This window comes from Hippocampus guttulatus, chromosome 3, assembly GCF_054856545.1.
Source record: "Hippocampus guttulatus isolate MCC_2025c chromosome 3, RoL_Hgut_1.0, whole genome shotgun sequence".
In the NCBI taxonomy this organism is placed as follows: domain Eukaryota; kingdom Metazoa; phylum Chordata; class Actinopteri; order Syngnathiformes; family Syngnathidae; genus Hippocampus; species Hippocampus guttulatus.
The window spans coordinates 22,579,017-22,651,105 of record NC_141263.1 but is presented as its reverse complement, the minus strand read 5'-3'; the positions used below and the strand labels follow the sequence as shown (position 1 = coordinate 22,651,105).

Below are 72,089 nucleotides of genomic sequence, written 5' to 3'. Positions count from 1 at the left end.
TGAAAAAATAATTAAGAATAGTAATTAAAATGGGAATGAGACCCCCCCCCCCCCCCCCCACCAATGTTGATTTTCCACTTCTCGCCATCAACGGCATCCCCAAACATCGCTGATGCCTTCCTTTCAGACTTCGCCTCCAGATTGCCGAGGCTGTTGACACTGCAAAACATCTGCATTGAAACGATTCCACTTCCCGCGGCTTGAATAAAATCAAGTCTCGGGCAAAACAACAACAACAGGAAGAGGGCCATTTTTTTTACAATAGCTGTGTTTAAAAATGTGGAGCCATTGGGCGCGTCGGATAGGTGGCGAGGACTGGCGCTAAGCGGCACGCTGTTTCCACTTTCTCAGGCACCAGGAGGAATGTCAACGACCCGAATAACAATGTGTGTCTTTGAGGGGGTTCTGCGGGAGTCTTTATTTGTGGCTTGTGTACAACACACGCGTAAAAATACACAAAGTACAAATATCATCCTTTTCACACACCAGCTGCTTTTGTGTGGGTGGGATTAAACCTCATTTTATTTATGCTTCACCGTGGTGTTTTTTATGTAATAATATATTTCTGTCTTTTTGGACTTTAGGACACTTTTTGCAGTCAAATGGAAGGCCAGAGCGCACATTTGAACGCCCAACCTCAGAACTGTGAGTCCGAAGTGCAAAGCACTCTTTCACCAAGCCGCCTCGCAATGTTAATGTGTGTTTTTATTCAGTGATTTGTTTTTACATTTCTTGCCGTGTATCATCAAATATTACACGGAGGCGTCAATTTTATTAAACGGCAGCTTAAGAGCAGCAAGAAAATGGAGTGCTAAAACAAAGCGGAGACTGCGGGGTATAATATTGCAGCATTCAGAGCTAAAGCGTAACAACAGGGTGAGCTACCCTTAGCGTGTGTTTATTTTTTTGGTCTTGACTACGTATCCCCAAATATTATCATGAAGCTGCGCTCTTATCCAACCGAAGATTAAGGCCAGTGAGAACATGGAGCGCTTCAGTGAAGTGGAGACTATGGAGTAGAAGGACTCCAATGTAGGCTAAGCAAATGTGAGCATGTGTGTTTAGTTTGTCATTTGTCGTTGTACCCTCAACGGTTTTATTCAACAAGAGGTTAAGAGAGGAAAAACAGAAGCGCTGCAGCCAAATAGAGACTATGGAGTACAATACTGTAGTGTTCAGAGTGAAGGCACACAGAGTGTAAGCCGTTAGCATCCACTGGACTGTGTTTGCGCATGGAAAGAACACTTTTCTGGTCAATCATTAGCTAATAACAGCCTCTGCTTCACATTAGGCGCTTTTGACACGCACGCACACACACACACTTTGCAGTGACAGTGACAAGTACTCCACTTCCCTTGAGCATGACACGCGTTTGGATTCTTACATAAAAACAGAAGCCGCAGACGCGGCAAGCGTGACAGTTTTGATGACAGCTAACTTCTACATTTCTGGTGACTCGTGATGGATGCACAGTGGCGTGTTATACCTCAAATACTGCGAAACATTTGTACAAGCCAGAGAGACGTTGACCAAAAAGAGAAGTGTGTTTCCACAATATTTCTAGACACATTTGCTCTGTGAAGCCTGCGAGAGAAAAAATAAAAATAAATGATGTCACAAAAGAACTATTATACTATACTTTATTACGATCATGTGTAGGTTGCTTGGGCGCTTTTATTCAAGTTCCTTTCAGGCTTCCTTTTCCGGATTGTACTGCACATCACATCAAATCCATTTGTGCCATATTTGGTTCGCGAGCCATAGGTTACCCACCGGTTTGTTTGTTTTTTAACAAAAGAATGATGACTGAATGTAAAGAGCAACCAAAGTAACATTACACACACACACAAAAAAGACAATGGACAACAGAGGGAGACAGAACGGAGATGCCTGATGAATCGTGGTTTTCGAGCACCCTTTTTTTCTCAGATGAAAAAGAAACACATAAGCAAGGAAGGATGATTAAGGTGGGGGGGGGCAAATAATCACACTTTGGGGCAATATGGAGTGTTCCATTAAGCCATCATGCATGTGTTTGGAATGTGGAAGGAAACGGAAGTACCCAAAGAAAACCCACGCAGACACAGGGAGAACATGCAAACTGCGCACAGGAAGGCCGGAGCCGGAATCGAACCTTGCACCTCTGCACTGTGAGGCGCGACGTGCTCACCAGTCGCCCACCGTGCTGCAATCATAAATTAAGCTGTTGAAAAAATATATATACATCCACTGTAAATTTGGGATGGTTTTCACCCAAAAAAAATGTCGTCAAAATATTTCAAATGAATGACAAAAACTATTAAACACAGAGTAAAAAAAAAAAAAAAAAAAAACACATTCAGCAATGGGGAAAAAAATGTCCACTCAACTGATGATGTGACTCGTCATAAACTGGATCATAATCATCCATTTGTTTACATATAGAGACTCCATTGATGGCCGAGCATGAATGGGGATGTCTCTCCATACAAATAGTATGTAAAGCTCATAAATGTGCCTTTGTTTGGAGCAATGACATGCGCTGTTACCAAGCTATTGTTACAGAGGATTGTCATCCATTGCACAAGCAATATCACAACAAATTGGAAAAAATACCTTTTGGAATTTGAAAAAAAACAAAAAAAAAAAATTCAAATTTCAATAGATGTCCTACATGACGTCAGGTACGATGTTCAGTGGGCTTTGATTTTTTTTTTTGCAACAGGCTTCAGCCAAGTTGTTAAGGGAAGATTATAAAAAGAATGTTACAATCCGAAAGTTAAAGTTGACTTTTTTTAAAAAATAATTTCCATTTTGCTGTGGCTGAAAGTTTATTAATTTGACCCCGGATCAGATTCTTTCCATTTTCATATTGAAATGTTTTCTGGCAACTACAGTTTGATCCGGGCCTGGACCATGTTATTTTGATTTCCATTCTAGGTTAATTCAAACATTACCTTTAAGGCTAATAAAAGTTTGATGTTTGCCACAGTTTCACCCTGTAGATAAAAATATTACAATTTACCTCAATTTATTGTTGTTATTGTTATTTAATCTTTCTATTAAGGAATGTGTCGGCCTTTGTGAGGCTTTTCCTTTTTAAAAAGCCTGCTCTTGTTGAAATATATATTAAAAGAAAAAGTATAATGATGTTTTCACTAGGTAAAGCACACTCAGAAAAACAAGATACCCAGTCAGTTTTTACGGCGGTCCGGGTCAGTCAAGCTGCAATCGGCCTCCAAGTGCAGTTTGCCTTGTTTGTAAAATATGGGCATCGTCCCCCCCACAGAGCACCGCGAGAGTATTCATTTACACCCCTCCAATAAATCCATTAAAAGTACACTTTCATATATAGGTCTTGATTTAAGGTGGAACTGGACACACTTGCAATACAATACGTCGGAGTTAACGTTCAGCCGTTTGGCCACACGTTATGTCAACACGGCCGGGAATGACTTCACAAACAAAAATGCTTACGAGCGCTCTTCCATTATGTATGATATCACGGGCAGAGTATGTAATGGAAACGACTTTTGGTCATGGAGCACTGCGGAGGCACATGGCCGCTTTTGTCCGGGCGGGATTATCAGGAGCGGACGCTCACAAAAGGAAATGCTTGTGGAGCTACAGTAACAGAAGGATAAAATCAGCCATGTGATGATTGGGGTGACACATTTGTTTGGCTCTAATGAAAATAAGCCCCATTGAGGCGCATTCAGTCAAAGGGCCGAACCCCCCCCTGACGCCCACCCTGCCCCACATCCTGTCTCTTTATCCTTCATGCAAGCGGCAGACAGATAGCAGCTCTTAGGATATTGTGGCAGCCAAAGTGTGTGTGTATGTGTGTGTATGTGTGTGTGTGTGGTGCAAACACCACTGGGGGCTACTGCCCTGGCCACGAACCACCGGCTTCAATGTATCTGAAGCAGTTTTAACTAACTCCAATAAATGAAAATATTACATTGTGGTGAGTGCGCTATTATTCGGATTGTCTGCAGTTAAATTAGTGCAGCAATTGATCAAATGTAAAATTATCCAAAAGAAGTACTCCCCCCCCCCCCCATTAATCAGGGCAATTATTTAAAAAAAGTTCATGTGAAATAAAGTACAAATTTGTCTATTGAATGAAACTACTGGCTTGTCATAATCCCATCAGAAATGATTGAAATGTTCATAATACTGGTTGCAGAGTAGATTAATCTCAAAACTGTTCAAGTGTAAGAAGAAGTTGACCAGCGGGTCATCAACCTTAAACGCCGTGCTCTACACAGTTAGATGGTGTAGGCAAAAAGCTTAGCACTTTTGTGTCCAGAATTCCCTAGTAGGAGTACAAGCTCTGAAATATGCCAAAAAATTGTAGCTTTGAACCAAAATGGCCGACTACCTGTTCACTTTCGGGCATGAGTTATTTTTCATGTATCCTGTTATGATACATATCCACCAAAATTTGTGACACTCAGTCAAACTATTGTCTGACGTTTTTCTTTCTTTTTTGTAATGGGCCCTCACACCACATTTTTCATGGAAAATCTACAAAACGGTCATTAAACTTTGACGCTATCCTCGGCTCACATTGGAGCCTTTGGCAAAAAGGCTTGGCAATTGAGGTTTGCCCATCCCTCTCGATTACCTGCTTCTAATCAGGACTCATTTTGGCAAGTTGCATAGTTGGTGTTCGTCAAAGGACGAGCTCTGAAATTCAGCCAAAATGGCTGCTCCAAACCAAAATGGCTAACTTCCTGTTCAGTTCTGGCCATGCCCCCTTGAGACTTTTTTGTGCATCCTGTTATGATAGCCATGTCTTGCTGGTTTTGTCTTTCTTGCTGAAACTGGTGTCGGGAACTAATTCATTTGAATTTACCAGGGGGGCACGACTGATTATTGTTTTGCGGTTGAGGGGAAAGACATCCATTTTTCATCGGGATTCACTCACCCATTTCTTGAGCCCCCTGCCCCCAAAAGGCAAAAAAAATAAATAAACACAGCAATTTCATTGTCTGAAAATGTACAAGTTTTAATTTTCTTATTTCGTTACCGGGCCTCCAGTTAGCTTTCAAAGGTCACTTTGCTTAACATCAGCACTCCAGCTCACAATTATCTTTTGTTTGGAAGTGAGGGAAATTGGCGAACAGTGCACAGACAGTCCATATCGGCATTCAGACCCAGCAACAGGGCGATAATAAAACATCAGACTTGATTATAAAGCCAGAGCCCAATACAAGTGTTTGATCACACACTTGGGCGGCTGTGACTCACCACGTGAACACACACATGCACACACGCACTCACTCCCCGACACATGGTGAGAACATCCCCGGCCGAAAAACCTGCCTGGGCGCATTAGCCAGGATGACTTCAGACTCTGCGGACGCATCCAAAAATCCCGCCAGCAAAGCTCCGGGATCAGACGGGCTTGAGATCACAGTTGAAATGCACACGTACAAAGTGGCAAACATGTCGGATGGGCAGTGAGCAGCTGTTGTTTCGTGGCTCACACACCGTCACAGAGCGCAGCTTGGCCTTAAACGCAGACGTCGGACTCCTCGTCATTTATTGAATATGATCTGATCCATTGTTTATGTTTGACCACGGATTTAGCCTTTGTTAAGATCTGCATGCGCAAGAATGTTGTCATTCAATCCCAAAAGCCAAGGCTAATGATTTATGTGCTCACGATGGAGTGATGACAATGTCACTGGACGCTTGACGCTCCATTCCTCTAGGTGGCAGTAATATATAGAATTACAACTTTTATTTGTGCGAAAGTCCAAATGATCTTCGGAGCGAAGATGATCTGGCTTTTTTCTGAATATTTTTTTCCTCTGTTTTATTTAACACTCAAAGGATTTATTATTATTTTTTTTTTTGCAGACCATATTGCATCTGGCCCAACCACTTCACCCCCTAAAAGCCAGGCATCATGTGTCTGGCGCTATCGTGTATTGCACGACTCTGGCTTGTCAAGGTGGAAACCACCCGGTGTGCCGACACTTGCCCTCTGCGCCGCCACAGTGACAGTAATTTTAAAGCAGCCGGGGCGGAGCGGTCCCGGAGGTGCGCCATTAAAGTTCAGGTGAGGTTAATTGCCGAGCATTGTGAGGCCTGCTGCTGCGCACCGGGGTGGCGGGTGGTTTGTTGACGCCTCCGATTGACGATTCAGACATGACGCTACTCCCGCCGGCTAGCACGGCGGGGGTTCGACCGTGGCTTTACACGGCAAAATGCCTCCTGATGTCAATCATTCCCAAACATGCCTCCAAATGAAAGTCCAAGGGAAAATACTGCCCATTCACTGCACAGCAGCATGTGATTCACCACAGCGGTCAATCACAGTTCCACCGCAGTCTGTTGTGTGACACGAGCCAAACCGCCACTTTCAAGCAACATTTTTATCCATCCATCCGATGTGGATGCTTAGCTGGATCCTATCCCAGCTGACTTTGGCCGAGGATCCTCCCAGAACCGCTCTCCAACCAATCGCAGGTCACTTATCGACAAACAACCGTTGAAACTCATGTTCACACGTCAGGACAATTTATTCAATGAATCGAGTATAAATTTTTTGGTGGAAGCCGTAGTGCTCAGAGAAAGGCCACACAGTAAAGTTGGAGCCAGGATTCAAACCCTCGACTTCAGAACTGCGAGGCGGACGTGCTATTCACTTTCCGCAATTCTGTTACAAAAAAAAAAAAAAAACCCTAAAAAAATCCTTAATTTAATTCCAAATTGGAATTCAGGTACAGTGGTACCTCTAATTAGGAAATTAATTGGCTCTGGAAGAATTTTTTTAACTAGAAGGTTTTGTAAGTAGAGACGCATTTTCCATGTAAATGCCCTAATCCGTTCCAAGATGTTTGAAAATTCAGACATAAATGTTTTCTCAAGCATAAAAATGCATCAAAATATGTAACAAATACATGTTGCAATTAGATTACTGCACAATAAATGAGAGTTGTGCATAATGTAAAAAAAAGAAGAAGAAAGAAGAACAATGATGGCCATTTAACGTTTAACTGCGTCCTCATCGTTTTTTGCCCTCTTTAGTTCATGTTCTCTCTCACAAGTGGTTTTTGACTGGCGTTTTGTAAAGAACTGATCCAATGATGTTTGCTTTTGTCGGCTATTAACAATCCTTTGAAAATGTCCAAGGCAAACATCATCAACACTTTTTCTGGGTGATTATCATTTATGTCAAACTATCGGAACGACCCATGGCCCGAGGGGCGAATGACGAGGATGCTGCATCGACACAAGTCTATATATTTATCTATCTACACGCATAGACACATTCGGTAGAGGCCCCTCTTAGCCAATGGGATGCCAGGAAGATGCCAGGTAATAGCCAATGGCAGAGCAGCTAGAAGTATGTTGCGCTCATGAAACTCGGAGCTGCGACTAGCAGACCATACTGTATTTTTACCTTTCGTATCTTGAAATTTCTTTCGTAACAAGAGGTAATATTTTCCTGTCGAGGCGTTTCATAACTTGAAAATTTCGTATGAAGAGACGTTCGTAACTAGAGGTACCACTGTATGTCTTTTTCACGGCAAGTCCTCCAAAGTGATTATCACGCTTTGACATCATGTTCCACTCTTATGGATGGTGTTAGTTTGAAAAGGTTGCCTTTTGAAGTAGCAACAGCAAAAGAAGCAGGAAAAAAAAAAGAGTGCCACAAAGATGCACTCCTCTGTGTTTGAGTAAAAATGAGATTATATTGGATTAAAGGGGGGATTTTTGCAATGCAAATGAATGCACCTCCGAATCAATACGTCCTGTTCTACTCGATATACAAACTAATTAAGAGGTAATACAATCAAACCTGAATAAAACAGATTGCACGACTCGCTCAGAAAGAAATCCAATCAAAGCTTTTTATGTGAATAGATAAAATCTAAAGCGATCTCTCTTTGCAGGAATAATGACCGAGGCTTTGTGTCCATTTAATAAGGAAAACTTGTCTTAAGAGCCCGCGCTCAATGTGCATATTCTAATCAATATGAATTACATAGGAGTTTATCTATGTTATCTGCTCCAGACCGCTAAGCTAATTAATGTTTTATCGAGTGTTTTAACTCAATTATTTCGCAAAGTCAAAGAGGTTCCGCGCAATTTTCCGTGCGCAGTCGGAAAAAAAAAAAAGACGGACCTGACATTTTGCTTGGGAAAGGTGCATGTCCGCTTCCTTCCAGCACCTCCGATTCATCCCTATGTGTTAAATCACAAGTATTCCAGCATTTAGCCAGGTAGTTATGACTCGAGATCAGTATTGGAAATCAATTTCACTTTTTTCAGTTGTGCACTAAAGTCAAGGAATGAATAATAAAGCGTCGGTGATATTGTACCTGTTACATGATTTAAGCCAAGCACATTCCAATGCACATTATGTATTTAGATTCACTTTTTGGACATATGAGAAGCATCCTGCGAGCATTTTAAAATCACCCTCCATTCCAATTGCCCAGTTGGCATTTATTACTCCTTTGTGACCCGCACTTCTCTTCAACTATTGCCTTGGGTCGTGCCAACGGCATTTTAAAATCCTCCGCAAGTCCATTGGCGCGGTCGGCAATCGTGGTTTTTGTTTAAGTCCCGCCTTAACCTGTACCGCAATTCGATCGGTCGACATGAATGACTCCGATCTTTGCGACTTTGGTTTCTGCCTTCCTACTACATCTTTTTGAGAGGCTTTTCGGCCACCATTGTTGAAGTAAAAATAGATGTCAATCATTGCAGCGCAACTGACTGCTTGCTTGGAAGTCACTTAGCTTACGTGCCTGGAGATTAGTTTTGAAGTTTTCATTGTGGCAAATTCCAGGACTCGTAGTATGACTGAACTCCTACCGAGGATATACAACAGTGATGTCGTTGCATCACAATCAGTCATCTGTCTTTGGAGCCATTTCCAAATGACCCTAAACCAAAACGCAGAGAAATTCACGTCTTCAATTTGTTTCGTCTGTTCCAATGCTAATAATTTCAATTTTGATTGACATCGTTACAGTGTTATTAATGTAACAGTGTTTCTATTAATGCAGTTGTAGTTGACATTGGTGAAAAACCAAACTGTATGATCCACTGCAGTTCTGCACACCTCATGGCTAATTTAATCAAATGAATGCAACGGATGGTGTACCACGTACCCGATTCACATGCGGTAGTGTCATTTGTCAGAATATTGAGTTTGAGTGATTATATGTACAAGCAAAAAGGACGATTTAAAATGAGAGCGCCTAATGAGTGTAAACCTTTACACAATATGCTGACGAAAATGTCACTCTCTGGGAATTGTAAGGCATTCCTTTGAGGTTGCTTTCACCAAAACGACAGAATTCTAAAGTACACTGAAATAAAAAAGTGCTGCATTTACTCAATTATATTTTATCAAGTGGTTGCGCGAACTAAAATCATGTGTGTCCACATTTTCAAGTAGACGTATTTAACCCTTTCAGGGACAGCGGTTAATACAGTGGACAGCTTATCAGGTTATCAGGTTACAAGGTGCATGAAAAGGTTGAAGTAGTAAATTCAAACGACATTTTGTTTTTCAGTGTATGACATTTAACTTGAATACTAGTGAAGGGCGACTTGTCGCGACTCTGAAAATGACCAATGACTTTCAAATGGCGATATGTAATATTGTGGCGCGCTTTGGAAATAATTCGGCGGAGATACATTTTGCAGAGGCTATTTCCCCTCCTCCATCCTGCTCCCTCCGACCCCTCTTCTTGCGCTTCATTCCAGCTGATTGCTCATTTTCTAATGCTAATGCCGCTACAGGCCACAGCTCGGGTTTCTCCCCTGTCAGCTGGCCACTGGGACTGTGGGACGGATCTAATGGGCTCTGACAGGAGGGAACTGATCTCATTCAAAGGGGATTTGATATGTGGCATGAATGCGGCCGCGCTCAATGGACATATTAATGGTCGTTATCGTTCACAGATTTCGTGGCCGTTCATAAAGCACCGTATGTTTTTATTTTTTAAAAAAATAAAATCCACCCACTTTTTTTCTTCCCATGACTTATAGATGCGCGGGCGTATTGTTTTCATTGCCTTTTAGCAAACACATCAAACCGAGGCCGTAAATAATAACACGGTGGGTGTTGTTTACAATTCAATTACAATCGCATGGCGGCAGACAATAAGACAAAGGTTCCTCTTGGTCACAAGAGACGCCAGTGTGGGATCAGGCAGTCAATATTTAGCCCTCCCTCAATAGGATTTACGGCTGAAATGTCTCCCCGCGCATTCAAAGTATTGTCTGTCTGAAGAAAAAGTGAAGGGAAGGAAAAAATAAGAGGGACAACAATGAGCCATTAAAGTTCAGGTGAGGTTAACGGCGCGGTCGTTAAACCCCGTCGCTGCGCTTTTGTGCCACAGTCACCATAGTTTTCGACTTGTTTTAGGGCTTTGAATGATGGCTAGGTTCATGCGGTGCTTTCACTTTTAGACTTTGGAGTAGTATTTAGTTTGGATTCCTTGGAACTTGGTTTTGCTGTTTTAGGGCACGACAACAACCTAGTAAAACCAGCAGTGGCGTGGCACGAGCTGCCAGCTCCCAATCACCGCGTTGGGTCTATCTGAGCTTCTATATTGTAATTGTATGTTTTAAAAGATCATAAAAACATTTTTTTTTCTTTCTAATCTTTTCAAAACTAGTCCCGACTGACATTTAAAGGATATAACGAGCGCAGTAAGCATTCATCAGAGGGAAAGGGGATGCTTGTGGTCGACTTGACATCCACGTAAAGTACAGGGGGGTCCTCAGTTTACAATACACATATACTGTACAAAGTTTTTGATGTTCCGGCCTAACAATACGTTATCACGCAGCACACGAAGGCAGGCTCGGTTTATGTTGTACTTTCTGTTTTTCATTTGATTGTTTTATATTTCTGGCCTAGAAGTGTTTCCCCACACAAATATATACAGTTTTTATGACTTTACTACGGAAGCCTTGTTGCGTGTGTGATTTGTAGGTTAGCACAAAGTGTGAAACAGCGAAATGGCAATTTTTAATTTCTGACAACTACAACCTCTACTTCTACTTTTTCCTCCTCACTTGAGGGCCATTATTTGGCATCTGGGATGATAGGCCACCTAAATGTAAGAAAATGATTGAAAAGAAAAACAGTGGGAAAAAATGTAGTATGCATGCCAAGCCAGCAGGTGGCGATAGCACCACCATTTTTAATGCTGTCAAAGAGACAATGGCATTTTTGCTGTACACTATTGTCAATTGAACAACAAATTATAATGTTGGTTGATTCAAATTCGGATTGAACAGCTTCGGTGCAGGTCAACATTACGGCACACTGAAAAAAAATGTCACGTTGAATTCACTCAATTTTTTTGCGTCAAATCTTAGTTAGGAACAAGATCATCTGGATCCACATGTACTTTCATGAAATAAAATTGAATCAACAGCATTTTTTATCTGTCTCGTGGCTATTTTAGAATTTGCTTTTTCTTTTGTTGTTTTTCAAAAAAGCCAATCAGCTCCAAAATAGTGTGTTAACTCTCTTACTTTGTTGGGTTTTGTCATTTCCATTTGTTTATTGTTGTTAGTGCTTCTTCCTTTCATTCAGTTGATGGATGTCATTAATTTGGCATCCGTATGCATACGTTTAAACACTTACATGCTGTTCCCTGCCTGTCTTTAAAAGTATAAATAGTATCAGAGTTTCAAATTATAAATACTGAAATTACCATCCTTTTGCTACAAAAAGTTCACGTGGAAGAAAGCTTTCGTCAACATGTGGAGGGCTTTGGAATAAACACATTTTGTTGGGGAGGGCAAACCCTTTTTTGCACAAAATGCACCATGTACCACAATTAAACGTTTCAGGCAGGATGCTCATCAGAGTGTGGTTTCCCCCAAAAAACTTCCATACAAAACAAACAAATCTAGCCTTCTTGCTCTATAAATGGCAGAAGCAGATGGAGAAAGTCATATTTGGGCATATAAATGCATACGGTAGAGAGAAGGCAGCACAATAGGGGAAGATTGCCGCCGCGGTTGCCGCAACCCGCTCTGCTACCTGACCAAGATATATGTCTCCATCTCATCTCGGTAAGAAGGAAAAATAAACTCACGAAGCGGCAATCAAAAGGTTCAAACGGAGCACATTAATCAACAATCAGACACTTGTCACATTAGGATATCATTACGGAAAATCAAGAACCGACGCGCGCAGTCCAGCAAATGCACGCTACATTAGCATAGTGTAAATGCAGCAACATCTTGGGAGGTGTTTTGTTGACAGCTGCACAGGAAGTTGCATCCCCCCACCAACCACACACGCGACAAGGTGTCACCAGACGTTTTTTTTTTTTTTAACTTTTAATAATACCTTCAAGTGGCGCTCCCGCATCCTGATAACGTTTTTATGCCACCACATGCTAACAAGACCCGCGTAGCAGACTGCTTCGTTCTCACAAGCCTACAACAGAGCAACAATGTGCTCTCATGAGACTAAACTACAGGAAAAAAAACAATACAAAAGTGAGGGCTCAGCGTACCTCACAACACTTCTCTTCAACTAGTACCGAATAAGTACACTGGTCAACAGCAAATTTTCATCAGAGATGGCTTTATATGTGCTGAAAGGGGAAGTAATTTTTAGCCATCTTTGGTGGCGGCCATTTTGTCAACTGAAAATGATATCACAGTTGCTCAAGGCTCAGGTAACACCCAATTATGGCTCACCTCTTTTCTGAAGCTCAGCCATACACTGTATAGCTGTACATTTGCTAAAATCTAGTACAGCATACTGTGCGTACTCGCTGTTAAGACCAATTTTTTGCTCTTACGAATGGTACAAATGTCAGCTTTGTGCCAAAACTGCAAAAATATGCAAGGTACATTCACGAAAGAGACCAAAGTGTTTTCAATATGTTTCATTTCGAGCTTCTTTTGTCATTTAATCAAACAGATGTTAGAGCAGGCGTAAAGCGTAACCAACGACATCCCACAAGGTGCTCTTCGTGCGTATAGCGAGGGGCGTCGGTGGCCGGGCCGGACATTTTTTAGCCGCCAACGGCCCGGAAAATCCTGCCGACATGAGCGAGCATTGTGAGAGCGACTTTAGCTTTCACAGTCCAGAGATCAAACCGGCAGCGGCCATGTTTCCTGGGAGCCGACGTCCTCCCGGCTTGGCTCGGTGTGAACACAGATATAATGGTGACAGGAAGCCGAGGCAGTCACTTGTACAGCCAATTATGGGCAGAGCCGTGGGGGCGGCTTTTCCACACTTTTCTTGTATGGCGCTATACGGCGAGGCGTATGATTAACTTCTCCCCCACCCCCTGAGCCTTTGAAGGTGGAAATACCTAATCTAGTGAAACAAAACTAACAATGTTAAACACCCAAAAGTTGTACGATTTTGAATAATATGCCTCAAAAGTCAGAAAAAAAACGTGCCGTCAAAACTTACATCACAGACAAGAATGCCCATCTGCAAGGTGACTAATAGTATTAAATAGTGACTGAACTATTGATTGTTTTCAAGTGTTATGGTACAGCGGTTAGCTTTTTTTGGGGATACAAATGTTAGAAATGTTGTGCAAATGTTAGAAAGCATAAACTGGAATTCATTTTGCTTTAGTTATACAATGCAACCTCCAATGTCGAACGCTTTCGAAGTTGTCCAGTTGTAAGTTTGATCACACTCCCGTTAACTTCTTTTGAAAAATGAAAACTGTTGCCGAATGTCTTTGTGACCGTCAGAGACCTTGACCTGAAAACAACAGCAACAAATCAACAGTCACTACACTTTGTCACTACATTGGCACATAGACTTACAGGTGATCTATTTTTAAATTGTTTTTTTCTTTTAACAATGGCTAGTCATACTGTATGTATAGTATCATTTTATTTGGGCAGTTACAATATTATTTGACCCAGTTGGGAGGAGTGCGGTTCTCGACCTCTCTAGGTAAAGTTGTAAAGTGTCTTGAGGTGGCTGAAATAAAAACAACCACCTTCTCTTATTTACATGTCTTATATTTATTTGATCACTAATTGTACTTCTGCATTCTTTAGCTTCTTTTAAGGGCTCTTCTCAAGGATGTGTTTTAACTGTTTGGTTTTACGGTGTTGTCGAGAAAGGGAAGGCAAGTGACGGGGCCCGTCCCGAAGCCGTGCATCCAGCGAGTTTCGAGGAATTCCAAAGCCGAGAATGCCTTTGCTTTAGGGCGACTAATTACAGGTCTTTGTCGTCAATGGAAGTTAAAGGGCCAGTTTAATCAACTCTCTGGCTTCACCGCCACGTTATTAGGTTCCTGTTCCCAAAGCATGAAAATGTTTTTCTGTGGAAAATATATAAAACAGAGAGTGAGCCAATCGTGTTTGAATCCAAACAAGCTGCCGCCCCTTCCCCTTGTGGCATTGTACCCGCAGCCCACCTCTACTGTACCCCCTTAAAAAAAAAAAAAACTTTGACCACATCTGCCCCTCATGTGTGCAGCCTTTTCTCCCAGTGCCTCGCTTAAAAGATTGGCTTTCTCTCGCAGGTCGTTTCATTCAAATGGCTGAATATAACTGTCCCCGATCGTTCCCTCTGTGCATTCATGCTCGACTTAGCTCGCATAAAGAGTCTCCCAAACAAGAAGGAGCACCCAATCTGGCCGCCTCTATAGAAAACGGCCACCCGCCCCCAACCCCCGCCCCATCATACAACTCTACATTTCCATTTAATGACACCCTACATATTAACCCTGGTCAGCATCCAATTACACAGAATAAGTGAATGATCTGTGCCAGCCAGTTGAACATGTTCATGAAATGCGGGGAAGAGGGCAGGTGGGGGTGGGGTGGGGCGGTGTAATTCATCAAACCAGCATTCATTAAAGTTCTTTGGAATCCATTAGCTCTAAATACAGGTGATTCCCAGGCTCCTTTTTTTTTTTTTAAACACGGGACCACCGAAATTCCCACTTGCCTAATGACATTAACCAAATAAACCAAGCAAACTGTCCGGGCGACCCAACTGTATCGAACAAAATTGGATATAACCATGAAACGTGCTTTCTTAGACTGTTTATTTTTTATTTTAAGGGCACGTAAGTCAGCAAAAACGGAGCAGCCATGTTTCACTTAATGGCATGTAAATAACACCAGGTGGTGAATATTAAGTGTAAAGCTGTTTTCTGTGTGGTTTTGTGTGTTTGTGTGTGTGTGTGTGTGTGTGTGTGTGTGTGTGTGTGTGTGTGTATGTGTATGTGTGTGCTGACGGTTTCAGGATTAATCAGGATGAAAGGTGGCCAGGTCCATACATATTAAGGATGTCACATGACGTGATTCACATTCTAGTCAACATTCAATTTCTAAACATGATTCTGTCCTCCTGTTTTCTGTTTCTCCCAAAAGTAAAGACGTTAACCACTTTTCAAATGTAAAGACACCAAAACGCTTCACTTTGATGCAGGTGGGGTTGGCTGGAGTCTTACAGCTTTGAATGCAAGTCAGTTTCCTTGACATAAATTCACAAAAAGCTAAAACATTGCAGCGTGCCAAAATGCCACACAAATGGCCACACACATTATTCTATCAGCATTTGTCTCAAGTCAACCAACGTGCTGATGTTGGTCACTCTGACACAAACAGCACGCCCAGGTTGATTCCAAAAGTGTTGAGGTCAGGACTGCTGGCAGATCATCCCACCCTCTACACCAGTGGTTCTCAAGTGGGGTTGCGAATACTCCTTGGGGTACTTGAAGGCATTTCAGGGGGTACTCAAGATTGATATGAAATTGGGCCTTATGTTTGGGGATGGTAGTAAGGCTTACTTCATTCATGTTTTTGGTGCCTTGCTAATGTGTCATGAGTAATGTTTTAAGTTGACTTTTTAATCCAAATGTGCATTATTAATTGTTATTTTAAAGAATTCCCATTTTATTTTGTAATAATCTTTTTTGTTTCATTTCGGAATGTTACATTTACATTAGCATTAATTTGACATTTTTATTTTTTTCATTTTAAACGCCTAACCCCTAAATTTTAAAGCTCCATTTTTAAGTTTCATTTTTGAATTCAGATTCAATTCCTGTGTGTGTGTGTGTGTGTGTGTGTGTGTGTATGTATACTGTGTATATATATATATATATATATATATATATGATTGAATTCTCTCTTCTTTTTTTGGGGGGGGGGGGTGTTAATTTGTCCAACTACTACTTTACAATTCTTGATGATGCTAAATACAAATACATAAAATACACATAAACCAAAGAAAAATCACTGCACATGCTCATAATTCCATTCATTGACCATGATTTGATCTCTAAAACTTTATAAAGTCTTAAGCGTTGTACTTTTTACAGACCATTCTAAGTTGTCCAACATTGGCGTTGACTTTAGAGAGTCTGCTCTTCTTTTTTTTTCACTTTCAGTCGATGTAACGGAAACCATATAGGAAAGCAGGATCACAAATATCAGACACACACTCACACAGTCAAAGTGCGTCATTATCTCTGCATGCTGGCGTCTGTCACTCAGTGGGGGTTTGAGGCAGCGCTGTGTGGCGGCCCATCGACAGGCGTCTGCGTCGATGGCTGACAAAGCTCTAGGCACCGGGCTGTAATTGGAAGGAGCGGCCTAATCCTCACATCAAGACGTGCTCATTGACAAACAGAGCAGGCAGACGTCCCGCCAGCGCCTTATTAGCAGAGCGGGTCGCTGATGTTGCCGCAAAAAAAACCCCAAAACCACAAAACAAAACAACCTGGTCATAGTCAACACCTGCGTTGTATTATTTGTGTATAATTTACACATTTGTCTAAATTAAGCACCTCAACTCCACTTCGACATAGTTTCGAACCCTGCACATCTGCACTGTGAGGCCGGCGCGCTAACCCGTCGCCCACCGTGCCGCCCCTTTTCATACAACCGGAAGGGAAAATTTACAAGGTAATGTTTGCCGTCGTATTTGCTGCTCTGGTCTGAATCAATATGCACTAGAGGCCAGCTTTGAAGAGTCAAACAACAACGATAGACAAGTGACATTGACGAGCCTCTTGTGGGTAACCATTCAGATAGAACCGGCAGCCGCTCATTGTCTGTACAAATAGCCGCGGTGTTTGCCGGAAAATTGCACCGGCGACTTGTAATCTGCTCGAGGACGACGGGAGCTGTGTCGCCGAGGTCGGGGCTGACAACTCCTTGATGTCTACCGTAGCACGTGATCGCAAAGCCAATTCGTGGCCTTGCGTGAACTTCCTGGCCGACTCCTACAACCGCTATGTACTCAATACAAAATAGTAATGTAAGGCGATGGCCATCAACATTTTTTTTCCAATGTGGATCAGTTCACGGTTCGACTGGCACATCAAATGCTTCCACTAATAATTTTCACCAATAAAAAAAATAACACGGCAGGACGCCTTACCACGCCTGCCTCATAGTTTCGGGTTTGAGTCTCGACTCAGGGCCTCCTTCTGTGGAAATTGGGTGGGGTTTTTTTCATCGGATAACGCCTGACATTCCACAAACGTGTCCGGTTCATTGAAAACTCAAAATTGGCCAAAGGTGTGAATGTGAGTGTGAATGGTTGTTTGTATCTATGTGCCTTGTTTGTGCCTGGCGACCAGTCGGGCGCAATTGAAAATGGAAGGAAGGATGTCTATGTATTGCAGCACAGGAAAAAAATTCCCATAGGGCGCAAATTGGCTCCAGAGAGCTGCGTTTGTTCTGCTAACAAACACAACGCAGCTCAGTCTCTTGCTAGAAAACTTCATGTGTTGCGATTGATTGCCGGTCTTCATTATTGATGTGTGTTTGTTATTATTGATGTTGCACCTTCCAAGAGTGATATAATTTGAATATATGATTTAATTTATTTAATTTATGTTATTTTTCTTTTTTGTCATTATTTTAACAACAATGTTAGTCAAACATTTCCACTCACTTCGGGGTTTTTTTTTTTAATGTTTGCATTTTATTTGATTTTTTTTTACATTTTTACTATTTTTTTTAAATTCATAACCGAATACCACAGTTATGATTCACAGGAACTCACATGTAAGAATGATTCAGCTCGATTGGGTTTCAAATCACAATACGCTACTTAGGTGGACTTGACACATGATATTGCAATTAGTTGCCGCAATTGGGTCCAAAGCTAAACGGCTCCTGCCAAAGCTTGAGCGGCTTCAACTAGTGTTTCTGTGTGTGAGTGTGCATAACCCTGTTTGAGGAGAAAAAAAGAAAAAAAAAGTCTCGGGAAACCGGCTCCGTCCAGTCAGGCATGTCTGCTCAGTGTAACCGAGGCTGACTGGCTGACCTCAGACTGTGTGGGCCCTTTAGCAGCAGATGAAGGAGCTTTTTCATTGACGCAGGGAACGGGAGGTATCGCCTTCCCCCTTTTGCTGCGCTGCTCATTCATCGCCAGACATAATGCATTATTATCGCTTTTGAATTGAAATGTTAATTTCGGAGAACTGGGCAACTGGGCCTGGGAGCTTTCTCGGCGCGTTTCTCGTTTTTCCACTTTGCCAAGAGGGTTAACCCTTTTGAATCCGGGCCAGGTATGGACCGAGGCTCTTATTTCCGCCAAGTCGTACACTTGAGTTTTGTTACGCAATGTTGGGCCTTTGACTTAAAACCAGTTGCTCAAGCTACAAGGTTAAGGTTCGAGTGAGGCTGAGGGTCATTGTTGCACTTCGACTTAGTGTTACCACTTGGGCAGGGGTCACAGACTCCGGTCCTCGAGGGACGCTATCCTGCATGTTTTCGATGTTTCCCTCCTCCAACACACCTGATTCACGGCTCATCAACAAGTGCCGAAGAATCCTGATCAAAACCCTGATCGTTATGGTTTCAAACCTGGATTGATGTTAAACAACGGTTACGGTTTCAAATTAGGGTTCGGGGTTTCAAGAAAAAGCTTGAAACCAGAATACGGGTTTTCAATGACAGTTTGAAACAAATATTTTGAGCCTGAATTTTCAATAAGATGTTTTCAAAGTAAGGTTTAAACCAAAGTTAGAGCGTCGACCTCACAGTGCAGAGGTCATGGGTTCTGTGTGGAGTTTGCATGTTTTCCCCGGGCCTGTGTGGGTTTTCTCCGGGTACTCCGGTTTCCTCCCACATTCCAAAAACATGCATGGCAGGCTGATAGAACACTCGAAATTGTCCCGAGGTGTAATTGTGAGCGCGGATGGTTGTTTGTCGACGTGTGCTCTGCGATTGGCTGGCAACCGGTTCAGGGTGTCCCCCGCCTACTGCCCGAAGACAGCTAGGATAGGCTCCAGCACCTCCCGCGACCCCAGCGAGGATAAAGCGGATCAGAAAATGGATGGATGGATGGTTTTAACCCAGAGTGAGGATTTCAAGTTAGGATTTCAAACTGGGTTTAGGGTTTCAAATTAGGATGTGAAATTAGGGTTGGTGTTTTAGACAAGGATTGGTATTTTAATGAGAGTTAGGTTCGTTCAAGGCAGTCTTTCAATCCAGGGTTAGGCTTGTAAATAAGGCCTTTTCGAATATTTCAGCAATCCAAGGATCTTTAGGCTTTGAAATATATTTTAGGTGTGAGCTTTCCAGCCTTCCTAACTGCATCCTTCTGACACGTCGAGAAGAGTCAACGCCCGTATTTTGGCCCGTGTTGTGTTTCCACGCCGTCGCCTGTCATCCCGCCGTGGAGACGTGGCTTTCTAAGATATCTCCCGTTCTATGTCAACAAGAAGCGAAAGGTCGGGCGGTAAGAGGTGTATTCTACAAGACACAACTCCACACCCATTTATTGATCCACAGAAGGAGAAACAAGCACTTTCAGGGCCGGTGATGCTGCACTATCCCCCTTAGTCCCGCCCCTCCCTCAAGAAACAAGTGCATCAACAGACCCCCGCCGATCTATATATATGACGGAAATTAAATGGCATAATCAAATTGTTTGCGCAACCATTTAGCATCTGATTGGCTGGCTCGCCCCGGGCCAAAGTGACCACTGGAGACCGGCCGTCCGGCTGCCAGTAACAAAGTAGGGCAATAACTAACAGCGATTAAGGCCTTATTGATGGCCTGTGACACGCGGCGGTCCGAAAGATGCCGCGCGGTCAAATAGCTGCAATAATTAAGTATATGAGGGTCAGTCAATTTTATCTGCTGCTTTTATTTGGATCGATTCTTTCATTTAAAAAAAAAAAAAAGCCAGGCAGGGAGCATTATTATTGGTGGGATGCGGTGTTGATGCTAGAGGTGTTCAAATCTGTTGAAAACACGTCAACGGCATAAAATTTCTCTTTTAGGATCTAATGCGAAAGGAATAGATCACTTCTTGGAAACATTTTCTGATGGAATCTGAAAATTGGACGAAACATTGGTTGGAACGTGTCTTTCGTGTTTACCACGACAATGGCAGATGTGTTGTCACCAAGATGATTTTGAAGGTCACTTTTTAAAAATATTTTTATGATTAAATGGGAAGTCAAGTCAAAATTGTTCCTTACAAAGTATGTTGTATGCGTTCTAAAAATGGTATTTCGGTTAATATTGCGTTTGCAGAATATGAATTAAGCAAGCAAATCCACCCATTTTAGCCATCAGGCGGCGGCCATTTTGCTAATTGCTGTCGACTGAAAATGACATCACAGTCGCTCAAGTAATTGTTTTGTTTCTGGGATTGGCCAGGCGATACTCACAAACTGAGCATAGAATAAATGACTGTAAAGAATTTTGTTTTAACTACACTTTTAAATTAAGACGGTTCTCGGTGGTTTTCTTGTCAAACTATGACTTTTCACTCTTGTTGAATACAATATTTTTTTCTTTCTTCTTGCAAAATTATTTATGCTCGTAAAATTGCAACACCACAATTAAAAAAAAAATCTCAGCGATTGAAATCTCATCTTTCTTGTGAAAATCCGAACAAGTCCAACTTTTTTCTCCTGATTCTGTAGGACCTTATTCTTGACAAACCTCCATGTAAAACAAACTCTTCATTTTTGTTTCGTTATCGTTATTACTTTTTCTGTACATTCTATGCGTGGAAATTTTGTCGCGTTTTGAATTTGTGTTAAAAAGTGCAGTTTAACAAATGTAAATGTTTTTTTCGATAGCCTTTTCGATATGTGTCCATGCTGACACAATCAAAATATCGCAGATTTTCAATTATCGCGGGTGGCTCTGTAATCTAATTCCCCACTGTGGATGGAGATCATTATAGAGTATATCTAAAGTAGTTTACAGTGGCAGCGTTGAAAAAAATAAATATTTAAAAATTAAAAAGCTCCATTGCTTTTCATATGTCGCCCACTCAAAGGAACTCTGAATGAACATGAAATGGCTGGATGTGGGGGAATTTCTTATTAATCACAGGTGGCGGCGACTTAACCGAGCGTGGGGAAGACATGGATACACACACTCACACATACACACGCGGCATGCTCTAAACAGCGCAGTGTGGGAATTGCCATGACCTAATGCATTTCTTATCACACATTAGATTACACAGTTCACAGAGGAAACCAAGTGAGAGAACGAGCTTTGGCGAAAAGGAGCAAAAGTTTCTGGAGTTGTTTTTTTTTTTTTCCCCCCCCCACGCCCTTTTCAAGTAAAGCCAGCAATGGCGAGTCATCAGATAGTTGAGGTAAAACACAGTAGCCAGCCCGGCAATAAAAGACGGCAGACCTTATCGTGTCTTTCCTTGAGTTCCCACATGGCGAAGTACAGGAAGTGGTCACACTTTCGTGACCTCACTGAATATTCAGTCGTGTCCACATGGCTGGCAAGCAAATGACAAAGTTAGACCTTGAGTCTTGTAAAATTGGGACTTTATTCTCATAGGATTTCAAATTTCATGAAAGTGTAACTTTATTCTCGTGTAATTCATATTTTTCACCTAATCTCCAAACTTTTTTTTCAAAGTTTTTTGTAAAGTGACATTGTAGACTTCTGGCCTGGAACTTTTGCGCTGCTCCTCTGGTTGTGGACGGAGAGCTTTCAAAATCACAGCAAGGAATATTTCGGAAGATTCCCCCCCCCCGCCCCCATAATAATGCAATTACATTTTCAGAAAATGCCAACTTAATTTAAGATGAATTTTTTTCACCAAATGACGAAAACAAACTTTGCTATAAATATATATACGTATATTTTTTTTACAACACAACTAATCGAAAATCAAGACTTATTTCTTGTAAAATGTTTTTTTTTTTCCAAATCAAATTTTTGCAACATTTTTCTTGTGATGTTGCCAACTACAGGCCTGAACTACACATTACAGGTCCCTACAATTGTTCTGTTTTCCCCGTTCTTGAAAACGTCGCTAAATCCGAAAGAAAGTTTTTCTTTGATGCGCGCACGGATGCTTTTGACAGGATCAACTTCTGGAGCGCTCCCCTGACGGTTGACGGATCGCATTCAAAGTAAAGAAATAAATATTTCAAAAGTGCCGGAGGGTCGTCCCCGCACATCATCTGTCATCGTGTCATGCGGGTGGCGGCTCAAGGACGGACGGAGGGGGGCAGGTGGGGCGGGGTGCTCTTCACAGGTGCCCCCCCTTGATCCCCGGGGGGCACGAAAATGACAAATTCAATAAAGTCAAGACGTGTCTCCACGTCACCTTATGGAATCAAACGCACCTGACAAGGCAGCTGAAGGGTATCAAAATCTCCGTCCTCTCCTCGGGCTTTGAATATGTTGCCACCGCGCCGCAGAGGATATGTGTCAGAGGTTGTGGGACGGCAGGAAATTGGATCTGCAAGATGACATTAACAGAGAGCGAACAGTGTCCCCCCAACTTGAGTTTTTAAGCACCACAAAAGCAGAGCGGGTCTCTGGTTTCCAGCCTTAATTCGGACACTGAAAAGAGCCTTCGTCGTAATCTTCAAGCCGTTCTCTTAAAACTGCCTCGAGAAAGACGATCTTTCTCCTTTCTGCTGGTACACAACGAGGAAACATGTGATTCGTCCTGAAAGGGAAACACACATTTAATTCAATTTTGCGAAGGCTCAACTCGTGACACAGGCAGGTTTTTCATCTCCCGAGATGCCACCCTTGTCCCTCCCTCCAAAAAAACCAACTCTTGCTTTGTCCCATAAAAAGCCAAAGTATAAACCACGGTCTTTGAAGTATTAGCATCACAAGAGCTTGTCATAGAAGCTCCTCTAATTCGACATATCGAGAGGCAAACAGAGCAAGCTCAACCGCGTTCCAGATAAACGCGGATTGTAACGTTGACATGATTTGATTGCCGTAACGTTCCCATCAGATTTAGCAAGAACAGGACCAATTATGAAACAGCTTCTATTTTCCATTGTTCAAAATTTGGTAGCAATTGAACAAAATCTCTAATGTGAGTTCCTCAATGAAGGACCTCATGGAAATCTTAAATCGAAATGACTTTATGAGGACGGCGTCTTGAGACTTTTTTTGTGGTGGCTTTCGTGCGTGCCTGCCAAGAAAATTTGGGTGGAAAAAACTTGCCAAAAATGCTGAGGCCCAACCACAAACTCAAAATGTTCATTATTTAGACTTGCACCTCTGTTTAGTATACAGTATGTGCTTCAGATTTGGTGGAATCAGACAAAAATCCTCGTTGTGAAATGACGCTGAAATGGACACTTCAAACCCAAGTTTATTTTCTTTTCAGATGACTTTTTGTGGGTAAATGGGAAATGAGCTGTTACTTGTTTCGTGTTTTCCTACCTTTGGTATTCAAAACCCTTCAAAATTTTACCCACTGATGACATAGCACCAGGAGCAACCGGGAGTTTGACATGGTCACAATGGCCGGGGGTTGAACCCGCAAGCTCTGGGCTGGCAGACGACCTCTTTACCACAGAGTTATGCCCGCGTCACCTGTGAGGATAAGCGGTTCAGATGATGGATGGATGTCTATCAAGACGACAATCACCACAAGCCAGAAAAGAAAAGAAATTGGGATTGGATCGGCAGAATTTAGATCAACTTGGAACTAAAAAAAATGACCAGCGCCGCCCTTGAGGTAAACAATGGGACCCACTCGAGTGGCTGGAAAAGAGTTGACATTTGGTCCCCCCCACCTGTTTGCCAGACATAATAGGGGAGGCAACATGAGCTCTCTCTTGGACTGAACTTACAATAAGACTGAAGAGTGCCAGATACGTGACCTCAGCTGTATGCTCTCCAGACGGTGGCGGCATAAAAAAAAAAAAAAGCCTCCGAAGAGTGAACAACAGCAACGAAGCGTCTGCAGACCATTGGACGCTTGCCTGAGGCCTCACACTTTAAATGTGTGAAGTTACAATGTCGGAGGTCTGCTTGACACTCCAAAGTTTAAGACCCCCCATGAGGCCAAAGCCCGTCACCTGCGCGTGATTGACGGCATATCCGGACGGCAAAAGTGAAGCTGGCTTTGATCTCCCGCCTCTAGTCCAGAAAGATCTGTGGGGAGTCCGGGCTGTGCCGGACCCCCAGGCAACGGTTTGTATCCACTCAAGGTTGGGTAGTAGGAGGTGGGGAGGCTTCTTGATGATCGCCACTTCCACACGGAGGCATTTTGCTGTTCTCGATGTTATGTTTCCCAATCTTGACTGAGCCAAAGCATATACTTTACAAAAGGGCCAAAAAAGAAATGCGTGCAGTGCATGGGTGCTGTTCATATGCTGTGCTTATAAATCACGCACAGAGAGAACTTGCAAAATCACACAAGAAGGCCCAAGCCTGGATTGGGGTCCCCATTCCCAGAACTGGGAGGCGGATATGCGAACCACTTTACCAATCGTGCTGCCCAAAGTAAAACTATGAAAGACTATGGAGCAAACATCCCACGAAAAAAATGACCACGTATAGTAAGGCATTTTTCGACCAAAAAAACGACCATGTATAGAAAGGTGTTTTGAGCTGAAAAAAACAACCATGTATAGAAGGCGTTATTAGCCGAAAAAAACGGCCATGTGAAGAAAGGCGTTTTTAGACGAAAAAAAAAGACCATGGATAGATACTAAGGCGCTTTTAGCCGAAAAAAAAAAACGACCATGTGTATATAGTAAGAAGATTTAGCTGAAAAAAACAACCATGTATAGAAGGCGTTATTAGCCGAAAAAAACGGCCATGTGAAGAAAGGCGTTTTTAGACGAAAAAAAAAGACCATGGATAGATACTAAGGCGCTTTTAGCCGAAAAAAAAAAACGACCATGTGTATATAGTAAGAAGATTTAGCCGAAAAAAATGACCATGAACAGTAAGGCGTTTTTGGCCGAAAAAAATGACCATGTATAGTAAGGCGTTTTTAGCCGAAAAAAACGACCATGTATAGAAAGGTGTTTTGAGCCGAAAAAACCCCGACCATGAATAGTAAGGCGTTTTAACAAAAAAAAAAAATAAAAAATAAGCGACCATGTATAGTAAGGCGTTTTTAGCCGTAAAAAAAAGACAAGAGTAAGGCGTTGTTAGCGGAAAAAACCCCCGACCATGTATCTAGTAAGGCATTTTTTGCCGAAACCCCCCCAACAATGTCTAGTAATCCTTTTTTAGACAAAAAAAAAAAAAAAAACGACCATGGATAGTAAGGCGTTTTTAGCCGAAAAAAAACTATCATGTATATAGTAAGGCGTTTTTAGCTGAAAAAACGGCCATGTATAGAAAGGTGTTTTGAGCCGAAAAAAACGACCATGTATATCGTAAGGCGTTTTTAGCCGGAAAAAAAATCGGCCATGTGAAGTAAGGTGTTTTTAGCCGGAAAAAAATGACCATGTATATATATATATATTGTAAGGCGATTTAGCCGAAAAAAATGACCATATATAGTAAGGCGTTTTTAGCGGAAAAAGACGACAATGTATAGTTAGGCGTTTTTAACCAAAAAAAAACGTCCATGTATAGTAAGACGTTTTTAGACGAAAAAAACGACCATGTATAGTAAGGCGTTTTTAGCTGAAAAAAACGCCCATGCATAGTAAGGCGTTTTTAGCCGGAAAAAAAAGACCATGTATAGTAAGGCATTTTTAGCTGAAAAAACGACAATGTATAGTCAGGTGTTTTTTGCCGAAAAAACCCCAACCATGTATAGTAAGCCGTTTTTAGGTGAAAAAAACCCGACCATGTTTAGTAAGGCGTTTTTAGCCGAAAAAACCCCGACAATGTATAGAAAGGTGTTTTTAGCTGAAAAAAACCCCGACCATGTATAGTAAGCCGTTTTTAGGTGAAAAAAAACCCGACCATGTTTAGTAAGGCGCTTTTAGCAGAAAAAAACAACCATGTATAGGAAGGCGTTTTTAGCCGAAAAAAACGACCATGTATAGTAAGGCGTTTTTAGCGGAAAAAAAAGACCATGTTTAGTAAGCCGTTTTTAGCCGAAATAAAGGACCACATAGGGTAAGGCATTTTTAGCCGAAAAAAACGACCATGTATAGTCATTTTTGTCTTAAACAAATTTTGTCCAAAAATGCCTTACTATACATGGTGTTTTTTTTTCATCCAAAAAGGCCTTACTATACATGGTCGTTTTTTTGGACTAAAATTTTCGTCCAAAAACGCCTTACTATACATGGTCGTTTTTTTCGGATACAAATTTCGTCCAAAAACGCCTTACTATACATGGTCGTTTTTTTCGGCTAAAAACGCCTTACTATACATGGTCGTTTTTTTTCGGCTAAAAATTTCGTTCAAAAACGCCTTACTATACATGGTCGTTTTTTCCAGCTAAAAACGCCTTACTATACATGGTCGTTTTTTTCGGCTAAAAATTTCGTCCAAAAATGCCTTACTGTACATGGTCGTTTTTTTCGTCCAAAAACGGCTTACTATACATGGACGGGTTTTTTTTCGGCTAAAAACGCCTTACTGGTCGTTTTTTTCGTCCAAAAACGCCTTACTATACATGGTCGGTTTTTTTCGGCTAAAAACGCCTTACTATACATGGTTGTTTTTTTCGTCCAAAAATGCCTTACTATACATGGTCGTTTTTTTTCGGCTAAAAATGCCTTCCGATACAAAAAACAACTTCAATAAGCCTTACTTATCATGTTGATTAAAGAAAGAAGGGATATGGTTGTAACCTCTGGGGATTGAACACCCAACCGCGAGTTTGAGACATGGTTTCTCTACCCCTGAGGCACACCACCACACAACTTCTTGTTTGTTTGTGTTGTCTTCAATAAATCTGCAAATGGTGGTTAAAGAAACATGAGCTTGTTGCAAACACTGGGAATCGAACACCCAACCGGTGGATTTGGGACTCAGCTTTCTACCACTGAGCTAACCCACCACAACAAACCTTTGGGTTGTTTTGTGTTTTCCCTCAAATAAGTTGTACATGGTGGTTAAAGGGTAGACATTGTTGCAACAACCAGGGATTGAACACTCAACCTCTGGTGTGGCACTCCATCACTCTATCACTGAGCCAAAGCACCACATAGAGCAGTGTGGTTGTGATTTTTTTATTCACCATGGTCGTTTCTTTCGGCTAAAGTGACTGACTATACATGGTCGTTTTCTTTCGTCCAAAGTGACTGACTATACATGGTCGTTTTTTTTCGTCTAAAAACGCCTTACTATACATGGTCGTTTTTTTCCTTCTAAAAACGCCTTACTATACATGGTCCTTTTTTTCGGCTAAAAATTTTGTCGAAAAATGCCTTACTATATATACATGGTCGTTTTTTTCGGCTAAAAATTTCATCCAAAAATGCCTTACTATACATGGTCGTTTTTTTTCATCCAAAAACGCCTTACTACACATGGTCGTTTTTTTCGTCCAAAAATGCCTTACTATACATGGTTGTTTTTTTTCGTCCAAAAACGCCTTACTATACATGGTCGTTTTTTTTCGGCTAATAACGCCTTACTATACATGGTCGTTTTTTTCGGATAAAAAGGCCTTACTATACATGGTCGTTTTTTTCGGCTAAAAACGCCTTACTATACATGGTCGTTTTTTTCGGCTAAAAACGCCTTAATATACACAGTCGTTTTTTTCGGCTAAAAATTTCGTCCAAAAACGCCTTACTATACATGGTCGTTTTTTTTTTCGGCTAAAAAGGCCTTACTTTCCATGGTCGTTTTTTCGGCTAAACATTTTGTCAAAAAATGCCTTACTATATATGGTCGTTTTTTTTTCATCCAAAAAGGCCTTACTATACATGGTCGTTTTTTTCGGCTAAAAATTACGTCCAAAAGCACCTTACTATACATGGTCGTTTTTTTTTTTCGGCTAAAAACGCCTTACTATACATGGTCGTTTTTTTCGGCTAAAAATTTCGTCAAAAAATGCCTTACAATATACATGGTCGTTTTTTTCGTCCAAAAACGCCTTACTGTACATGGTCGTTTTTTTCGGCTAAAAACGCCTTATTACACATGGTCGTTTTTTTCGGCTAAAAATTTCATCCAAAAACGCCTTACTGTCCATGGTCGTTTTTTTTCGGCTAATAACGCCTTACTATACATGGTCGTTTTTTTCCGGCTAAAAACGCCTTAATATACATGGTTGTTTATTTCGGCTAAAAATTCGTCCAAAAATGCCTTACAATACATGGTTGTTTTTTCGGCTAAAAACGCCTAACTATATAATCATGGTCGTTTTTTTCGTCCAAAAAGGACGTACTATACATGGACGTTTTTTTCTGGCTAAAAACGCCTAACTATAAATACATGGTCGTTTTTTTCGGCTAAAAACGCCTTTCTATACATTGTCGGTTTTTTTTCGGGTAAAAACGCCTAACCATACATGGTCGTTTTTTTCGGCTAAAAATGCCTTACCATACTTGGTCGTTTATTTCAGCTAAAAACGCTTTACTGAACATGGTCGTTTTTTTCGGCTAAAAACGCCTAACTATAAATGGTCGGGGTTTTTTTTTTGTTGCTAAAAACGCCTTACTATACATGGTTGGGGGGTTTTCGGCAAAAAATGGCTTACTATACATGGACGTTTTTTTCGTCCAAAAACGCCTTACTATATATATGGTCGTTTTTTTTTTCGGCTAAAATTGCCTTACTATACATGGTCGTTTTTTTCGGCTAAAAATTTTGTCCAAAAATGCCTTACTATACATGGTTGTTTTTTTTCGTCCAAAAACGCCTTACTATACAAGGTCGTTTTTTTCGGCTAAAAATTTTGTCCAAAAATGCCTTACTATACATGGTCGGGTTTTTTGGGCTAAAAACACCTTACTATACATGGTCGTTTTTTTCGGCTAAAAATTTCGTCCAAAAATGCTTTACTATACATGGTCGTTTTTTTCGTCCAAAAACGCCTTACTATACATGGTCGTTTTTTACCGTCCAAAAAGGCCTTACTATACATGGTCGTTTTTTTTCGGCTAAAAATTTCGTCCAAAAAAGCCTTACTATACATGGTCGTTTTTTTTCGGCTAAAAACACCTTACTATACATGGTTGTTTTTTTTCGGCTAAAAATTTTGTCCAAAAATGCCTTACTATACATGGTCGTTTTTTTCGTCCAAAAAGGCCTTACTATACATGGTCGTTTTTTTCCGCTAAAAATTTAGTCCAAAAACGCCTTACTATACATGGTCGTTTTTTTTCGGCTAAAAACGCCTTACTATACATGGTCGTTTTTTTTCATCCAAAAACGCCTTACTATACATGGTCGTTTTCTTTGGCTAAAAATTTCATCCAAAAATGCCTTACTATACGTGGTCGTTTTTTTCGTCCAAAAACGCCTTACTATACATGGTTGGTTTTTTTTGGCTAAAAACGCCTTACTATACATGGTCGTTTTTTTCGTCTAAAAATTTCGTCCAAAAATGCCTTACTATATATGGTGGGGTTTTTTCGTCCAAAAAGGCCTTACTATATATGGTCGTTTTTTTCGGCTAAAAATTTCGTCCAAAAATGCTTTACTATACATGGTCGTTTTTTTCGTCCAAAAACGCCTTACTGTGTATGGTCGTTTTTTTCGGCTAAAAACGCCTTACTATAAATGGTCGTTTTTTTCGGCTAAAAATTTCGTCCAAAAATGCCTTACTATCCATGGTCGGGGGTTTTTTCAGCTAAAAACGCCTTAACTATACATGGTCGTTTTTTTCGTCTAAAAACAGCTCATCGGTCACTTCAAAGAGCCGGCTCATTGTACCGGCTTGTTCGCGAACGACACATCACTTGTGAAAATGTAGGTGATTGAACAGTCAGAGGTGCTGCCAAAAAGAACCCTTTCTGCACTGAAATACAATGAAATTAATTTTGTTTGCTGCAATACAAACCGGATACTTCATACTTGACCATAAAGTTAATTTAAAACTTAGTACCTCAATTCAAAAACAAAATCTGACGTTGAAAAAAAACGTCGTTTTGTATTTGTAAGACTGAATATGAAAATAAACAGAATTAAATTTTCAGTGAGGATCAAATACAGCTTCAAAGAAAAAAAAGTATATAATTTCAAATTCAGATTGTACAATTCAGATTCAGTTATTCAATATGATTCACAGTAAAATATACAAATCCATCCATAATCCGAGCCACTGACCTTCAATTCACGTAATTCAAATTAAGTATAAACTATTTAAAAGTTATTCACGTTTCCTTTTTGGTGGCAAATATTCCGCCCCACAGCGTCACACCTAGTTTAGTTTTGGTTGTAAAGTGTCCCAGAGTGTCTTGAAAGACGCTTATAAATGAAATGTATTATTATTATTATGATAAGAAATTTAAGGGGTTATTTTTACTGACCATTCATTGTTCATGACATGTACAAATGTTTGTTTTCCTAACACACTGTCCATTCTTGTTTTGTTACAGTTCTTACAGCCGCTGTGAGACCTAACAGCCTAACATCTTGGGCCTTAGATCAGGAAATTGATGTCACAATCAAAAGATGGCTACATCTGGTTCCTGATCGGGATGGTGACAGGAAGGAGAGCATGAGAAGAAAAGAGGACATGGAGAGTGCAACAATTTGATGGACAGAAAAATACCGTTCAAGAGTAAGCTGCATTCCAATTTGGACTTTGTGTTCACTGTTAAATAAAGAAAAGTGCATTTTTCCAGTGTATGTGGAGTATGTGAGGTTCACAAATTATGACAATAAACATATTTTTATAACAGTCGTTTTTGAGACTTTTTTTTTTTTAATGTGGGTCAAATATGGGTCATGAAAGATGTGGCTTAGTTGAGGTTGAATTCAGGCTGATATCAGGAACCTGTTCTGGCCCAGCGTCGGGCCGGAGTAGGGCCAGATATGGTTTTACAATGCGGCTCAGATCTGGTCAGATCATCATCCATGATGTGGGCCGAATGCGGCCCACATCATGGATGCCAGACGTGGGCCACTGCAGGACCGTCTTTCATTGAGGTACGTGGGCCGAGTGTACGTGCCGTGTCTGCCCCAGAGCTGGGCCAGACCAATTTTGCTGACTGGGATTTGTATCAATTGTAATGTAAGCAATATTGCATAAAGAGTAGAAGTCATTTTGAAAGTTAAAAAAAAAACCCACAATGACAATCTTTTAAAACATTACTTAAAAGTTAGACATGATACCAGAATTACTGTACAATTTTAATAAACTAATTGAAGTTTTTAGTTTATTTCAGGAAAGTACAAAGAACAAAATGCGATATTTAGGGGATACATATCAAATATTACATGAATGTCATCTTCTTTTTCATCTGCAGCGGAACAAAATGTTCTGCGTGAAAAATGAATTCGAGTCACTGAGCGCCGCATTTCACACAGTACAAAACAAAGACTAAGTGTGAGAGGACCGAGACAAGAGAACGCGGCATCGGATGCACCGCGAGGTGTTCAATGACACGCGGATGTCAGCGGACAAAAGGCGGCCACAAAAAAAAAAACTTTCAGTCAGCGAGTACAAAGAAAAGAGAGCGAGACGACAAACCGCCTTTTTAATCCGGATCTTCCCGTGCCGCCATCCTTTGACATCTTTATTTAAATCAAACGGTCGTGAATTGTCCGTTTTGACAACTTTCTAAAAATGTATTGTTCTTGAAGGCTTCAAGTGTCACGCGCACACGTCGCGAGATTGCGTGACAAAATGTCGATTGCCATATTTTCAACGTCCATTTTCGAAGCAGCAGGGGAAAATGCGGTGTTGTATTCTTCTATTAAATAATAATTCAAATCAAAATAAAAATTTTCGATTCATTAACGGTAATGTTCTCACACGTGTGTACGTGTAGACATAAGAAACATTGGTTTTACATTTGAAATTAAAACGCAGGTGTTTTACTGCCCTTTTGCCTATTTTAAAAAGATAGATGAAATTATGTGAAAACATATTTTAAAACACATAATACTTTAGTGTATACTTCTGACATTAAGAGCATTATTTTTTAATACTTTAATACATCATTTAGTACCCATCCCATGTTGTCTTTTCCATACTGCAGCCTTAACCCCTGAGAAAATTGTTGAACGTTTCAGATTTGCATGTTCTATCATAACAAATAGTTTCAGTGTAACACCGTGTACATTTTGAATTGCATAATTATATTTTAATTCAGATTAAAAAAATAGTTACACATCAGGTTTACATGTTCTTTCTTTTTTGTATTTGTTATGTATTGATCCATTTAGCCCATCCATCTTGTACATTACTCATGAGTACACCATGGACTTGCCAACCACTCAAGGGCCAAACGAAACCTTTATTTTTTTTTCTTCATTTAACTGATGATGTATGCAATTTATGTGCAAGGATACTGAATAATACGAAGCACACAAACACAAACACTGAACAGTTCTTTTGGAAAACTGATGTATTTGATTATTATTCGAGTAAAGAATTACAGTATCTTAAAGTTTTTGTTAGTAGGTATTAAAGTGTAGCGAAACTGGACCCATTAAAGATCTTCCACCTTTCCGAGAAAGTGCATGTAACAGTCCGAAAGGTTTGTCGAACCCCAATATAATATTTATATTTATAAAAAAACAACAACAACACTATCCATCCTTTTTGTGTGTCCGCTGGACTTCTTCTTGACATGTATGTACATCACCTTCTTTTTGGAGGGAGGGGTGCGGGGCTTGAACACATCACGTTAGCAGCACTGTAGAGAATGATTGGCTGTCTCAGTTTCAATTATTTAAGCGTGGGGTGGACGTAAACAATCATAAAAACTAGCAAGAAACATCTGTCCATGTTTTGTCTTCCTTAAATAATATGTGTGGGGGGGGGGGTGTTGTGGTCGAGGTTCTGTGAACAAACGTCAGACAGTCTACAAGAAGATCAGTGTACATTATTTACAGCATTTTCGCATCTTACAGGCAGACGTCATCGCTATGTAACACTACAAGGGGGACACGGAAAAATAACTTAATGCCAAAAGTCAAGAGTATCTATCACACGTCGTCTTTAGAAGAAGCACACGCACGCACGCACACACATTTTGCCTAACTGTTATAATGCTTCCACTGCGTCTCAAGCACGGTTATAGCCACTAATAAATAAGCTCCCGGGAACTATAACATGTACATTGTACAAAAAAAAAAAAAAAAATCCAACAGACTTGTCTTCACAGTTCTGGTTGTCTCTCTGTGTCTAATTCGTGGCGATTTCTTTATTGTCTTCCATGAATCGCGTGAACCTGAAGTGGGCGCCGTTCTCCGCGCCGGCCATCCGCTCCAGGCCGGCCAGGGCGGCGTTGGGTTCGGCGCTGTGGAGTTTGTCCAGGCTGCCTGTCAGGCCGCTGACGGGCGAGCTGCCGCCATTACCAACGCCGGCGCCTGACATGGGCGGGAGGCCGCCGCCCTGGATGACGGAGATCTCGTTGGCCTTCATGGCCAGGCCGCTGGAAAAGGCGGCGGCGTACTGGTTCCAGAAGCTGGCCGGGTCGCCGGCGCCCACTCGCGACACCGCCGCCGGGTCCTTCTGGAAGATCTCCGGGAACTTGACGGGGTTGGCGCCCAGGAAAGCCATGGGCCCGTCCACCGAGAGCCGGCGCCCGCGTCGGGCGGGGGCGCTGTTCCACATGTGGGTGCCCATGTGGACCTGCAAGGAAGACCAAATAAAGATGGAATTACGGCCCACCTGTCTCTTTGTGATCCACACCCTACACCATCTTAGTCCCTACCAAAAATTCAACCATACACTTTTATTCATAATTTCATTTTGCTGGTAGAAATGAATGATTTTGTTGAACTAAGGATGTTTCAACAGAGGTGGCCGGCATCATGAGATGTTTTCCACATGCACACGACAACAACAACAACAACAAAAGTCTAAATATGACTTTGGCCATTCTTTCAAGAATGTGACAATAATTAAAATGCACTCTGTTCTTACGTTGCAGGTGGTGTAATAAATAAATAAATAATTGATTTGTTGTAACCAAACCTTTAAAAAAAAAAAAGCCAATTATTTTTTCACAATCGAAGAAAATGTATCGTCTTTTTTTGTCAACATATAAAATGTGTGTACTTTAGAATTTATAAATGACCCACTCATGCCCATGCGAATCTACAATTCTCTTGTATATTCAATTTTTTCTCGACTTTTAAAACTTGCTAATTTGACCCGCAACATGACAACTTTGGTGACCCCATAAAAAAAAGGCAACATTTGAAAACCTCAAAATTCGAATCAAACATGGCCTTATTTTCTTCGTCTCAAAATTTTAAAATGATCTTTTAATTTGCAAACGCCCTTCCTAAAAGAGTTTGTTTTTTTTCTCCACTTATGCGTGCCCCTGTGGACTTACGCAGACGCGGCAGAGGGTAGCTCAGGAATGCAAATGAGAGATGATGCAATGGAAAAAATAATAACAGTGATACTGCATTGCACATGAAAACGGCTTCACACCCTGGATGCAGCGAGGCGGTTCACTGCATGTGGCGGTAAACATCTTATTTGGGGGGGAGGCCGCTTCATCTGAGCCCTAATATGCCGCTCTCACGCGGGACTTGAGGGGAAAAAAAATTATACTGTCCGCTTTCAATGCGGGTGTGGCGCCACCAAGTTTTTCAGCTGGCTACAAGAATCCTAACATGATGGGAACAGAAAATTTTGAACACGTAGCCCTTCTTTTATGTTTGTTTTGCTTCACAAGAAATGCTCGCTGCTGCAGGTTTAACTCATTCAGTACCAGCCAATTCTAGACCAAGTCTGAAAAGACGTTTAAAAACGTCTTTGGGAGTGAATGAGTTAACTGTCCAAGAATGAATGAATGGCTTGGTCACCAGTTTTAAAGTTGAAAATTTGAAAAATTATAGATTTTTTAAAATCAAGAAAGAGACAAAAATTTGGACTTTCAAAAAGTTTGATTTCTTCTATATATTTGTAATGTATCACTCATTTGAAAACAACCCACTTAACATGACATATTAAATATGGGGCTGAATAAAATGTTAAACTTCTCCATATTCTTATTTTGAAATTCTCCACTCATTCACAGACACACCCACTCAACTTATGTCGCTTATATTTAAATACACAAAGTTGTGTGGATTTCATCCCCAATATACATTGGGGGAGGGGGGGGGGGGGAAACAAATAAATGAGGTGCATTAAATATTGACTGAATAGTAACGGTTTAGCAGTGTGCTCTGTTGGTTGTTTATTTTGGAGAATTGAACATGCAGCGGGTCAGACTGACCCAGGCACATTCCTGCTGTAGCAAAGAAACAAACATAATGGGGGTCAAACATGTAAGAGTGCCTAATTCTCAGCAGTGATTCATTCCTTCATTCTTCACCCCCCTCCCCCCGATCATGAAAAGTCCTTTTTCCATCTGAGGAAGCTAAATTTTTTGACAGCAGACAGAAAACGGATGTACTTGATTGTAATATTTGACCCAGTCCAACTATGCCAAAGGGGACTGTGAAGGACATCCTTCGGTGTCTTTTTATTTTTATTCGGCATCTTTGCAGGTCTTGCCTGTAAGGTGAACATGTTACTTCTAAATTGGCTTGATGGTTGTGCATTGTTTTAACCGTTTCTAAACTGTTTTATCGAGGTGTCCGCACGACGAGTGACTCTTTGGGAGCATTACTGTCTGTATGCAGTTGTCGGAAGGGTTCTAATTACTGTCATAACCGATGCTGATTTCCTGGCGAACGTATTTTGTATGTGAGCATTAAGCTATCTGACCTTTGTTAGACAAAATTATATGGTTTGGTAAAATATTGAGGTGTTTACGTAGACAATGTTGAATTCCTTTTTGTTTTACGTGGAGTAAACCTCAACTGGGAGTGAGAAATGCAATAGCGAGTGAAAACAGATGCCAAGGAATACTTTGGAAAGTATGTTTTGATGAAAAAGCATTAAAATTGTCTTTTGCAAAAAAACGTCACCTGGTGGTTTTGTAAAGTGTCGCATGCGAAAGCCAATTCGCTGCACACCGAACGGAATTTGTGTGTGACAATGTTTGCGAGCGTACCTTGAGGTTTCCTTTGGTGGTGAATGCTCGGCCGCAGATGCTGCAGGCGAAGGGCTTCTCGCCGGTGTGCGTGCGCTCGTGGATCTGCAGGGCGCTGGATGAGGAGAAGCACTTGCCGCACGTGTTGCAGAAATGCTGCTTGGGTGTCCGGCGGGGCGGCGCGGCCGACAGCACCGGCGAGGTGGAGGCGGACGACGTGACCATGCCGGCGACGGCGGCGGAAACGGAGGCGGAGGAGGGCTCCTTGGCCTCCGCGTGGAGGCCGTGCAGGAAGCCGTTGACCTCGGGCTTTCCGAGGGAGCCGACGGACAGCAGGGAGGGCGTGGGGCTGGAGGACACACTGGTGGTGTTGGAGGGCTCGAAGAGCTGCGAGGGCAGGTCTCGCATCTGATGGGTGAGCATGTGCTGCTTGAGGTTGCCCTTGGTGGAGAATCCCCGGTTGCAGGCCGTGCAAATGAAAGGTCGCTCTTTGGTATGGCTTCGGTAGTGGATGTCCAAGGCACTCTGACACGCAAACGTCTTCCCGCAGATGTCGCAAGATGTATTCTTGGCTACGCTGCGCTCGCGGAAGGGGAAAATCATGCCCAGGGGGTCCTTGGGGGGGTTGACGGATGTCAGGTCCAAGGGGTGAGGGTGGAGGAGGGCGGCGTGCTCCATGGAGAAGATCTTCTGGTGCCTTTCATCCAAGCCCGGCGATTTACGAGCCTGCGGCGCCATACGCGCGGGGGACGGCGCCTGCGCGGAGGAGGTAGATTCCGACGCGGCCGGACTGCCGACGCTTCGGCTTTCCGCGTCGCCGCCGAGAGACGAGGAGTCGTTGGTGAGACAATCGCCCTCCGTCAAGCCATCGGACACACCTCTGAGTTCCCGTAGCTCCTCGGCGTCCATACCGTGCGACCGCTCCCGTCCCTCCGTATCGAGGGCGAGCGGGGAGTCGCACAGGCTGTCGTGGGACGCGTCCGCCGACCTGGGCGTGTCGGGCACGCTGCTGTCGGGGCCCTCCTCCATCCCGTCCGCGTTGTCGTCCGAGAAGTTGTCCAGGTCGTCGAAGTTTCTCTCGTCGAACGAGCCGGTGTCAGAAGCCATGGATTCCGGGTAGTTGTCGGGCAAGGGGTTGTTGGGGATCTGTCCGCCCATGTGCATGCGGATGTGCTGCTGTAGCACGACGGCGTTGGTGAATTTCTTCTGACATATCGGGCACGAGTGTTGGACTCGAAGAGGTGGCATGGCCCTGTGGACGCTGTAGTGGGTCTTCAGGTTGCCCTTGGTGGTGAAGGCCCGGCCGCAAATCTTGCACTTGAAGGGTCTCTCCCCGGTGTGGGTGCGATAGTGCATCTTGAGCGCGCTCTGACAACTCAGCACCCGGCGGCAGATGACGCACTCGTTGGGGTCCGTGGCCTTCCTGTCGATGTTCTCCACGAGCTGCTGCAGCTTGGAGGTCTCCGAGCCGTGGAGGGGATCCAGGATGCCCCCGAAGGGGAATTTCGCCTTGAACTGCTCCGACATGAGGGGCATGAGCGGGTTGGTCAACATGGGCGGGCTGTCGGACGCGGCGTACTCGGCGCCGCTCTCGGCGGCCGAGCCGACGCCGAGAGCCGCGAAGCCCGACGAGCGGCTGCCTTCTTCGGTTTTCCCGTTTGAGGTAGGCAGAGTTGCGCCTTCGCCCTCTTCCGACGCCCTGCTACTTTTTGCCGACGGCTCGGAAGCACCTGAGTCACTTGTAGTGGAAGGAACCGCGAGGTTGGTTATGGCTATCGAGTGATCTTCCTTTTTAATGAAATGGGACAGGCTGGGCACGGTCGGCGGGAGCAGCATGCCGACCGAAGAGGTCAGAGTGGGCAAGATGGGCTTGCTGTCCAGCCAGCTGCTGACCGGCTTCTCGGGGGGCATGGACATGCCGTAGGGAATGCCGGTGCTCGTGGGGATGTTGTCCAAATGCTCGGGAACCGGGTACGGGTTCATCTGGATGTGCGGGTACTTTTCTTTGTGACGCTGGAAGTGCACCTTCAGGTTGCCGCGGGTGGAGAAGCGGTTGCCGCAGATGTTGCACTTGTACGGCCGCTCGCCGGTGTGCGAGCGCAGGTGGATCTGCAAGGCGCTGTCGCTGCCGAACACCTTGCCGCAAAACCTGCACTTATGCTTGAAGAAGGCCTCTTCCGAGCCGCTCTTGCTTTCGAACGACGCCGCCGCGTTGGGCACCTTGCCCTTCCGCTGCTGCACCAGAGTCGCCAGAGAGTTGAGATCCTCCGCAGTGGTGCCGACGCTCGGAAGTGAACCGGAGAACAAGGGGTTTCCCGGCGGGGGCTGAGGTAGAAGGGGATTCACCGCCGAGCTCAGCAAGCTACTGATTCCGAACGCCGGGGCGGAGGACTTTGCCGGCGGCGCGTGGGTGACGTGGCACGGCCTCTTCTCGGGGGGTTGGGGGTTGCCGCCCGCCGGCCCCAAGGTACCGACGCTCCGAGATGTTTCACCGCTGCTCGGGTTGGGCTGAGGTAGCTGCGCCGCGGCGGCGAGCTGCTTGAGGCTGCCGATGCTGGCCGACTGACTGGCCAGATTCTGCGCCAGGCCCGCGGCGGCGGCCAGCTGTTGCGAGAGATGGGAGCTCAGGGTGGCCAGCGGGCTGGCGGCGGCGGCGGGCCCCGCGGCGGCGCCCGCAGCCGAGGTCGGGGGCGCCTGCATTTCAGGCGAGCGGGAGGCCAGACGCAGTATTTGGTGACGGATCTGCTCGATGAGCTGCAGCTGGTGGATCTGCTGCTGCTGCAGGGCGAGGAGCTGCTCCATCAGGGCGGGCACGGCCACCCGGGGCCCGCCGGAGGTGCGCGCCTCCTGGGAGAACTGGGCCACGGCCACTTTGGTGCTCTGCAGGTTTTCGATGATGACGTTGCTGTTGATCACGGAGAAGTTTCCCAGCTCGGCCAGGTTGCCCAGCTGAGGCAGCGGCGCGGAAATAGCGGAAGTGCCGACGGCGGGCCCGGCGGTGCCCTCGCCGCTGAAGCCGCCCGCCGCGTCGCTCGGGCTTCCGCTCTCGACTTGGCCGCCTTCCTCTTCTTGACCGCTGCTCATCCCTGAAACGTCCACGTCCATGGACTCGTCTTTTTCCAACGCGGCGGGCTCAGAGAGGTCGCCGCACTCTGTCTGATCAGTGTTATTAGCGGTGTCATTCATCTGGTCGTCGGGATTAAGGGGAGGGGACCCGGGCGAGAAGGATCCAGCGGGGGAGGCTGGACTTTCATTCACAATCAGGACTAGCTGATTCTTAGTGCAATTCTTCTGGTGCTCCTCCAGCTCGCGGAGTTCAAAGAACTCGGCGCAACATCTGTTGCAGACGTGGGCGTCGGACTCCTTGCAGAGGGGGTCCTCGGAGCAAAGTTCTGTGTCCCCTGCAAAAAAGAAAATAGAGGAAACAGAATTCATGATCAGATATGTTTTGTGGCCAAAGAGGCAGCTTGATCTCCTCAACTTCCGTCGTTGCTAATCTTAAATTAATCCGTTTTACACTTATCCCCTTGAAGTGTTCACACACACACACACACACAGGCACACACACAAAGATCGAAAAAGCAACAACAACCGACGACAAATGAGAAAGAGGGCCAGCTTCGGTGCAGTGGCCTCTGAAACAAGATAAGAGGGCCTCCAAAATCAATGCCAACTACTCGCAGATCACTTTCAGGTGATGTTTGAAGATGTACATCGGGCCAAAACAAAAGTAATCATTTTCTTCAGATAATCCATCAAAAATAGAGAACAGAGGGAAGCGAGGGCGCAGCCAGGGACCCTTTAATGAAATTTCATAGAAACTCATTGATTTCCTATACAGCTCTTCAAAGTCCGCTTGTCCAATCAAGCATTGGACGGACTTATTACACTTTCAATTCGCTGTCAACTTTGCTCATTTTCAGTCCACAGTCGCCATCCCGGACTGGTTATCTGCACGCCGAAATGCATTCGAGACGATTTGAGGCTGAACAAGGAAAAAAAACAAAAAACAAAAATGGGGAGAAAAACAAGACACAGGATCGTAATGCTGTTAAATGTTTTGAGGGGCTATGATTGAATTACCTTAAACCGGTAAAATGTCCTTTGAGAAATCACAAGACGCGTGTCACATGAAGGATGATCAAACTACCGAAAAATGACTGATTAAAGACGACGCAAAAATACCTTGAAACTATACAAAGTCAGAGCTAAACCGTAGAAGCTTTAAGACGCGCGAGGAATTGTTTTTTGGGAGTTTCTCACACATTTCACATTCTTTGTCCTCTTTTGTGAAAAATCGACAAGTTTAACATCCACGTTGCTTTACAAATTGCATTTTTCTATGAATCTCTTTCATTGTGACTGGACCCCCCCCCCTCTGCCTCCCGCCCTCCTCCTCCCCATTCTGGAGACTTTCATCAGGGCCAAGAATTCATTTGCAAATGAAACCCTGCAGAAGTGCCCCCCCCCCCCCCTGACCGCGCCACAGCGAGACAGGATGCCTCCCCATTGTTCACGCGGCATGGGAGCGGCGGGGATGGTCGGCCGGCCGGTTGGTTGGTCGGGACCCGGGCCCCCCGAGCTCATCCCCGGGGCCGGGTCCCACTCCGGAGTGCACTCAAAGGGATTATATCTTCCCTCGGTGTTCTTCCGCGCCGCCAGACAACAGATAGCCACGAAGTTGCCATGACAATAAACCCCTCGGCCCTCACGCCGACCAACTATGCAAACACACACCATAACTTTTCACTGCAAATCTCCCACTTTTAAAAAGAACACACAGAGCTTTTCTTGTGAGTTAATTTGGGAAAGAAAAAAAAAAAGAAAATCACAAGGCCAGCGAAATACAAAAAAATTCTCCAAAATGTGAGAGACATTTTGAAAAATTTCTGAAAAACAAGCACATGAAGTGTATATGTAGTGTGTGTATGGCTTTTCCCGACCAATACTTATAATGGGGGGGACGCTGCATTTCTTTTTTAGATTTATTCCGCATACATTTTTTCAATACAAGCATGTCACAATGTATTGCATATGTTTTTTGCTAAAAACTCCAATAAAAGAGGTAAGAAGCTTTTCCTTCCACTTTTCTGAACGTTTTCATTTATTTCCTATTTTTGTATGAGTTAATAAAAGTTACTAGGAATTAAAAATGTGATTATATTACATTATAGTATAAATATGTTACATTTTTTTTCAAATGTTGAAAAAACAATACAAGAAATGGATTCAAAGAAAACCCACTTTTTTCTTCCATTTTACACAACTATAAGGCATGTTTGTTTAATTCATAATTTCCGTCAACCGACCCTTGATGGCAACTTTGCAATACATTTAAATTAAATAAGATTTGGGCAAATAATCAAAGAAGAGAACATTTCATGACGTTACACAAATAATCTTGTGTTTTCAGTTGTCTTTTAAAAGCATGTGGGGGTTTAATCTTCACTTTGTGTCCAAAGTGTGCTATTTTACTTGAGCAAACAATCAAAGCTTTGTGTCAAACTGTTACGACAAAAATAAAAATCAATGCTGGAGCACAGGACATGGCGCAGATGCTAGCATTAGGCTTAATTCCCAAAATAGCAGGGATTAAGATCGAATTAAAATTAAAGAATCAAGACAAAGCTGCTGCGAGGAGGATGCGCTGTTTATGAATCATAGACAAGAAGGCCTAAAAAAAAAATTCTTTTTTAAAAGACGATGACCACAAAGTGAAGATTTTAAGCAGACGAGATCCTACATTGTGTGTTTTTAGGGGCGGCTTGGGAGCTCCACATCGCATTCAACATCAGATGGAAGTCCGGCAAAAATCATCACGGTCCAGTCTGTCCACGTAGGAGAACACTGGCGGAGCTGTGGCCCGGTGTCATGCTTAAGGCAAATGGAGGAAGGGAGGGAATGGGCTAACACCCCCAACCAAATGACAAACACTTTCTTGTTTGCTGGGGCACCAAAAAAAAAAAAAAGCGAGAACGAAGTGGGGTTGGCTCTTGCCAATTCTCCCCCCCCCCACCCCAGGGGGCCACTCTGATAGGGGTTAAATATTGATAAGAGCCTCACTTAAACGCTTAATAGGAGGAGAAAAAGAGTGTCAAGGCCTGGCTCGGGCCGCCTGCGGTTCCGACTAGTCGGGTCAATGGCAACCTGAAGTGGATCTCACTGGGCCCTGAACCCTGAGCACCGCTTAGACACACACACACACACACACACACACACACACACACACACACACACACACACACACACACACACACACACACACACACGCACGCACACACGCACACACACACACACGCACGCACACACAGGGGAGACCCTGGGCCCTGAACTCTGGTCTCCCCTCACATCGGGGGACACTGGCAAAGGTTAAAACAGCACAGCGCCATCACACATGCACACACATCTTGACATGCTTTTTTAAAATCTCTACTCCCCTCGTCTTGAGAAAAAAAAAGAACATTCTAAAATCACAAAGCACTTTTTCATTCTTTTACAGAGGAATTTTATACAGAACTAAAAAAACGTTTTACATGTGACAGAATTCAAAAATAGAATAAAAGCACATTCTTTAAATTAAAAAAAAGCAAGTTTAGTTTGGGCCATGTAGTAGAATATATATTACAAGATGAAAGTGCATTTAAAACAACTTCAGGAATGTGACAATCATACTTTGTTTCAATTAACACTTTAAAATCGACACATTTTGCACGTGAATATTTTTAATTTTCCAAATAAATGAAATTCAAACGACATAAATCTTGATTAAATATGAATAAACCTCATTTTTAAAACAACAAATATTGCTTTATACAATTCCCATAACTTCTATCCCGCAATTTATCTGTACATTTATATTTATATTGACGTTAAAAAACCGAAAGGAACAATTCATATCAGAGTTTGTGCGACCGTGTACGCAACATTAGACACGATTAATTCCTGATGATGTCATAAATTACGTAATAGCAGTAAAACCCCATTGTTTTCCTATTTTGTTGTTGTTGTCGTTTTTTCAAAATAAAACGGGCTTTGTTGAGCTTACCCACAATTTATTTAACGATATCGGAGCGTGTGCGTACATGCGAGTGTGTGTGTGACTCACGATGAGTACGACTTTTTAGTATCTGAAAGGAAGATGAGCAAACTGTCTTATGTTTATTAACGCGATATGCGAGACGAGATGTGAAGCTTGTATGATTTTAACGCGACGAAGAAGTATCGAACACACTTTTTGACTCCCGTGTGCGTGTGTGAGACTTCGGCCGGGGTGGTCCGAGCCGGTTGAGAGGGGGTGGTCGTTGTAAAACCGAAATAAAATGTCAAATAAAAGTTTTTAAACACGTGAAGTAGCGGAAAATAAAGCAAAAAGTAAATCGTTTGAAATAATTAACGAGTTAACATAACGGGATAGGAGATGTGCGTGCGTCTTTGAAAACTATCAGAATGGAAAAGTGACGATATTCAAGTGGGAGAGCTGGTGGTGGAGGGAGAAAATGAGGCCGGTGGTACTCACCATTGTGGCCGGCTCCGGGTAGCTGAGGGTCGGATTGAAAGTGTTGCGGCTTGGCTTGTTTCCTCCGCGACATTCTGACTGGCACATGGGGCAAACACCGAGCGCAGAAGAGACAAGGAAGACCAAGAATAAAAAATGAAACGAGGGGCCCCTCAAAATTTCACGCGCATCGAGCCCATCCAACGCGCATGTGCCACGTTATGATTATCAATAATGCCTCGCGATTAATCATACGGGCAGGGAGGGAGGGAGGGAGGTAGACGAGGAGGGGCTGGTAAGGGAGGTGGAGGGAGGGGGGATCTTTGAAAGGCGATTGGCACCTCGCCAGCCCCCCCTCCTATTCAAATGAAGTCTCTTTAATCAATTAGCTCCTGATTTGCTTTGCTGGAAGGAGGGACGGTGGGGGTCCTCTTCGTCTCCTCGTCTCCCAACCCCGAGGTTCCCAAACTCCGCTTGAGGAAGCAAAGAAGGAAGAAGGAAACCCCTCCTCCCTTTTTTTGGTCACCTTGGTCTTGTCCCAAGTGATGAATGTTCCGGAACTTTCTCCTCAAGCAGGTTGTTGTCCGTCCCCCAAAAAACGACAAAAAAAGAGGCTTAAAAGTCACCTTTTAGCTGCACCTGGTTCGCGCGTGCCCTCCCGACTGCAAAAAATCCACGCGTGACTCCGTCCACTTCACTTTAATGCCGTCATTTTTGTGCTCGAATGGTCTATTTTCGAGGTGGTGGTTTTGTACACTCGAGCACGTTGTCATCATACGGCGAATAAACAAACTTTTCCAGAGGGCCCCGTGCAGCAGCCGGACAGCGAGAAATCTCCGCCCATCTACTCTATGATTGGCTGCTGGAATCCTCAGTCACGAACGTGGACCCCGCCCTTATCACCGCCCCATTTGCCTTTTTCCCCCTTCTCCTATCGAACAACAAAACGAACAGTGACAAGTTTTCATTGATTCTTCCTTCAGTTCTTACTATAATCTTAGAACTTTACTTTCTTTTGAACTGTATATCTAATTTTTTTTAAATGTCTAAATCACCCACTCGACACACCAAACAACTCGTGAAAAAAAAAATCTCATCAAAACTCAAAATATCATTATTGTTTCCCAAACTGAATGCTTTAGGTTTCAGCATACGCAGGGGCAGAAACAAGACAAACGGTGCCCATCTCTCCTCCTGCTGATGTTGAGAAATGAAGATAATAACGTTTCGACGGCTGATGCCATTATTTTGCTCTGAATTTTTAAAGAGCAGCTGCGGGGCCAGGATGAATGTGCTCCCTGCTTGTCAGCTATCTTTTAGTTTCGACGAGAGTCTTTAATTATTCATGATTAAACCAAAAAAAAAAAAGAAGGGAGAAAGAAATGAAGTGCACAAAAGAATGGGGCTTGATATACTTATATGGTTTATCAGCTTTGTCAATAGCATAATTACTAAAACCATATTAATAGACTGTCCATTAATTGGTATGCTTATCCTATGATGACAAAGTTAACATTGCAAAGTAGTGCACGGGGAGTGTTCTGCAATATTATAATGTCCCGGGCAGCAAAATCAATGTGCAGTTAATTGATGTGAATGTTAGTGTGAGATTGTAAACAAGGTGATTTGCAGCAGGGTCCAGCCGAGCTAGGGGGCTGATGGTACGGTGCATGTACGTGCGTGTACGTGTGTGAGCGTGTGTGTGCGCGCGTGTGTGTGCGTGAGCGCGTGTCTGTGCGCGCGAGCCTTGTATTGACCAGGGCACACAAACGCATCCAATATAACACAAAGCAGTCATATAAACCGTTTAAAAACTTTACAGATAGATAGATAGATAGATAGATAGATAGATAGATAGATAGATAGATAGATAGATAGATAGAACCGATAAACAAAGCTTGATGGATTGATGGGTAAATGGACAGCAGCTGAAACACACTATTCGGTATTAAATCTAAAATACATGTATATATTGTACACTGACAGGTTATTAGGCAAAATTTAGATTTATGTTGCCTTTCCTCTGATTTTAAAACAGCCCATTGAGCATGTGGATGAGAACATGATTAAAAAAACAGCAAAGATTGCAAAAACATTGCCACTCACTAATGATATACATAAAAAGAGTGATCAACTACGCTTGACAATCAGAAACATCACTTACAACAAGCCAATAAAAACTACCCGGATATTCACGTTGAAAACCCCTTCTTGAAAGAATGTTATATGAAAGACCTCAAAAACCTCCTAAGTCTATTCAGTGCAAAAAAAATAAAAATAAAAGAGGGATAAAAAGTTTTGTTTTTCTTTTCTAAAGTACATTCAGTTAGGCCTAAATCCACACATGCATTCAAAAGTTGACAAAAGGTGGGAATCCCTCAAATTGGACCCTCATCCCACCCGTTTGCCTATCTCGCCAGTGTCTCTAACTCGAAAGCTTCTTTTTTTTTCTGCGTGATGTCGCATTCAACACGTGGTGGGCTTTTTCTTGTAACATACCCCTCACCCTCTACCTCCATCTCAACCATGCTCGCGGAATTACAACGAGCCGGATCAGACCCTCATCTGGGTCAGCAATGAGTGTGTGTGTGTGTGTGTTTAAGATAGAGAGAAAAAGAGAGCGAGAGAGAGGCAGAATTAAGCACAGCAGTCCAGGTTGTTCAGTGACCCCCCCAAAAAAAAGAAACATAAATTAAATACAAATTTGAAAAATTAATTAAAATGTGACTGCTGTTTCAATATGAGGTAATTGTACAGTAGATTTCTCACTTCTTAATATTTTTGTATTGTGTTAGAAAAAAAACCCTCACTCATTAAAATGTATGCTTTTGAAACGCATTTATTCCTGAAGGATGTGTAAAACTTTGGACTAGTTCACTGATTCATCTTTTCTCACAGGATTTTAGTAGCAAATGGAAGTAAAAAAAAAGTTAAGAACCAAATACGTACAAAGCTGGAATCTAAAGTCCATCCATCCATCCATTTTCTAATCCACTTATCCTCACGAGGGTCGCGGGAGTGCTGGAGCCTATCCCAGCCTTCATCGGGTAGGAGCCAGGAGACAACCTGAACTGGTTGCCAACCAATCGCAGGGCACACATAGACGAACACCCATCCGCACTCACACCTAGGGACAAGTTAGAGTGTTCAAGGAACCTACGATGCATGTCTTTGGAATGTGGGAATGTGGAGTACCCGGAGAAAACCCACGCAGGCACAGGGAGAACATGCAAACTCCACACAGGAAGGCCGGAGCCGGAATCGAAACCCTGCACCTCTGCACTGTGAGGCCGACTAACCAGTTGATCACTGTGCCGCCCGACTCTTAAGTCTGAAACAAAAGTTCGGAAAAAAATACACCTTTATACTCATACAAGCCTTCCGAGTATTAAATGTCTGTCACTTATGATATCATACAAGATCTCAGTTCAGTGAGAATCAAAGGAATCATTGTGCAATGTTCCCGAACCACTTAACTAGTCCTTATGGGAGCTGAACATAAGTGAGGAATTTGACGCTGTAAGGGTGTCATTTATAAATTTGCTATTTGTGGTTTCTCCCCCACCCCCCCACAGGAATTTATTTTTAAAAAAAATATACAAAATGTTTACCCTTGTTCAAATTGACTTCCTCTATATGAAATCTGGGCCTGTTTGAGCGAACACAAAGCTATTCTAGTCTTCTTCCATCTGGTGGAAAAGCATTTCATTGTTGTTGTGTTGTTGTTATTTTTGTGGTGCTTGCACAAAAAGGAAGCATCGCTTTCATGTTAATCCCGAACACTAGCGTCCTCTGACCCTCCTCACAAATATAAAGCGCAGCGCGGGCCTCTGGTGTGACGTCCTGCACCAGGATTAGGAGCTTCAGTCAAGGCATTGTCATAAAATGACCTCCTACTCCCAGACATCAAGATACATGCGTGACATCATCCGACCGTACTCCAAATGAACAGGGGTGGAACGGTTCCGTTCGACTCTCGGTTTTGCGGTCACGGTTTTCGATTTGGTTTGGTATGCAGTGACTCTTCACGGCATTACTTTTACCACGAGATGCAAAATATGTGCTTTGGTTCCACAGGTTGTAAAACACTGATCTTACAACTACTCTACTTAGTAAAAGCTCAAATTTTTAAATAAGCCTTATATGATGCCTATAGACTAAGTTGTGTCATGAGACATATCTAATATGGATAGATGAATGATTATGTGCAGTATTACCCTCTCCATAATGAGAATTATATGCGGATGAGCTCACCTGATGCATGAAGTACGTTAACTTCTTCATCTGGAAATGAACACATACAATTGTCATCTTTTTGACCCTAAACACAACCACACTCGATTTCAAAGAAGAAACGAAGAAGATATGCTTCAGGCACAGCACCGGGATGTTTTCTCTCCCAGGCCTGAGAGTGAGTGCGCGCCGCTCTCATTAAGTTCCAAACGCAGCCGGCACTGGCGCCCAGAGTCCCCAGTCAGAGGGCCTAATTTCTTAGCACCATTTTTTTGGTGTACTGTGAGTAGCCAAACATCAAATTTGAGCAAAGCTTTAAGTTGAAGTGATTCAGTGCGCGCTCGGAGGATATTTGCTGATGCTCGCGTCATTCTGAATTCAAATTGCACAGCCGTCCAAAAAAAAAAACAGCCGTCCCGCTGCAATCTGATTGGCCGCTGCTTCGATGGAAGGATATGATGCACATGTCATAACCAGGCACGCCGCCATCTTGGATAAGTGCTCTTGAGAGTTACCCAAAAGGACCAAGCGAATAGACTCCCACAAAACCGAAATGGTTGAACCAAAGAGTTTTGAAAAAAAAGTTCCATCCCAACAAATGAATGTTTGGGTTTTTTTTTTTTTGTCCGACAGGTGAACGCGGCGTTGAAAAATGACTCGTGTTAAAATTCACCACCTTGAGCGGTGCGCCGGAATAGCCTCCATTAATTAAGAGATCAAGCCCCTCTATTGTCCTTGGGAGTCGCCTCACCTCTTACACCACCTCACCCATTTAACCCCCCCTTTACCCCAGCCACCCCCACAAGCGCCCCATTGTAGCCCCTTGACAACTTCCTGCAGCATCACCTGATATCAATGGCGTCAATGGCCCCTGTTTGTTGTTACATGATCTACACCACCGTTCCAGACGCGGACCCCCGCTTCATGACCCAACCCCCTTTCCTTTCAGTGTGGCTTGTTTGAGGGAAAACAAGTTGAGAGGTGTCGCAGAGGTGTTACAGGTCACAACCACACACCAACCGCTGCACGAGGACACACACACACACACACACACACACACGCACACACAAACACACGCACACACACACACACACACAAGCAGGCAGACACACTTGGCTTGCAAACGATAAAGTGTCTCAAGCTTCACTTCAAAATAAGGACTTCATAGAAAATGACACTCATAACAATGTCTTGGAGAGGATAACCTAATGTGCTATTTTGCCATAAAAAGATGTTACACAATTGTGGTAAAGTCATCATATTTTAATCCCATAAACAAATATTTGCCATTTTCAAGATGTTTAACGTGGGCCCCCAAAATAAGTACAATTTCTGCTAACCAGTTGTTTTTGGTGTGAAATCCTACTCAATACTTACTACTACTTTCATGCACACTAAAACCTGATAACATGACAAGCTGTCCACTGTAGTAACTGCTGCTCCCGAAAGGGTTAATATGGAGTTTTCAATTTAAGATTTAGTATCGATAAACCCAATCCAAATATTTATTAGTAACACTGGTCAAAAGACTTCATTTTTTTTGGTGCGAGCACTTTAGGTTTTTGAGACATTTTAATTTTTTTGTTTTTAAGTTTGACGCATAAAAAACTTGCTCAATTTGGATTTTACCATGTCGTAATTTATAGCTATGACGTATCTGTATAAAAAAATTCCACATGTTGCTGAAGCTAAGCCTGAATTCAAAAATATTACAGAACGCAAAACAAGGGCGGGTTCAGAAACAAGAGTAGCATATACTTCTACTTCATGGATGCAAACTTTTTATGCTATCTTGAGGGCAAATATGAAATCGCATTGCTCACCCCTGAGTGTCTCATGCGCTTTTGTTTGTAATGGAACTACACAGAGGTTGCTTCGAGCAGCAAAGAGAAGGGGAGAAAAAAGTTTTAACGTCACTAGTCAATCTGGTAACTGGTGGCTGTGATTTTACTTTGGCTCTTAAATGCTATCTTGGTTGACAGTTCAACAGCTGCAAACAAGTCAATACACTCACAAGATACACCAACTCCCTTGCTCCCCATTCTGTATAAGTCGCAGAGCAACAGACTGCAATGATATTGTCCCGCATTGTTTTTATTTCACCAGGCTGGGTGTGTCTGTCTGGGCGGCCCGGTAGTCCAGTGGTTAGCACGTCGACTTCACAGTGCAGAGGTACCGGGTTCAATTCCAGCTCCGGCCTCCCTGTGTGGAGTTTGCATGTTCTCCCCGGGCCTGTGTGGGTTTTCTCCGGGTACTCCGGTTTCCTCCCACATTCCAAAAACATGCATGGCAGGCTGATTGATCACTCTAAATTGTCCCGAGGTGTGAGTGAGGGTGTGCATGGTTGTTCGTCTCTGTGTGCCCTGCGATTGGCTGGCTACCAATTCGGGGTGTCCCCCGCCTACTGCCCGAAGACAGCTGGGATAGGCTCCAGCACCCCCGCGACCCTAGTGAGAATGAAGTGGTTCGGAAGATGAATGAATGAATGAATGAATGGGTGTGTCTGTTTGGGCTTGAGCTGTTGCTGCATATGACATAATAAGTACTGTGCATTGTCGATGCCGACTGGCTGTCAGCAACACTGCGCCACAAAATTTTTTTTACATTTGTGAACCCCGCCAAAATTGGTGAGGAAACAAGATTTTCGCTTCAAACGCTTCATTCGCGCTGCCAGGGACGCTTTGGTGCCCGAACTGCATCGACTAAATGCAACGCCAGAAACGCTCAGCTCGCGTTCGGTCTGAATGAAGCATTCCAGGCAGTGTGAAACGAGGCTCAGCAAAGTAACATCTTCCCTCATCTGTGTTGGCGTTCACACAGCGAAACGGCATCCCACCATCAGATAATCAGATGAAGGCAGCGCTCATGTCTTGTGTGACATAAAATACTGCATTTGTTATGAACAATTGCTTTGACCAAAACAAAACAATCCAGACATTTTGGGACTCCTGATCCAGAAGAAAGATGCTATTTTTCCGCCTTTTCCCTCATCTGCGCTCTGCTTCATACGGTAATTCCATGATATAAGTGTGCCACATAATGATGGGACACATTTTCCAGCTTTCCCCCTTTTTCGCACTCTGATACTACTAACCAATCTGGAAAACTGTGGAGAACTAAGTCTCGGGTGTCGAAAAGAAAAAGGCAGAACAATCCGCTAGCAGTTACATGCAGTGTGCAAGGGCTTTCGAGTTATTAATTATATCCATTAAGTGTCAAAAGTGATCAATTAGTTTACTGGACTGTTGCAGGAAGATTTGCGCCGCAAAGTTCAGAACTGTCTGGCAGACGTGCCAGCCACTGGTCTTCTGTGCTTAAACAATATACTTGACAAGCTTAAAAATACAATAGAACCGTGTGACCACGGCTGCGCCGTGCAGTGGAAAGAAGCATACTGGAGCTCTCGGATCATAGCGCTGTGTCCATTCGCCATCGGCATGCTCCTCCATTCTAGAAATTTGTCTGCTTTAGGACAATCGGAGCTGCGAAATGCAACGCTGTTCCTAATTGCTCTCTAAAAACTAGCTGCACACATGCGTGCGCGGGCACACACGCGCGCGCGGACACACGCGCGCGCACACACACGGATACACAGCCGGTGTGCAGCCGCAGTGTGAGGTCCTCATATGTGTTCCTCACATCCCAGCGGCCACACACACACACACACACACACGAATACGTCCGTTTGGAATCGTGAGGGAGTCTCCGCATGCGTGTCTGTTTTTGCTAAAGTGTGTTATTTAGGTGACCACGCCATGTGAAAGCTAGGAAAGGGGGGGGGGGATAAAAATGTCAGAGGCCCTCTGAAAAGTCGTGGAAATGGTTCAACAAACACTTTTGGAGGTGCAAATGGGACTCGCTTATGTGTTAAAAAGTGAGTGGAGCTGTTATATCAATAGACCAAAATATCAAAATATACATCGTGCCTGCTTTTTTTTCCCAATGCAAACACAAATATGTATGTAAAAGGAAAACAATGTGAGACAATGTCATCATCATTTTATTTGACTTTTTTCATGAATTATAAAAAAATAATAATAAATACCCGCGACCCTAGTGAGGATCAAGCGGTTCGGAAAATGGATGGATGGATAATAATAAATAATATATAATAATCATTTTTAAGATATTAAAAATACGACTTGAATTATTATGCCCTGACTTTTTCTACAAAACATTCGTCATATACTGACTCCCCCAAAAAACATTTTGGACGAAAAAAAAGTGTGCTTCAAAAGTCAAGTTCCCCCCTGCCCCCCCCCAAAAATCATACTGTGCATAAAAAAGGTGGTAATTAATTCGCAACCTAACCTACACAAGAGGAGTTATATGTGCAGACTGACTGACTCATGACCAGAATTATATTGTGCATTATGGAAAAAAAACCCCCATAAACAAAAATGCTATTCCCGATGCTTGTAAGGAGCAAGCCAACACTCGATTCGGATTGACTGAAATCTGCTTGAGGGGGGCTTGTAAAGCGTATGTTTGTATGTGTGTGTGTGTGTGTGTGTGTGTGTGCGTGTCAGTCTTTATTTAGCCCACTTGTACAGGTCTTGTCGGACGAGCCACACTAGACAAGCCAGGTCACTGATGACTGGCCAAAAGATGACCCGAGGGGGGGGAAACTCAATAAAGGCACCTCTTTTTCGCCTTGGCTTGTCGCATCTCTTTTTCCTCTTCCCAATTTTGTCGAACCTCAGTCACAAAATCCAACTGCAGCAACATCTTGTGGGTAAACAATCTTTCAAAATGTGCAAGGAAATTGCAGGAGCTTTGTAACTTGGTTTTTTGTAAGTAACGTTTCAAGCCAAAGTCTGATAAATAAGGGCCCCCGTGCAAACTACCTGGTGGACAGAAGTGCTGGTTTTGTAGTGTGAGACCACTGTTTAGTCCCCCATCGAGCCATGAGCATGGCAAAATACTCGACACAATTCTTGCAAAACCTGTTTGGTTTTTTTGTTGTTGTTGAGTGTTTGCAACAAAGTTTGTATTGTCCATCTGTCAAGTCTACAGTCTTCTGATTGGGGCTCATTCCTTCGTAGTTTGTGAAAGTACAAGCCTTGGAATTGTGAATAAGTGGTTAAAAAAAAAAGGTCAACTTCCTGTCCAATTTCGGACGTGCTTCCATGAAACTTTTCCGTGTCCTTTTATGCTAGACATATCCAGGAACACACAATGATATGTTGCTTGGCGAAAATGGTCTTGAGCGCTTTTCTCTTCCACCTTTCTGGGAGGCGAAACTGAAGGGTTAAATGACGTGACACTTTACAACAGGGGAGGCGGGGCATAAAATCGGCTAAATAAAATGTATTTATGAATCATAAATTCAATTCAACAAATTGTCAACTGATTGACAGTAAATTTTAAAAAAAATGATAATTTTACATGAACTGTAATACCCCTTTCCCACTGCCGCAAAATCACGGGTAAACACGCTTTTTGGGGCAGTGGGAAAGGCTCTATGTTGAAATATTTAATTAAATGACTTCATTCTAATTGAATGAATTACATGAACAGAAATACAATTTATTCTTGATAGAATTTTTATTTGGAACATGCAATGCAAAAAACAAAGAAATATATTTTCTTTTATCCTGTTAATATTATCCCAGAATTGAAACACCGCATACTGCTGGCTCAAAAAGTCGTAGGAAGTGCAAACCAAAATGCATCCATCCATACATACACTTCAAATTTTTCCTACGCCGCCTTTCCAACTGACTTGATTCGTTTTAAAAATCGAATGTAGCCTTCAAGCACAAACGTTTGCCCACTGCGGCTGTATAAGCATAAAAAGTCCCATTTTTGTGATTGCGTGCATGGTTAAACCAAACAGTCCCACCCTCATCTTCTTGCTGGTCCAGACAACCTGGCATCAGACGCGCCAAAGTGCCACTTTTCCACCATCTTGCGGCTCGCCTTGTCTTTTCAACCTCAACAAATACCGCCGCACCTTCTCCGATCCAATAGTTTGGATCTCGGCATCTCCGCGTCTCGACTCAACAGGTAGCCACACACATCTGGACCCTGCGTCCATCCGCATTTTTTTTTAATGACTTCCTTTCCCAGTTAGTGCCCTCCCTACTTCTGTTCAGTGAAAGAGGGATGCTTATTATATGCTCGGGGGCTCTTTTTGTCCAAATAGCTGCTTCTCCACTTTCTTCACTTCTCCGTCTCTTTAATATTCACAGTAAGAGTCCATGGCGCTCACAAGACGGCTGTTTTCCCAGTTAGAACACCCCCCCCCTTTGCCTCCCACCCCTGATTAACAGAGAAACGTGGGGCTGTCGAGTGTAAACAAGCAAGAGGGTTGGGGGGGGGGGGGGGGGAGCATGGCACGCATCTCCCTGCAAACATCTCCGGGGATGTGTCACCCTAACCGGGTGCTGGAGCAGAACCGTTAACGCCAGTGTGCGAGTGCCCAAACGCTGAGGGGGTCGCCAGCGGCTGTGCTTCCCTGCCACCCGCCAGCCCCACTCCCCCCCCCCCCCCCCCTTCCAAAAAACACACATACTCTGTGCTCACATCTGCTCGCCACACAAACAGGACCAGAGCAGAAGCGTATTGGCGCATCAAAGCTGTGAATGCAAATCGGAAGCAAAAACAAAGACTGGCCTAAAGAGCGTGTGACGTGTGCTTGCGAAACGAGTGCCTGTATTGAAAGAATTGGACCCCCAGAGAAGACATGTTGGTTACAGCATCTAATAGGACTTTTACATAACAAAAGCGTTGGAAAACGGTTTTTGAAAAAGTTGGGCAACTTTTTAGGCAACTTTACTACACTTCGAGTTTGACGTTGACAAATCGCCACTCATGGACTCTTTGGGTCCATTTTAATAGACATCAAGTTGATGTGGAATAACCGAAATGAAGAAGCCTTTTAGTTTTTTTTTTTGGGGGGGGGGTCACTTAAGAGAAACGCATGACATTTCTGGCTGAAAAAAAAAAAGACATTTCGGGTGGCGGTCACTGGTTAGTGTGTCGACCTCAAAGTGCAGAGGTCATGGGTTCAATCCCGGCTCCGGCCTTCCTGTGTGGTATTTGCATTTTCTCCCCGGGGCTGCGTGGGTTTTCTCCGGGTACTCCGGTTTCCTCCCACATTCCAAAAACATGCATGGCAGGCTGACTGAACACTCAAAATTGTCCCTGGGTGTGAGTGTGAGCGCGGATGGTTGGCAACCGGTTCAGGGTGTCCCCCGCCTAATGCCCAAAGACGGCTGGGATAAGCTCCAGCACCCCCGGCGACCCTTGTGAGGATAAGCGGATCAAAAAATGGATGGATGGATGGACATTTCGGGTATTTTTATTGCTGTCAAATGTCAAACGGGTCAAATTTGTAAACAGTACGTCAGGATTGCGTTCACAGTAAAAAAACAACAACAAAAAACCCCAGGTGAGACCAATTTATCTTTGAGGTCCTCCCAGGAGAAACGTCAACACATGATGTGTTCTCAATCTCCTTAATGAAGCCTTTTCTTTCAATATGATGTCGAAGCTTTCCGTCCTGCCAATATGACCCGTACAAACGTCACCGCGGATGGATTGTGGTGCAATTATTGCATTTGACGGATAAGGTGATTCTGTTGTGGAACCCTCCACAAGTCCTTTGTTTGACCGGGTGACTGCGACGCTTCTTCAGCGTGAGTCGATATCCGCACAACATCGTCATTAGCGTGAAGGCCGCTTGCTGCCATCAGCTTATACTTAAAACACACTCGAAACATTCATAATGGACGTCAGAGCACCAGCGGATGTACGCGGCCCACTGCTATTGTCGCAGGTGTGATCGCTAACCGCTTTACATCTTAATTACCGGTTTAATCGATCTGGGGGGTGGGGGGTAGGATGGGGGGGCGGCGCACTTTGACTTCATTTATGACATTTGGCCGAGATTTAAGAATAGAATAGTAAGTTACGGGCGGACAGGGCCATGAGCGAAACGCCTACCCAAGACAAAAGGTAACAAACAATAAAAGCAAGCGCTTACGTCTTTGGGGCGATGTTGACGGCTTGACAGAGAGAGTGCGGGGAGATATTTATAATTAAAGCCTCTCCCTCTTGAAAACGACAAGGAAATGATAGAAAAAGAACGGCTCGTCAAGACTGGAGGCAGATAATCGGATGACAAAGTGGCATTAAGGCTGTATTGACGAGTGTCTGTGATCAATAAGACGTTAGCTACATAAAGGACAAATGAACCCACTACTGTTGAATTGTAGGAATTGTTAGTTGAAAGCCCTTTTCACACGGTCCGTCAAAGTTGGCTTTGGTCTGTGTCGCCGAATCCAAATGGGTTGGCCGAATCCAAATGAATGGATTTCCATTTCCATAACTTCCTATGCAAAAATGGACATTTTCAGAAATATAAACAAATCGGAGGTCATGATGTACACATTGTCGAGCTTGTGATGATGCTGCCATGTGAACTCATGATTTACAGCTACAAATGCGCCATACGCATCGTCATATTCCAAAAGGTGAAAGCTTGAGCAAATCCCCAACGTGTCACTTTGCTCTCCCCGCAGAGTGACGGATGACGGCTAACGATGGCCGCTTCATCTCGCCGAGGTTCTGTCATGACAGAGACAGATGACATCGGCCGCAGATGAATTACGCCGTACCCATTTATCACGACGGGGCCGAGAGGAAAAATACAAATGAACGATTAGCATATTTAGCCTTAATTAAGCGCCGGGGCACAATAGATGAGCTTGTAACGGGGACCCGCGTGTTTGAACAGGCTTTTGAATGGAGTCAAAGCACAAGGTTAGTTGCTCGAATATGAACACTAATTAGGGTTAATTGGTTAATTTTCACTGATTGTGGACGTCTTGCAACGTGAAGGTGAACAAGGATACTGGAAATGAACGTTTGACAAATAGCCTGCTAATTTGAATAGAATGGAACTCCACTTTTAGAACTGAACTGCCGTGGCCGTTTCTGCATTTAGTGTCGAGCGAAGAGTCACACTGCCTCGCAAAAGTATTTAATTGGTTTTGTTTTGGATGAACCATTTTGTGACATTCCAACCTGGAATTTTATGGGGCGGATCTGCACAAAATAAGTTTTTAAGAGAAATAAGGAATACATACGGTGCCAGTCAAAATTTTGGAAACATCTTCTAATTCTGCATTTTTTTCATGATTTAAACATTTCCTGAATTGTAGATTTATACTTAAGTCATTGAAATGAAGAAATATTGCTGGGATTATTTGGCAAAAAAAAAAAAAAAAATGCAATGTAATACTTTTAAGACGGCACCTTATGCCCGAAAACACCTTTGCACAACAATTTTTTCAGTCATCCCTATGATGTGGATGATGTTTTGGGACCCAAAATGACTTTCAGTTCTCAGCCGTGCAGGATTTCACAGTTTGAATTTCTCGACGTCTTCATGTGTTTCATACCATTTCAATTTGAAGGTGTTTCCAAACTTTTGACTGGTACTGCATGTAAAAATGATTTAATGTTATGAAGTCCCTAAAAAGAAGACAAATCCTACACTTTGGGAAATGAAGTCCTCCTGTGTGCAAAGAGTTTCAGAAAAAACACACAGAAAAATTTCCAGAAGGCCTCAGAAGCTGCAGAACCAAATCAAATAAAATAATTTAATAAATAAATTGAATAAAATAAAAATAAAGAGTTTGACATTTTGTGTAAATCCACCAAATAAAGATTTTAAGATTTTAACAAATATTTCACTTTTAAGGTGAAATGTAATAAAATATGTAAAAAGCCAAGGGTGTGTATGTGTGAATACATTGTCGTACTTGTGGAAGCATGCGTACGTTTGGGGGCTTTCTCTGAGGTCGTTTGTTTTAAAATTACACAGCAGGTTAGTCATATCAAACACTCCCGACCCGGAATTAGGTGTACCTAATAATGTGGCCGGAGGCTCTATATTATCGGGGGGGAATTGAGCATAACTAGCGGCTGTCAGGAATTGACGTATCGTCGATGGACACGAGGATGGCGGCGAAGATGAAGCGTGGAAAGTCGGAGGTAAATGAATAAATGAGACAAGAGAAAACAAGGGGGAACGGATGGATGCAGGAAGAAGGGGGAGCCAGGGGTGTTTCATGGTTGAAGTGGTGAGGGGTGGTAATGGGGTGGGGGTGGAGGAGTTGGGGGGGGGGGTTTAAGGTTGCAAGCAATTTCTCTTTGTTATCAAGTGAAATGACTCCGCAAATATGACAATAAATCACGGCGGGAATCAATCTGAGAGGAGGCGACTGTGAGCCGCTGATAATGCATCAATCAATATTTAATGTTTGGACTTTAATTAATCCACACGGGCACTCTGCATTCTTGAAGTGACAAAAGGGGGAGGAAGAGGTGGAACGAGGGTGCGCGTTTGCATAGAATAGCTCTTATATCAAATGGAGACACCAAAGGCAAGCGGGCCCTCATCACTCGATGTGCTCGTGCCGCTTTATCACCTGTGCTCTGAGTACGGCAGAGGAAGAGCTCTGCGTGGGCTCGGAAATATGAAAATCCTAAACTGATATGTGAATATCATTTTGTCATTTAAAAAAAAAAACACAACTGGGGAGTGGAAAGGACACGCCTGTACAATTTTTTTCTTGACAGTTGTGGCACAAAGATTCACAATGGAAGCGCCAAAATAGAGATTGATTATGGTTGGAATTGCAGATTAGCATTAGTAAACAAAATTAGTTTATGACAAGCGGCACATCTTGATTTAATTAGTCTACGTGAAGCCGTGAGGTTACGTATCCGCTGCGTGTGCCACTCGCTCAACTAACTGACAAATGTCATTTGCCGGCTTGTGATGAAGTGCTGCCACCGCGAGTGAAAATACAATCCATGCTCTTGCTGAATCTTCACCTAGCATAGTCACGAGCACGGAAACACAAACACACCGATTCAGACCTAACCCCGCACTTTGTGCTCTTTTTGTAATGACCTGAAATGCCACCGAAACACCTTGTTGGGTGATGGCTGGATGGACGAGTCCAGTAGAGGTCTGCCAGGTAGGCGGGGCTCCTAATGGATTGACACCATAGAAAGCAGGGTGCGAAACCTCTCAAGAAGATGCAGCAAAAGGTCTGGAGGCCTGTTGGCAGTGAGGGAGGTCGGCAGCTGCTCAGCTGGTCAATGTAAGGCACAGCAACTATCTTTTTAAAGTATAGGTTTTAAGTATATTTGGAACACAGAGTAAAATAAATGGCTGACTATCTATCTATCTATCTATCTAGCTAGCTAGTTAGATAGCGAGCTAGATAGCTTGCTATAGTGGTAATGATTCAACTCTGTTGGATTCAATATTCAACGCCCTCACAAATGAGAACCGATTCATTCAAACCGTTTTCCAGCACCAGTGTGTCGTATTTACAAATTTTTGCTATTCATGACGGGTCTTGTCCTCTCACCACCCTTCCTGTATTCATCAATTCAAACCACATTAGTTTCCTGCTTTAGTTGAACACTTTTCCCTCTCGGGGTGCGAGTGGAATTACGACTTTAAGAGGGTGCGCCCACACTGCAGTGTCTGATTTAAGGGGGTTTATTATTAGTCGCAAAAATCTCTTATGAAGCCCCTCTGATCACACTGACATATCCCACAGGTACTAATTACCCAATTCACTGCACAAAAAGCCTTGTGGGAGACCAGAAAACCCCCCAAAAAAACAAGAGGCTCTCCTGACATTCGGAGGCCTGAACAGATAATTAGGACACTGCTGAGAAGGAGGTCCTCAAGTTGAGAATATAATAAGATTCATCACCTGAGCAAAGTGTCCAGTAGGTCATTGCAAGCAGGATGGATCACGCCGCAACACGTTTTTGGACAATTATTTGGAGGGTGGCTTACGATGCGGATAAAAGGCTCTCCGCAGTGATATTCGTGACCACATGTAGACTCTATTTGATGTGTTGTCCCCCAGATTTCAATGTCTTTTATCTGCAAAGCCACATGGACGTGGGCCGTCCGTTTCAAAGTCCCTCACCGTGCGCCATCCACCAAAAGGAGCATGAACAAGCAATTTGCGGGAATCAGCCTGCGAAATATCAACGGAAGCCTTTAGTTGGCTTAATGATGATTCGGGGTTCAAAAGATGATGTCAGCGCTGTGGTCAGATTCATCTGCAGCCGGGGGTTCTCAATACTGTGGTGTGCCCTCCAGGAGGTGCGGGAGGTAAAAATGTGTCACTTGGGGCCAGTGTAATTACTTACTTTTAGCGCTTTATCTTTTGCTTGACGGTTGTGCGGTGCAAAATGTTTCCAACAAAAGCTTCCTATGGTGAAGGTGGGGCTGGTTTGAGAATTTCGGGAGAGACTTCTACTAAAAAAATACAGACGACAAAGTGGTGTTAGACAAGGCGGGGGGGGGGGGGGGGGGGTACCAGCACAGGGAATTCTGAAAAAAAAAATTTTGCGGGTGTGTCGACTGCAGTTGCATGTCTAATAAAAATTATATATATATATAGTGTCATTGCAACATTGCAAATGTGTTGCGGAGGAAGGCCGAATGGAACGATCCAATTTAACTGACATTTATAACAGTTGTCAAGTCATTTCCTGCAGCCGGGGGTTCATGTTTTTGCAATAACCTGCATGAATGACGTAAAAGAGATATTATGATACCTCCTCCTGCTTTTATGATCGGACTTTTCTGTCATTTCTACACACAAAAGGCACGAGTAGACACTGTCTGCTCCGATTTGATCACAAATAAATACCATATTTCAGTGCACATTTTATTGTTGGTCCCAAAGAATAAACTTCTGATTTGTGCAAATAAATTTTGTCAGGTATATATTTACTTTAAAAAAAAAAACATCTTTAATCTATGCCAATTATAATACCTCAAGGCGAAAGAAAGAATGTCAATGATGAAACTGAACTCGGCCATAAAAGCAGTTCACACTGGGTCAGTCAGTGTTAAAGACAAGCAAGAGAGAACATATCGAATTAGTCACACACTGTAACAAGCTTGACTGAAAGTGTTCTATTTATTCTCTGTGATTTATTGGTCATATAAGTGACGACTTAAGATCATAATTTGAGAAAAAAATGAACCGTCACCCGACATGGGTCAGCTCACTGGAACCTCTCAGAGCAGTAAACAGGAACCTACAATGTAGACCACACACAACATTCTGCCTCCCTCTAAGGTCAGCCATGTCAAGAAAGTTTGTCTCAGGGTCAAAGGTGCATCCTGCAAAGTTGAACTTGGGGCAAGCACACATTTTTACGGTGTTACTATCCAAACGGAGACTTCTTCTTATCCCTAATATGAGCCCAACCAGTCCTTTCCAACACTTAACAAGTCAGACTGTTTACCGCAGGTGACAGTACACAGTCGGGGGTTAAGTGCTGTCTCGCTGGACAAGAGCCCGACAAACAAGATTTAAAGCCTCCGCTTCGCCCCGGCTGCCCTGTCCTGCCCCGAGCTGAGAATTTCACTTTGTGCCTCATAAAGAAGACGGGGACCAGGTTCAAGAGAAAACAGTCCGACAGAAACGGAGGGCGAGTGTAATGATGTCATACGCTTTATTGACCTGATGAATTCATCTGTCGATATACGGCATGTTTAAGAACGTGGGTTTGAAATGTGTCAGCTAATGACATGTAAAGTCTTAGTCTGGCTTATGTGGGAGTTTCAAACTTTTCAGTGTTGTCTACTTTCTTGGAATTGTATTGGGCTCCCCCCCACCCCCCCAAAAAAACAAACAAAAAAAAAAAACGGCACCTTCAAAGCCAAATGGTTGACGACGTGCATTTCACAGCATCGCCTTCCCAGTGATTTTTGTGCATTATGTCATGTGTGCCGGAAGTCATGTTTTTCGCAATTAAGTGTTACCCAGCTAATATATTCAGTCAAAATTAGCTGTTGGTTGGGTGGATTCCCTTTGAGGATCTTTTTCAGGTTCGACTTAATAACAGAACCAAATGGCAAACCAAAATGGCCTACAACCTACACATTTCACAAAATAGGTTCCTATTTAGTTTTATGTCCCGTCATGATGAACCCAAGTATCGGATTTCGGATCAGTTGGACACACTTTGTCCATCTCTCTAGTAAAGTTGGTCCAATGAAATTTGATGAGTGATGCTTGAAATTATTGTATTACAGAAAAAAAAAAAAACCTTCCTGGGTCTTTTTTTTTTTTTTTTAATCCATCCTGATGCGGTAAACAGTGATGCCAAACATGCTCAACAACATTTAATTCCCTCTCAAGGAAAATGTGTATTTCCTCTGAAATGTCTTCAAGCAGATGGAAATGTGCGCGTACGGTGGTAGGGGATAAATTTAATCTAAGATTATCATGCTTTGATTGGACCCCAGATTAGGATTGCGGCGGGGCATTTTCAATAATTATTCTCTACTTGAATTAAATGTATCCTCTTAACACGGAAAAACATACGCTGGCTGGAACATCTGCACCATCGCAGCTTTTAATCTCAAAATATTTATTAAAGCGTTCAGGGGAGCTCGGCATGCGCAGATCGCGATGCACAATGTACATCGGGACTGCCAAAGGTCACAATCCATTCGCCGCTTCAAAGCCAAATTACCATTCGAGATCAGTTCTTTTTGAAAATAACAATGCTCAGCAACAATCTCAGAGCACTTTAATCAGAGATGCATTTATTTGTCCCAAATGTATTTTTCACGCTGATTTAAAAATATCTTTCCTTTTTTTTTTTTAGCATCTTTTATTTTGGTGAGTTTTGAGAAACAATTTGAAGGATGAATGGTCAGTACAGTTGCGGATGTGTTGAGGTAGAGAGTTCCAGAGGGTGGGGGCGGCGATAGAGAAGGCTCGGTCCCTCTAGGTTTTGTGCTTGGTCGTGGGGAGGGTGGCGAGGAAGGTTTGCGTTTGAGGAGTGGAGGGTGCGGGAAGGAGTGTATGGGTGGAGAAGGTCGGAGAGGTAGGAGGGGGGCTGATTGTGAAGTCAGAAGTAGGAGAAGTTTAAATTGAATGCGCTGGGGAGCCAGGGGAGGTTTTTAAGGACGGGGGTGATGTGACCATGGGAGCGGGTGTGGGCGAGAAGGCGGGTGGCGGCGTTCTGGATGTATTGTAGTTTATTGAGGACTGGAGGTTGGACCGTAGAGGATGCTATCGGGAGGTGATGAAGGCTCGGATGAGGATTTGGGAGGCAGTGAAAGAACGTGATGGGCGGAAGCGAGAGATGTTCTTGAGGTGGAAGAAAGCAGTTTTGGTGATTTGGGTGATGTGTTGGTCGAAAGAGAGATTATCATCAGAAAGGTTGCGACAGTGAGAGGAGGGGGACAGGGTGGAGTTTTCGATAGTCAGGTTAAAGTTGGAAGCTGTTTGGGTGTCTCCCATTGCATTTTGATGTTGTGGAAGCAAAACAAGAACGAAGGTTACTTCTTCAATGTTGCTTTTAATGGCAGTGTCAAACGGCCTTCTAATATTAGAAGATGTAAAATTCTGTTTGCGTTGCCGTTTATATGGAACAGCAATACGGTCTGCCTCTGAGATTCCGTAGCGGTTTCAAACATGTCCACTGCTTTGTGTCGACAGCTTATATGGCCCCACAGATGGGGCCGTTACGTTATGGCGTCGTCGGGACCATCGGGTTGATTTAACTAGCACTAGAGAAAGGCATCATTCTGTAGCGGGGCCGTCACAAGGACAATAGCTTGGAACTTATCTCCTGTCCCGCCTGCCCCACGTCAAACGTCTATTGTCTTAATTGTCTGTAAGACAATACCGGCTTGCGAGGCTTGTTTGAAAACCGTATTCATCCTCCTTCTATTTAGAGGTGCGCTCCTCTTCCTGTCGTGAATTACCCCCCCGCCCCCCACTTATAACCGACCTGCTTAGGCCGTCATTGTTCTTTTTTTTTTTTTTTTTAATCTCTGGCCATTTAAATAAATCTAAGGTGGTGATCCTACCTCCTAAGTAAGCCGCATGTAGAAAGCGTTACCTGCCTCCACAATGGGCTCACTTTATCTGACAAGTGTTGACAAAGACAGCAGGTCAAGCTTAATACGTCCTCCTCCATAGCAGATTCTATCAGCACTTCTCTCTTGTTCTTATCACCGCGGAATTGATACTGTATAATTCTATCGTTCATACCTTAATCACGCGCAAAAATAATGTTTTACAAGTCATTAAGAGAAGAACCCTGTCGTGGGACGGATTTGCGCTAAAGCCCTTGGTAGATGCAACTCATGTTTAATTCTTTTTTAAAAGAGATTCTATCTGGTGTGTCACTGGACAGAAAAAAACCCCCATCTCCATATGGTGAAGTGTGAAGTAGGACAGAGCGAGATTAGAGAATGTACTACTGTGTTATCTTATCGCAGCTTAATGTCTGCACAATCAATGCTCCTCCCCAACAAGTGGTTCATTAAAAGGCAATGTTTTAATTCCCGAGGATCGGCAGCTCAAAAGTGGGTTATGGATTCGGTGTTGTGCCATAACGAACGCAACGACGGCAAACTGTCAGATTGCTTTCAACTCTGTCTAAAAGCGCACACATGAGCGCACACAAGCTCTTAAATTAGCCAAACAGAAAGTGAAAAGGCCCTGGCGAGTGCACTCTGAAACCAAGTCACCACTTTGTCATAACTGGGAAAGAACATTGACATGGAAAAAGGGAGAGTGAAAGGGGCCTGGATACTACATCTGATAGTTGAAAATTACCAGGTGGGTTTCATCCCCCCTATTCTTCGACTGTGCCATTTATACAAACCAGCCACTCAGAAAGTGTAATCGAAGCTCCTGATATTAGCACCTCCAAATGTGGAAAATTGCGAGATCAACTTCATCCCACATTTCAACGTCTGTGCTTTTTTTCCAGAATAGCGACAGGAAAAAGTATTACAGTCTGTGTGAAAGGGGCTTCTGACACTACCCCCTTCCACCACCCAATCCGTGACAGTGCGCTTCATACAGAACAGCAATGTGGAAAGAGGTGACCAAACGCCGGCTTTGACCTGCAGTGTGACAACATCAGAAGGTTGACCTCTTGCCCTCATTCCGTGCATAGGGAATAGCGACACGGTACTGTAAAAAGGTGGAAAATCCTTTTTTTTTCCAGACAGAAAGGGACTTAAGCTTGACTGACTGCCAACTTCCATCCCCCAATAGCGTCACATGCGCTTTTTGCAACATCTCCTCACGAATCTACGTGAGCCTACAAACAGGTCAAAACCTTTGTCTCTTGTATCCGCGTTCGTTTCCACCTCAACATCCATAATTCATTGAGCTCCCGCTGTCGGCTATGTTCTCACGCCGCCGGCAACCGCCTAGAAGGGCCGCGGCGGCATAAAGCTGCTGACTGCCAATACGGTGTCATGCTTGGAATCGCAATGGCCGGGGCCCTGGGTTCCATCCATCACGCTTGGCCTGTCCGTGTATGCCTCAAATAATATTAAAAGCCGAGCCGTAAATTTCACTGTGTTGGTGGGGTAATGTCGTGTAATTACGTGTCAGAAACAGGAAGCGTGGCTGAGCATTCTGCTGTGAAGTGAGTGGACACAATGTATGGAGTGGACTCCAGAGGAGGAGGAGGAGGAGGAGGAGGTTGATTATAGGAGCAAGGGCCTTGTCTTTGGTGGTGGTGGGGAAACCGGGTGGGAATGCCTCCTCAGCATTCCCACAACAAGAATTGCAGACACACCCTTCTGTTGGAAAAGCCTTGAGGGTATCAACGAGTGCAAGCTGCAGGTTTTTATTATTATTATTAATTTGCCAGGTCAGGGCAACCTCGAAGTGTAGACCAAGAAAAAGATGAGGAAGAGTAGAAGAGGCCAAACATGTGCTGTTAAGTGCAAGCAGGCTGCGGCGTGACATGTTTGCAGTCTTGTCCTCTTCAGATGTTTGGCCTGCGCTGATCCACTTCAAACGCTCTGCTGATAGCCCCCCGTCTTTCTCCTTGACTCTTCATTCCTTGTTCACTGAGGCCGCGTCCACACAAACATGGTGATTTATTCAAAAATATATTCATTGTATTCGTGCTTTTTTGTTGTTGTTGTTGTTGATGTTTGAAGTGCTTTCAGTTAGAAGGGGTAACAAAAAAAAAATCACGAGTTTTTCAGGTGGCCTGAATCGATATTCTGATACTTGCCATGAATCCGGAAAACTGTCAGTTGGACTTATTCCGCCATTCCCTGTGATGTCGGTGCTGTTTATTCAGAACGGCGGCATGGGAAAAAGCTGTAAAAGTGTAGACTTTTACAGGCAGTGAAAAAGGGGCTTCTAATACTACACTGAAGCTGGAAAAAAAATTGCTAGGTTGACTTCATCCTCCTATTTAGAGAATTTGCCGATTATACAGAACAGGGGCACAAAATAACGGTTGTCTTTTATTGGTAGTGTAAAAGGAGCTTCCATGCTACCATCAAAGTTGGAAAAACGTCATTTGGGCCATTCTGAATCAGTACCATTGACAGAAAACTGCAAAACAGAATGCCATTTATACAGACCAGAGATATATAAAAGAGCTGGAAAATATCAAGTGGGAGGTAAAGATAGTGTGACAGGGGCTTATGATGACCACCAAAGCCGTAAAATTGGCAGTTCAATTTTATCCTCGCATTCCGTATCAGAGGATGTTATATGGAAAAGCCACATGGGAGAAAAAGCCGGTACATTTACAGGGAATGTAAAAGTCGATGTATGGTCAAGCTAAAAAAACAAAACCAAACAAACAAACAAACAAAAAAACCGCAGGGTTCACACGGGTCCTTAAAGTTAATAAAAATCGATTAAAAAAATTATGTTAGTTAGTTGTTAGTAGTAAATTATGTTCTTAATTGTCCTTAATTTTCAGGGAAAGCTTCCAAAATCAATAAAAATCCTTTAAAAAATTATTTTTATTTAAAAATACATTTAAGTTTTTATTTTCTAAATAAGATTTTTTTTCTTAGTGTACTTTATTTGAGAATGCATTCAAGTTTTTACAGGTAGGAAAATGAAAATTTGACATACAGTATGTCAAATAAAGGGTTAGCTGATTGACCCTAAAAATCAGCGTGCCATTCCTTTGGCAGCAATGATTTGAACACCAGCTCAGTGATATGTGGCTTTCTGTTCAGCCCGCATATTGCTGAGCGGGCATTAAATCCACCGTGAATCCCCTGCTGAATGGAGAAAAGGTCCTTTAAAAATGGCTAAATTAGTCCTCAAAAGTCCTTAAAAGGGGGCGGCCCGGTAGTCCAGTGGTTAGCACGTCGGCTTCACAGTGCAGAGGTACCAGGTTCAATTCCAGCTCCGGCCTCCCTGTGTGGAGTTTGCATGTTCTCCCCGGGCCTGCGTGGGTTTTCTCCGGGTGCTCCGGTTTCCTCCCACATTCCAAAAACATGCATGGCAGGCTGATTGGACGCTCTAAATTGTCCCTAGGTGTGAGTGTGGGCGTGAATGGTTGTTCGTCTCTGTGTGCCCTGCGATTGGCTGGCAACTGATTCAGGGTGTCCATCCAGAATAGCAACACAGGCAAAATTACCTTTTGAGGCAGTGTGACAGAGGCTTCCACTATGTTTTTAACTTTGAATCTGGAAAAATGAAGGTTTGACTTTGTCTCACGTTAACTGTTGCTATCGTCACAACAACAGTGACTCAGTAAAGAAATATGAAAGCGAGAAATGAAAAACCTGGACAACGTCAACTTTCACACACTGTAAGAAAGATGAAGGTACTCCCTCTGAAACTGGAAAGCCTGTCAAATGGATCGTCAGCCAGTGTGGGCTGCCATCACTTCCTTGCTGGATGTATTTAGCATGGCAGCGCTTGCGTGCTGGCCTGTGATGAGATTTGATCCACCATGCTGGATGATCCTCACCTGATATCCTGCATCGAGGCAGATGCTTAAGCAGGTTAACGTCTAAGTCCTAAGAGGCAAGAACACCCTGCTACATGTTACCCTCTCACAACGCAGTGAAACAGCGGCTAAGCTGGCATTAAAGTTGAGCAACACGGCCCCGTCAGAGTGACAGCATGCGAGGATCCCGTCATCTCAGCGACGGGCCTGACCAAAGAAAAAGATAAAATCATTGATGAATTCATGGAGGGTAAGCTGTAATTAAAGGACGATTTTGGCTTTCCTCGCGGAAACGCCGTGTGCAGAGTGGATGGCGGGCGAGGCTGGCAAAGAACAAGCGGTGATAATTGACGGGACATCTGCTGAGCTGCAGGTGTCTATTACTTCACCACTTCACCGGCATGACCTCATCAGATGACAGCCGGTTGTTTGTGGCAACAGAAGAGAAATATGTCAGCAAAAGCTGCCCCGTGCAAAAACAACAACACCAGTTATCAGTAACTTTACATACTCATTTCATTTTTTAAAAATTAAGTTGTGACACAAAAATGTATATTTACCGTTAATGTATGTCATTTTATCATGCCTGTATTATATTTTCATGTTTCTGACAAAGGTCCAAAGTTAATTTGACACAAAAACTACTGTCGGAATAAAATGAAGGAACAATATATATTCTTCATTATATTTTGGTTTTAATCACCATTTTTAAAAAGTGTTCAAGATAGTGTATTTTGATCTTCAAATACTGCACATGTCATTAATAATTGGGGGGATTATTAATAACAGCATGGGGCAGCACAGTGGTTGACTGGTTAGCATGCCGGCCGGCCTTCACAGTACAGAGGTGCAGGGTTTGTTTCCGGGTCTGGCCTTTCTGTGTGGAGTTTGCATTTTCTTCCTGTGCCTGCGTAGGTTTTCTCTGGGTATTCCGGTTTCCTCCCACATTCTACAAACATGCATGACAGATAAATGGAACACTCTAAATTGTCCCTTGGCGTGAGTGTGAGCGCGGATGGTTGCTCGTCTATATGCACCCTGCGATTGGCTGACAACCGGTTCAGGGTGTCCCCCACCTACTGCCTGAAGACGGCTGGGATAGGCTCCAGCATGCCGGCCACCCTCGTTAGGAGAATCGGGTTAGAAAATGGATGGATGGATGTATAGCATGAATTAGTAATTCATCCATCCATCTATCCATCCATTTTCCAATCCGTTTATCCTCACAAGGGTCGCGGGCATGGATGGATGGATGGATGGACTTTTCGTGCATCTGCTATGATAGTCCCGACCACACAATTTCATATCAATTGGTGAAAGTGGTTTCAGAGTGCTGAGGGTATTTTTTTTAGCGGTACCCTTCAAATACTTTCCACCTGGATACATGCGCTTGTAAAAAATCGGTGACTTTTAGTCCTCTCCAAAAAGGCTGTTCATTCGGCAACGTTCACCAGCCTGTGGGCACATTGTGAAATTTTAAGGGAAGTATCATTTGTTTCCAGTTTCCTCAGCACTCCTGGGCCTGCTCTGAGCTCTGACTTGCGTTGATTTATGGCCTTTCAAGACACAACCACATCTGAGAGAGGAATAATTAGAAGGCTCGAAAATGCTACAGTTTTGGGCCGTTGTAATGAAATTTGTAGGCCCCGTAGCTGTATTTTTCTAGGGTGGAGTCCAGGGGAATGAGGGGACAGATAAGGTGAGTACTTTACATCACAATTTTGTTCCCACTTTAGATGTATTTATTTATTTGTTTTTTAAAGCTCTCACTGTTGATGTGGTGAATCGGGTTGACTCAGATGTCCTGTTGACTGGTCGCGGATGATGTCGCTGATATTTTTCCAGTACAGTACTATATTTAAAAGAAATCACTGGTGGAGGGAAGGGTTGGTATAAGCCAGGGGTGTCAAACTCATTTTTTGTCGTGGGCCACATTTTAGTTACCGTTTCCCTTGGAGGGCCGTTATGACTGAAAACATATCAAAAAGTCAATAACGGTCAATTCAACTATTGTTTAAATGACTGTCATGTGTGTTTGGTAACAAGAAAATGCGTACAATGTCTCTCTTATTTATTAAATATGAGAATTTAGAATTTTGGTCGAGATTTTAGCAAGCATCATGGAAGTTGACATGTTTGATTTGCTTTTGCGGGCCACATAAAATGATGTGGCGGGCCAGATTTGGCCCCGGATTCTTGAGTTTGACACCTGTGGTATAAACGATATAATAATAATAATAATAATAATAATAATCTGGTTATTGATAATGGACAGCTCATACAAGGAATTTCTCAACCACACCGATTTACCAACGCTGCGAGAGGGAGTGTACACCCTGGAGTGGTCGCCAGCTAACTGCGGGGTACATAATCTATGGACAAAGAAGCATTCTGACTCACATTCACACATCTGTAGTCTTTCATAAAGCTAACATGCCATGTTTTTGAAATAAAATATCTTCCCCGTCTCCTGAAGGAGAGTCATTTACAGGATCATCTCAATCTGGCCAACTTGTCTTTATGGTGAGTAAATGTATCCCCGGTGTAAAGCATCAATTAGTGGGCAGCTGAGCGCCACAAAGCGGTGCGGGGCCAGGGCGAGCCTGGCTGCTGTCCTACTGCCGTGCGCAACACAATACACGAGGAGTTCCAAGGCCTAACTCGGGGTTCGGCTGGCTTCCAGAGTGGAGGTGGAGGTGGCAGCATGGAGCGGGGGAAGTGCTGCAGGGCCTCCCCACCCCCCACATCCCCCCACAGCTGCTTGGGTTCTCCGTTCTATTTTGTCAAAGTACTTATCGCAAGTGAAATGACTATGTCAGATAAGCCAGCAAGGAAAAACAACAAAAAGAAAAGTGGCCATTACGGCCACCAAACAACTATAATCTTGTGGATGCCATCAGAATCAAAGCTTTTTCTATTTGCCGTGGATATTGTTATTGTGTTGCACCGACACATTTTGATCATCAACATCACCAATAGTACTTCAAAGTTTGCGTTTTGTTCCTGGGCCGTTCAACATTCACACAAGAGCACGGATGTCCAAACATTTTGGGAAAACTTTGTCAAACATACGAAAAACAATGCAGTATACTGTTGGTTTAGTTGTCGTATTATTATTTTCATGGATATTTATAATTTACATATCGTTGTCATCAGGCTGGAATCTCATATGTCAAAATATGCTAAATTTTATGTTAAACAAATTTATACTATTTGTCAGTCAATACGTGAGAAAACCAGGTCAATGTCAAGATTTTTATGAAATAAACAATTGTTTTTTAACTTGTAAAAAAATGATGAAACAAATAACATTCGACTTTTGATGAATTCTCCATCTTTTTTAATACAAACGTGCATTCTTTTTAATATCAGGCATTAAAACAAATGAAACAGTGCAAAATTGTGGATTATCTTGTAAGGATCAGCATGTTTCAAAATACATTTTTACATAGAAATCCAAATAGAATTTTAAAATTCTCTTTTTTTTTGGTCAATGGGTGTGAAATTTAACTTGTGTGGCATCCCTAACATCCAACATTTATTCTACATTTATGAAACAACAAAGCATTATAATTTATAACAAAAATATTTTTTTGAAATGTATATGTATATCAGGAAAATTCAACTTTAAAAAAATCATAATATTAATTTAAAAAGTGTGCTTTTTATTTCCCTCCTATCCTTTTAAAATATTTTTCCGGCATTACAAAAAAATGCAAATTAAAAAAAACATTTTACAAAGTTATCTTATAACATTTTCTTTTTAAGTGTCTTGTAACCTTCTACTGTGGGGTGTTATTATTTTTAATTTTGTAATATGTGGTGAGCCAATTAATAAAAATGTGCATTTGGCCCCTAGTTCTATAGATTGTCAATTCAGGTTCGGGTTCAGTATGAAGAGCACAATTGGCCACCAACTCGACGCTTGATGCCAATAGTGTTAACGAGGCACGCAGTCAAGGCAGGTGAGCTCAGGACAGGAAGGGTGGAGTCAGGCATTAGACATCCACAGGAGATCAAGTTAAACATCACAGATGTGCTCTTCCTTGAACCCTTCCAACGTCAAGCTGCAGACATGTCCCAACATGGACCGAAGTTGGCTTTATGTAAATTTTAATAACAAAAGACTTTGAAAAAAAAAAAAGTGTAACATCCCCAAAATGTCTTTTCCAACTCACTCCTACTCCTAAACACATGCCAAAGCAACAGGCGGCCCCGTGACCTTTAAACATCATGACATGTCAAACCACAAACACAAACAACACCAAGAGAACAACTTATATTTGCTGACAGTCGGTAAGGCCACATATTTTATTAGAGACGAGACTGAGGTCAGCAAAGTGGAGACTGTAGAGCGAAAGTAA

At 43.1% G+C, this 72,089-nt stretch overlaps 1 protein-coding gene across 3 annotated transcripts; it reads right to left on the bottom strand.

Moving 5' to 3' along the window:
* Positions 1-32,618: 32,618 nt before the first annotated feature.
* On the bottom strand, positions 32,619-44,503 carry sall1a (spalt-like transcription factor 1a). Of its 3 annotated transcripts, none has more exons than XM_086107453.1 (4): positions 44,255-44,503; positions 43,750-43,827; positions 36,255-39,634; positions 32,619-33,868 (listed from the first exon to the last, which is right to left on the bottom strand). In XM_086107453.1, the coding sequence occupies exons 2-4, from the start codon at positions 43,820-43,822 to the stop codon at positions 33,419-33,421; spliced, it is 3,903 nt and encodes a 1,300-aa protein (XP_085963579.1). In that variant the 5' UTR covers positions 43,823-43,827; positions 44,255-44,503; the 3' UTR covers positions 32,619-33,418. The 3 variants fall into 3 exon arrangements, with proteins under 3 accessions (XP_085963579.1, XP_085963580.1, XP_085963578.1); XM_086107454.1 differs by having other exon boundaries at positions 44,355-44,500; XM_086107452.1 differs by having other exon boundaries at positions 43,750-44,503.
* Between the last annotated feature and the right edge of the window lie 27,586 nt (positions 44,504-72,089).

Excerpts from the sequence above, each read along its gene's own strand:
- sall1a (XM_086107452.1), bottom strand. The coding sequence starts at position 43,822 with ATGTCGCGGAGGAAACAAGCCAAGCCGCAACACTTTCAATCCGACCCT. Across the intron at positions 39,635-43,749 it reads ACCCGGAGCCGGCCACAATG|GGGACACAGAACTTTGCTCC; the intron begins GTGAGTACCACC and ends TCTTTTTTGCAG. Across the intron at positions 33,869-36,254 it reads CCACCAAAGGAAACCTCAAG|GTCCACATGGGCACCCACAT; the intron begins GTACGCTCGCAA and ends TCTTCCTTGCAG.